Source organism: Phoca vitulina, unplaced genomic scaffold, assembly GCF_004348235.1.
Source record: "Phoca vitulina isolate PV1807 unplaced genomic scaffold, GSC_HSeal_1.0 scaffold40, whole genome shotgun sequence".
Classification (NCBI taxonomy): Eukaryota; Metazoa; Chordata; class Mammalia; order Carnivora; family Phocidae; genus Phoca; species Phoca vitulina.
In genome coordinates, this window is record NW_022589743.1 from 4,033,612 (window position 1) to 4,104,236 (window position 70,625).

Genomic DNA, 70,625 nt, shown 5'->3' on the forward strand with positions numbered 1-70,625 from the left:
TGGCAGCCAACCCCCCAACTCCACCCTGCTGTTGGTCACCTCCATGCACGATGCTGCTCCGTCCCTCTGCGCTTTTGTGCATGCTGCTCCCTTTGCATGGAAAGCCCCTCTTCTCCTTGCCCGCTGGCAAACTCATCTGTCCTATGAAACCCCACTCTTCTTTTACCTATTCTAGAAATCCTTTCCTTTACCCTCCAGACAAAACACTCTACTTCCTCCTCTGTACCACTCTGACCCTTGCTCGTCCTTCTATTTTCCCATTAATACTCTACAGTATTTGGGGACCATGAGATTACTGGCTTGGGGAGACATGCTGTCTTGCCCATATTGGGTGTGACTCAAAACCTGGGCTAGAATTCCTGGGTAATTACTCTGTGTTTCTTGAGCTGAAGTGAGGGTGAACAGACAAAAGCAAACAATCACTAGACCATGTAAAGATATATTGACTAACAGTAGGATGTTAGCCATGACTAGGGTGACTGGAATTATAAATATCAGCAACAGCCATTTACAGAGTATATACTCTGGCAGGAACTCTGCTAAGTGCTTTACGACAGTCGTCGCCTTGAATCTTTACAACAACCTTGTGGGGCGGCTATTAGTGTCTCCATTTCACGGATAGGAAAACTGAGGCACAAATTCAAAAACCTGTCTGAGAGCCATGCAGACAAGTGGCAGAGCTGAGGGGCGCCTGGGTGGCTCAGTTGGTTAAGCATCTGCCTTCGGCTCAGGTCATGATCCCGGGGTCCTGGGTTGAGCCCCACATCAGGCTCCTTTCTCAGCCAGGAGCCTGCTTCTCCCTCTGCCTCGGGCGCTCCTCCCTGCTTGTACTCTCTCTCTCTCTGTGTCAAATAAATAAATAAAATCTTAAAAAAAAAAAAAAAAAGAAAGTGGCAGAGCTGAAAGTCAATTCCCGATCTGACATCAGAGCCCTGGACTGGGTACTAGTAGAGCTATGAATAAAATAAATAGGAGTTCCTATTATCTGTTTGGAAAGGAGAAAGGGGAACAGAACATCGACCAAACTGTATAAGGAAAAGTATAAATATAGTAGTAAATGTAAAATAATATATCACTATGCCCTACTACCTTAGAATGAATAAATCAGGAAAGATTTTCTTCTTTTTTTCTTTTTTTAAAGATTTACCTATCCATTTTAGACAGAGGGGAAGAGCTCAAGAGAGCATGAGTCGGGGGAGGGGCAGAAGGAGAGACTCTTCAAGAAGAAGACCCCCTGCCGAGCTCGGAGTTTGAGGTGATAGGTTCCATCCCAGATCCATGAGATCATGACCTACATGACCTACACTTAACCGTCTGAGCCACCCAGGCGCCCTAATCAGGAAAGACTTTCTGAAGAAAGTAAATGTTCAACAAAGTTGGGAGATGCATCCAGGCAGGAGAAAAAGCCCGTGTGGGGGTGCCTGGGTGGCTCAGTCGTTAAGCGTCTGCCTTCGGCTCAGGTCATGATCCCGGGGTCCTGGGATCGAGCCCCACATCAGGCTCCCTGCTCTGAGGGAAGCCTGCTTCTCCCTCTCCCACTCCCCCTGCTTGTGTTCCCTCTCTCGCTGTGTCTCTCTCTGTCAAATAAATAAATAAAATCTTTAAAAAAAAAAAAAAAAGCCCGTGTGAAAGTGTAAAGGCAGGAGAAACAGTGGAGCTGGGCTGCCTGTGTGAAGTCTGGCATATGAAGATGGGCCAGGGGCAACTAGTCAAGAAACTTTGAAACCAACATCAGTTTCTGCTTCAAGAGCTAATTGTGCCATGATGAAAATGACCCTCAAAGTAAAGATTATATTTGATCCAGAAAAAGAAATGAAGAAAAAAAAAAGCTTTTAGGGTTCCCTCTTCCCCACTCTAAATATACCTAGCTGTTCCACTTTCATCTTAAATACACGTTTTCCTTTTGATCATCTGTCTATCCTATTGATGTTAGTTTTTTTCATCTTTCTTCCAGAGTGCACACTTTCCAAGGACAAGAACCATGTCTAAATGAAACTGTAAATTCTTCAGTGTCAGCTGCAGTGTTTGAGAATCCAGTGTAAGCAATTAATGTTGAACATTTGTAATGCTGGTATTTGTATGATGAATGGTTAAGTCAGGATAAGATCTTATTCTAAAATACTAATTTCCAGGGAGGGATATTTCACCATCTTTGAGTGCCATCCATTCAGAGATTGTGGAACAATAAACATGTCCTGATTGACTAGCAAGTATTTAGTGTGGGCAGAGCACGGTCTGGGCACACAATTAAGGACGATACACAAAACTGAGTTATGCTCTTAACACGAGAGCTCCTTACTCTAGTCTGGGAGCCAGAGCATCCACGACTGACCTCAGGCACACACCAGTAAATGCAAAATAACAGTAATAGTGGGAAATTAAATGAAGAGATACAAGAGGAAGAAACGTGAGCCCTTTTCCAACAAGTTCTTATGTGCAGTTCAACCTTAGGTAGGTTATTCAGAGGTATTTATACTAAACACTAAAAGCTAAATACTAAACACTGAAAGCTGCCTGTGTTACCAGCAGCCCAGAATATCCCCGATGACAGTGCTGGCTAAAGGTCTGGAACTTTAACTTCAGAGTCCTCTGTTTTTCTCATCAATCAGATGTTTACCTTCTACTGCTTTGTTCTTTAGCTCTGCTCATGGGGGAACTCAGGTGAAACTGGGGTCCAGGATTCTAACTTAATGACTGAGCATGCCTGGAGTCCACCCAGTCGCTTTCCGCCAACCTTTGGTTCTCTCAAAGCATTTCCTCCAGCGAGGTTAAATCCTCAACGCCTGCTCATCATTTCCCAGCTTTTTAAAATAGCTCTTCTAGCCAGATATTCTTGACCAACTTTTCCTTCCTCTCACAACTGACCCTATTATTATTATCATTTAAATATCCATGCCTTTTTTAAGCTCCAGCTTCACTAAAAATATTCCTTCCTCTTCTTCCCCCACCGTCCCCCACCCCCCAACTACTGGCTCAAGCATTTAGATTTACAGAGGTCACTTGGGCTAAATAGGGTTCACTGCTTCTCCGACACTGGTACCGCACCGGCACCCGCCCCCACCCCCGCGGGGCCACCCAGGGCTCTCAAACCCATACAGAACGGGGAAAGGAGGTGGGCGCTCACCATGAAGTGAAACTGGGAATTCTTTGGAGCTACAGCTTCTGGAGAATGGTTTTACCTCTTTCCGCGACGTGAACAACTAACTTACTTGCTGTTCGCTAAGGGCAAGGACAATGTCTCCTCTACCAGAAACAAACTTACTGATGATGGGCGCTACCCTTTAGTTCCTTTTATAAGCCCCCATTCCCACCACTTTGTGATGCAGGATGGCTTTTAAGATACAAGTTTTTGTGCAAAATATCCCTTCCCAACTTTGAGTTTATATAATAAACAGAAATGTCCTTTAGCCAATTAGGCAACGAAGGGGTTAAACCTCAGCCACCTGATGGATTCTGGGGGTTTCCTTCCTCGACTTCAGAAATTAACACGACCGGGAAGGGAAATTTGCCCAAGGTAAAGATGAGAACCGCTAACTTCAATCGTCAGGCTTCAGCCCCAAACAAGAATGGCTGCCCACGTCCACAAAAGGTGCCAGTCCCCTAACTAAAAATGGCCGGCCCGGATTTCTACTACTGTGCTACTTTCTGCCCAATTCCAAAATGGCGCTCACTAGCCTCACCAGGAGGAGCGAACCTCCCAGCACCCTCTCGGGCCCTCAACGTCAGGTGACGCGAGGCCCAGCCGGAAGTGAAGGAAAAAGCGCCTCAGCCCGCGGCGCCTGCGCAGAAGGGTCTAGACGCTGTGAAGCAGGAGGCACTTGGGATCGTCCGCAGGATTGGGACTGCTACAGAGGCCGCCACGGAGCCCGCCGGAGCCACCGTTCCTACTGCTGCTGCCGCCGCTGCCCGAATCGGAACTGTCGGGCTGCAGCCGCCGGCAATGCCGCGAAGGAAGGTGAGAGGAACGGGACAGAAGGGATGGCGGGTGTCTAAGGACAGTCGATTGAGCAACGTGACGCAGTTGGCCACGCCTCACAGTGGTTGGGTTCCAACTTCCCGCTCCCCCGAACCTAGCTCAGCAACCTTCTCTTCTGTCCATACCCAACAGAAAAATGTGGGCCCGATCCTGGCCTCGGCCTATGCTTGCAACTATTCCCGCCCTCTGCTTGCCTGGTTCGGAGGCGTTCTTCTCGTTAATTGGTCGCTGAAACGCCTAGAAGCATATTGATTGGCTGGTGGCACCGCCCATTTGGGTCCAACGGTCACCTCCCCGCGTGCGGGGGCTGTGTCGGGGCCCGGCCCTACCGCTCTCCGACTGGCTGTGGAGAACGATCCCTCCTCTCTTGATTGGCTAGGCTTGGCAGTCTGTCCCGTGGGGGCGCGGTGTAGCAGTAGCGCCATTGGGTGGCACGAATCCCCGCCCTTCCGGCCGGTGATGCTGATAGGTGCATAGGCGGGGTTTTGGAGCATCCTTCCTTTCCAGGCGGGGGGCACAACAAAGCAGAGGACTGGGTGGTAAGGAACCAGCGCCCACTCCCTAGGGATCCCACTCAGGCCTGTTGCATCTAAGCAGTAATTTTTCCTTATTTGCCCAGTTGGACAGCGGCCAGAAAATGCAGTTCGTAAAGGCAAAAACTTTCCAGAGTTAGATGGGATTTATACGGTCACCGAGGGATACCCCCATCCCTTTTCTTTGCAGCTGAACAAACAGAGACCTAATGGAGTGCCCCAAGCCACTCCCATTAGGCAATAGCGGAGCCAGGACTACAGAACAAATCTAATTAAATTCAACCCATGTTTATTGACTACTTGCTTCTGTGCTAGTTGCTGGGGACTCACGAATTAATTAGACATGATCCCTGGCTTAAGGAGATCACAGTCTGATGGGGAAAACAGACATATAAATAACTGTAGAAGGAGCTAGTAAATTCTCTACTTGGGGGTATATAACAAGTATTGTGGGAGGGAAGTGAGGGAGCAGTTAAGTCGCCTGTGGAGTAAGATGGGAAGTGGATGGTGAAAGCCAGAGAGAAGAGCTGAATTTCAGCGTCAAACCAGGAGGGGATGGTCAGGGGATTCAAGTATCTGGGTAATTGGACTAGACGACCTTTAAGACTCCCCCTTCATCCCATGGATTTTCTGGAGCCTCTGCTCATTTCTGGGCAGATTACCCTTGAAATATTTGGAAAGCTGCATGGTATTCTTGCTCATTTCTGCAGAAATCTTTCTTTTCATGGAGGTTTTCAAACATCTGTACCTTTTATTTCCTCCTAAAAATGGCCTACACTCTTAGGTGGTATTATGTTAAGGCTCACCACATGCTGGAATAGTATTGGTGCCTTGGAATAGGTCCACAGGCCCCTTTCTGCAATTCCCAAATACAAAGAGCTTTTGAAAATATGTTTTTAGTAACATTTGGTTGGCAAAACCTGTCTTAAACTATGCTGAGGCTACTTAAAGTTTTTGTGTGTCTTGTTGGGTGTGATTGTTTATATATTCTGCTGTAGAAATATTAACGTGTTTGATGACGGGGTGTTGCTTGCGGGATATATGCAAAGTATTCCCTTTCCAAAAAGCCAAAAAGTTATGAATTTCAAACACAACTGTCCCTAAGGGTTTTGAATAAAAAACAGGGGGCTTGTAGCTTGAAGTTTTATATGGTTTTCTAAGCAAATACTCTTCCCCTTTCTGTCTTAGTAAAGGGTGTAGTGTTAATGTTCAGCTGTTAAAAGTTATCTGTATGACTAATCATGCTTCAGGAAGATAATAATTGACAAATAATTATTAATTGAAGAGATGATAAAATCTCTGTTCTTGAATGTCTACAAGTCTTCATGTGCAAGCTACTTTTTTTTTTTTTAAGCACTTTTGGTATTCATGTGGAGAAACTTCATAGGTAGATAACATAAGAAAGAAGAATTTTAGTCTTTTTCTTTACGTTCTCTTGGGATCAGAGTTGTGGATCATGATATTTTGAATTAGTATATGGTTTAAAAAAACGTGATGGCCTTTCGTGGAGACTTTGAACAAAAGCTACTCTAAAGTTAAAAGGAGACTAGCACTGATATTTTTCTCACCACCATGGACTTCAAGTGCATAGCATTGTTGGCCAGACAATTTTGAATTGGGTACTTTTATTTCCAGTTTGTAGTACTGACTGATAAATGGGTTTGTTTCCGAAGTAGTGTTAATGAAGTAAGAATTAATTCTTTCATTCATTTATAAAGGTGCATTATTTGTAGGTTGTTCCGTTTAAATGCCTTAAGTAAAGGGAATTTGGCGGTGGAATCCTCCTTTAGTGTTTTCAGGATCATGGTTCACTTTATTTCCAGTGTTAACACAAACCCACAGAGTAAATGCTTCTGTGCTAATGTCTGGATCTATGGTGTTACAGAGGAATGCAGGCAGTAGTTCAGATGGAACCGAAGATTCCGATTTTTCTACAGATCTCGAGCACACAGACAGTTCAGAGAGTGATGGTACATCCCGGCGATCTGCCCGAGTTACTCGCTCTTCAGCCCGGCTGAGCCAGAGTTCCCAAGGTATAAGAATTCATTCTTCCTGACCACGCCTCACTGCCTACCCACTGGTCATGTTATTGTGTTAATATGGAAACTGGTCCCTTGGCTTGGTGTAGGTGACAGAATCTGGTAAAATGCAGAGGGAATGACTGCAGAAGTATCGAGTCTTAATGGTTCCCTTAGGAGTGTTGTCCAGTTTGGACACCCAAAGGAACTATGTCTGATATAATGGCTGTGTGACACATGGATGTCTTAAGTCGTTTAACTTTTTTTTTAGACTACCTTTTTCCATCAGTAAAATGGGAATGCCATCTCTTTACTTTCTGTTAGAATGGTTTAGACTTAGGGACTTAGAAGAGTCTCTTGACCTTGTTTTTGGAGGAGGTTCAGTACTTCTAAAACTTGTACTTAATTCTGTTATGTAGTCAGACACAATTAGTGAATATAAATAGTTGCACCCAACTGTCAGTTGTAAATACCTAGAATTTTGCTTTGGTAGTAAAGAATGGAGAATCTCTGTGTTGGAAGGTAGTTTGAAGGTTCTCTTCTGCAATTAGCCATCTCGGCTTAGATTTGGAGGGTACCCCTGTTCCCTCCTGGTTCTGCTCTGGGATTCCCTGGGGAGGAAAGAAGGTTGCAGTTAATGCAAAAAGCTGATAATCAATAGGTGATAACAGATTAAGAGGGAAAAATTTGTAATATGCTTTGAGCACTTAAATAGTGCCAATTTGGTTACTACTTCATGAGCACATTGCAAAATGAGAGAAAAACAGTTTATCAAGCAAGAAAATGGGAACATTCTCAACAACTGTTCTATATTTTATTTTTTAAAGATTCTATTTTATTTACTTTGACAGCGAGAGACAGCAAGAGAGGGAACACAAGCAGGGGCAGTGAGAGAGGGAGAAGCAGGCTTCCTGCTGAGCAGGGAACCCAATGTGGGGTTCTATCCCAGGACCCTGGGATCATGACCCGAGCCGAAGACAGACGCTTAACGACTGAGCCACCCAGTCACCCCTATTTTATTTTTGAATTTAACATTTCAGCTGAAAGGACGCTGTTGTCTCTTGAGTCTCAGTTTGTGTTTATTTTTTTAGCACAGTGGGAATATCGATAAACGACTGCTGTAATTCAGATACTGTGCTGTGTACTGGAATGCCATGATAGAAAAATCATAGTTCCTGCCCTTAAGGTGCTCACAGTTCAGTGCAAGATGTGTCAGTCGATCATGGTCATGGATTGTGGTAAGGGCTCTGAGAGGTTTGCATAGTGTATTTTGGAAGCTCAGAGATGGGGCCGGCAACTTGGGGCAGGTCTCCAAGGTGGAATTCCTGAAGGATCTAGTAGGAATTTATAAGTTGAAAGATGGGAAAATGTTATTCTAGGCAGAGGGAACAGTATATGCAAAGGAAGGGGCATAATATTCTTACAAAGTGTAATTGGTCATGCCCCGGACACCTGAAAGTTGTAAATATTCAAAACAGCTAGGAAATACCTGGGCCCTGGGTCTCTTCCTAGTTGTTATACTTCATAACTGGGGAGTTGCACAATTCCTAGGGGCATTGTTCACAATGTAGTCTATGTAAGGTAGCCTTCTCAAAAGCAAAATGTAGATTGTGTTTTGAATTGAGCCTTCTGGAGGTATGCAAGCCGGTAACCTAGCTGTGTGCTAATTTTTTTTTTACCCAAAAGTTTGAGAATTTCAGTTTTCTTTGGAGAACCTGTGAGATTTACATACCACCTTAAGATCTTTTGTTGTTTAAAAAATGCTTGTTTTCAGCTTTGCATCTTTTTCTAGTTCTTTTTTAAGTGTCATCAAATTAGAGATGTCACAAGGCTGCCAGGTGTTTCAGAATAGGTTTTGTTATCTAAAAAAATTCCAGAAGCTGTGTTCTTGCCTCACTCTTCATAAATCTATTATGATTTTGCTTCAGAGTATCAGAGATCCCGAAAGAAAGGAAATATTTATATATTGTTACACCTTTAGTAGTAGAATATCTGTTTTATGGTGGGTTGGACTAAGGGAAGAAAGGGAGGATGCAGCTAATATTTAGAAAGCACTAGATCTAGGTACCAGGGATCACGTTAAATGAAGTTGATATGAAGTATTCACTTACTTCTCACAGCAAACGTGTGAGGAATGTGCAACTAGTATTTTACCTTTTTTATAGATCAGGGAAAAGGCTTGAAGAGATGAACTTGCCCAAGATGCTGTAGCTAGTTGGTATGGTGGAGTGGAATGGAATGGGAGTCAGTCTTGATTCCAGAAGCTAAACTATTCTCTACTATATTGCACCTCTGTATCTGATCTAGGCTCTTTAGCTTATATTTTATTTAATAAAATAGATATTTTAACTATTTGTCGGATTTTGTGAAGTATGACGAGGAGGGCATACATGCTAATAAATCATATGGATAAGAAATAAAACAAATTTCCTTCTTTTCTCTTTAATTATTTTATTATCTTTTAATATTGGGGATCAGATTCCAGTCCTGTTCGAAATTTGCAGTCTTTTGGCACTGAGGAGCCTGCTTATTCTACCAGAAGAGTGACCCGTAGTCAGCAGCAGCCTGCCCCAGTGACTCCAAAAAAATACCCCCTTCGGCAGACTCGTTCATCTGGCTCAGAAACTGAGCAAGTGGTTGACTTTTCAGATAGAGGTGAGTGAGTTTTGGGATCATTTGGTCAATTACAGAGAGGATCTGGTCAATTTCCTCTTAAGGAAGGCTTGGGCCCACTGCAGATAGATGCCCAATACTGACAAAATTCAGCTAGGTAAATGCTGTTTGTCTGATTCCTTTCTTGAATGGCTTGCTGAGCAGTTTTGTACTGGAGTACTCTTAAAGTCTAGAGTAACAAGTATATTAGATTGAACCCATAATAGGCAAAAGGGACTGGAGCCCTTTTACCCATAGATGAAGAAGGCTTGAACCAGATTTTCCTATAGTTACGCTTTTCAGTCCACTTACCTCTGAATTTCTGAGGAGGAGTGACCTTTGGTAATGGGCGTGGTGAGCTGTTGAGATTGTGATTGACCAGCCCAAATGAGATGCCTTAGAGCACAGGTTGCAGACCGGGGAGCATCTAGCCTGCCAACATGCTCTGTTGGTTTGCTTGCACAGTATTTACCTTTTTTAAAAAAAATTAAAAAAAATTTTTTAAAGATTTATTTACTTATTTCATAGAGAGTGGGGGGGAGCAGAGGGGGAGGGAGAGGGACAAGCAGATTCATGGGGCTCGATCTCAGGACTCCTGAGATCACAACCTGAGCTGAAACCAAGGGTTGGACGCTTAACCAACTTTGCCACTCAGGTACCCCAGTGTTTACATTTTTATTTTTTATTTTATTTTATTTTTTGTTAAAGATTTTACTTATTTATTTGACAGAGAGAGAGACAGCGAGAGAGGGAACACAAGCAGGGGGAGTGGGGGAGGGAGAAGCAGGCTTCCCGCTGAGCAGGGAGCCCAATGTGGGGCTCGATCCAGGACCCTGGGACCATGACCCGAGCTGAAGGCAGGCACTTAACAACTGAGCCACCCAGGTGCCCCAGTGTTTGTTTACATTTTTAAAAGTTTGTTGCCAGCATTTGAAAATACAGAATTTCATAAAAAAACAAAAACAAAAACCTGGGTTACTAGTTTCTTTTAAAAACTGGAAAGCTCTGGGAACATGAGGTGACCATTCACTCACAGTATTGATTGGAACGGAATAGCAGTTGTCTTCTTGAGGTGGACAATTGCTCTCGATTTGGCCTTGCTCGGCCCTTTTAGGCATTTAGCTTACAGCCCATGATTTACAGTCTGAATTGTTAGATTACTAACAAGCTAGCTTGAGAGTCAAGTTCATTCACACTCTCACACCAAGTCTGTAATCCAGAAGGACACCCATTTTCATTTCCATCCTGTGTGTCTCCTGGAAGGAGAGTTGGATGGTCATTTTATTTTACTTTATTTTCAAAGAATTTATTTGTTTATTTGAGAGAGGGGGAGAGAGAGAGACCACACAAGTGGGGGGAGGGGCAGAGGGAGAGGGAAAAGCAGACTTCCCACTGAGCAGGGAGCCCGATGTGGGGCTCAATCCCAGGACCCTGGGATCATGACCTGAGCCAAAGGCAGACACTTAACCAATTGAGCCACCCAGGCACCCCATGGATGGTCATTTTAAAGAAAAATTTACTTCCGTCCAGTTTTGATTACCCATGATGGGGGCCTTATGAGAAACACAGATAAGTGAAATGTATTAGGGTAAACCCGAAACTGAATTTTACTTAGAATGTAAAGTTGCACAAAGGAATGATGTTAGTTTCTCTTCATTTTCCTTATAGCTTTATAGCAGATAAGTGGTTAAAAGTCACTAGTTAAATGATAGAGGATCTGGGAAGCCCATAAACTCTTCTGAGTAGTAAAACTCTAAATAAATGAACCCCATTCATGAGCTCTACCAATTGCTTTTGCTTTAGAAACTAAAAATACAGCTGATCATGATGAGTCTCCACCTCGAACTCCAACTGGAAATGCCCCTTCTTCTGAGTCTGACATAGACATCTCCAGCCCCAACGTGTCTCATGATGAGAGCATTGCCAAGGACATGTCCCTGAAGGACTCGGGTAGTGATCTCTCTCATCGCCCCAAGCGCCGTCGCTTCCATGAAAGCTACAATTTCAATATGAAATGTCCTACTCCAGGCTGTAACTCTCTAGGTGAGTGTGACCGGCTCCATGACACCTGTGTTCTGTGGTTCTTACCCTCTGGAATTAGGATCATGAAGAAATGTTTTGTGTTCTCTTGTGATCTCGCTTCTTAGGTTCTTCAGTGGTGCTCAGAGTATCACCAAGTTGCCCACTCAAGTAGAGAGTATTTTTGCTTTCTTGGCCTGTGGTCCATAATAATAGATCTGGTTGCAAAGACATTAAATGTGATGCACTGATCAGTTTATTGAGAGCTTCTCCCTGCGAAAAATTTCCTCCTTTTTCCTTCAGAAACAAAACAAAAGACCAGTTACCTCCAAATGGCTCATTGTAAGGTGCATAGTTGGAGCTTAATGAGGAGTGTATGCTAATGCAGAATACTGGTTGTATGGCCAGAGCTGTTAAGGAAATGAGAAAAACAAGATTTCTTATTGCACGGCTGTGAAACTAAAAGGGCACAGATGAGATGCTGGACTTCTGTGACTTCAGTGGTTTTAGGTTTTGTGTACTTAGTAAGTATAAACCAGACAAGTATTTCTTCTCAGATAAATGAATATCTCAGTGTTTTCTTATGACCTTTAGCCCTTACTGACAGATTATTATAATGGTTTAAACCTTATGAATGCTCCTTAAGGTGAGCTTCAGTGCAAATGTTGCGCTTAAGCTTTTGTTTAGAGTTGGAAGGCGCTGATTGAGATTACAGGCTTTTCTCCACTGGGTCTACTTCTCAAATTTGTAAACTTTTCAACGTGGCCATCAGGTTCAGAAAATATGTTCAGCAAAATAACGTCATTAATTTTTTTTTTAAATAATTTTGGTATAAAAGTATTCTGTGCTCGTGAAAACTTAAAACCCTATGAGAGCCTTGAAATGCATAAGTAAAAGTTTTCCTTCACTCATATCCCTGGGTATAAAACTGTTCTTGGTAGTTTTTTAATGAATGATTCTAGTAAGTTTGTATGTACATGCACACACACACACGTGTATATACGTATATTTCCATTTTGTTATTCACAAAAGGGAAAATATAATGGTTTGGCATCTTGGATATTTTACATTACTTAGGGTTCCATCTGTTTAAAGAATACAGAAAATTCCATTATATTGATAGTTTATAAATTTTTTAAATTGTCCAGTATGGATTGACCTTTAGATTATTTCTCATTTTATTTATTTTGAATTATACTGTAGTGGATAGCCTTGTATATATGTATTTTGGTATTTTCCTAGAAAACCTGTAGGACTAAATTTATAGCAGTAGAATTGCTAGATCAATAGACTAGCCATCCTTTTTAACACTTTTGATATAGACGCATTAGATTGGTTTAGTTTATATATTCTAGAATAAGACATGACTTGAATAATTTACCCAGAAGTTATAGACGCATAATATTTTAGAAAGAAATATTTATAGAGGTATTTCTAAGAAATACTAAGAAGGCTTTCTGTAGTATTGATGCTTTACATTTTATACATGGTGTTTGATCACTGAAGGTAGTTTTTTCTGTGCAAGATAAATTGAATGGATCTTTAAAATCATATTTTTAATAATACAGTCCTGGAGAAATGGCAGCCTGCATATCATATATTAATTCCTCTCTCCCCCAGTACTTGGATAATTTCATCCCTTAAAGCTTACTCCATAAATCATGTATGATTTTTTAAATGGCAATGTCTCCATTACCCAAAGGTCTTATAAACCTTTTGGTTAAAGAGATGTATAAAAAGGAAGTAACATTCAGTTCCCTGTGTGTTTCCCAAAACCACGTGAAAAATAGAAAAGTGAAAAGGTACCCCTTTAGATAAAATGAGCTTTCAGTATTGTTATTTACTAACATTGTCCCCTGATAAGAGTGCCTTGTGCTGACTTCCTATATATTTTATTATAGTGTTAGATTAGTTTCAGGTGTACAATATAGTGATTCAGCAGTTCCATACATTACCTAGTGCTCATCAAGATAAGTGTACTCTTGATCCCCTTTATCTATTTCACCCCTTTCTCCCTTCCCCTCTTTGGCATCCACCAGTTTGTTCTCTTTATTTAAGAGTCTGGTTTTTTTTTCCTTTGCTTTTGTTTCTTACATTCCACATATGAGTGAAATCATACAGTATTTGTCTTTCTCTGACTGACTTATTTCACTTAGCATAATACCCTCTAGGTCCATCCACATCATAAATGGCGAGATCTCATTCTTTTTTATGGCTGAGTGATATTCCATTGTATATATATATAGAACACATCTTTATCCATTTGTTTTTAGATAGACATTTGAGTTGCTTTTATATCTTGGCTATTGTAAATACTAACTGCCTATTTAAAAGTCTGATTACAGAAAAAGCCTAAATTTTATTTTATTTATTTTTTTTTTTTTTAAAGATTTTATTTATTTATTTGAGAGAGAAAGAATGAGAGAGAGCATGAGAGGTAGGAGGGTCAGAGGGAGAAGCAGACTCCCTGCTGAGCAGGGAGCCCGATTCAGGACTCGATCCCAGGACTCCAGGATCATGACCTGAGCTGAAGGCAGTCACTTAACCAACTGAGCCACTCAGGCACCCAAGAAGCCTAAATTTTAAACAAAATCAGCCCCCCTCCAAAAAAATGAATATATTTAATTTGGTTCAAAATTATCAAAATACGCCTATTTGTAGATTTGAAGAGCCCATTTTCTTTATTTTCCATAAGTTTCTTTTGATTATTGAAGAAAGCTCAATTCAGATTAGGTAGCATTGCATAATAGAAAGGAAGGAGCACTTAATATACATATAACTTGAAAATTTAGCATAGGAAAGTTAAATTTCACTGGAAGAAAATGTTCATTTGTTTTGTTCCTTTATTATAAACGTATGGCTTATGATTTTTTTGGAATTTGAGAACTACATTATCAGAAGAACAGAAGGAACTACAGTTGATATTGAACATATACAAGTATGTTCAAAGATTGCCAGATCCATCCTGTGGAAGAAAAGAATTTATTGTGGGTACAAGTTATGGCCCTGACATCACTTACCTTTGGTGGATTCAATCTCTGATCAGATATATATTGCATAAAAATGATACAGCAAAATAACACGGTTGACATACAGAAAACTATCATTTTATGAGCTTAAATCTTTTATCTTGAGATTAAGTTTTTCCCTCTTTTAACAGGACATCTTACAGGAAAACACGAGAGACATTTCTCCATCTCAGGATGCCCGCTCTATCATAACCTTTCAGCTGATGAATGCAAGGTAATTGTATTCATTACTTGACGTATGCTTACCGAGTGAGCGCTTACTTAAGGTTTGCCAGGCACTTTGCTAAACACTGGGGATCCAGTGTGAACAAAATAGGCAAGGTCCTTTTTCTTACATTCTAGTGGAGGAAACAATAAAAATACAGTTGTTTTTTTAAAAAAATAGTTAAACAGATAAAAGAATTCTAGTAGGTAATGAATGCTTTGAAGGAAATTAATAGGGAGATTAGGTATGGAATATTTGGAATATCATTGACTTCAATGACTGCCAGGGACCTTTTCCATTAGGAAATAATTCACATAAATATGTGATCTCAGTAGTTATGCATTAGGTTCTTTTCTCACGAATCTGTGAAGACATTTTGCTCTTTAAATTTTTTCATAATTATTTTCCTTTTTCTCTGTTTCCGTGGAATAGTTTTTGTTTTTGTTACTGTCAATCATACCTACTCTTGGCTAATTCTTGTTTTAAATTCTTGAGAAATATAGTCCTAAATAACCCTTGGGATTTGGGGGTAATGGATTTGGGAGAGCCTAAGATCCTATGTTATATGTTTCTGTGTGGGTTGCTGCTACCAAGGATGGAACTAATAATGGGGAAGCAAGAGTTGAAACATTCTTAATTAAATGGATTGCGTGGGTAGTATTTGGACAGGTTATCCAAGCTCATTAGATCAAAGTATTAACTGTTGTTCTTGTGGCTGTTATTTTCTGACAACGCCGAGGTCACAGATTTATTCCTGTCTGAGCCAATTTCGTCCTATGAAAAATTAGAATCCCTAGCCAACATTAGTTCTTTCTGATTCAGGAATTTGGTCTCTTATTCACAACTAGACCACACCATAGGAAATTTCTCTATGTGTTTAGTCTTTCATCAAAGTAGTATACTTTGAATGCTTACATGGATTTTAAGGTTGAAGACACTCTTATTTTTCTTCATTCCAAATTTTCTTGTATAAGGAAGGTCATTTCTTCTGCTCCTCCACGTAAGAGTGAGTGGTAGGTCTTCCCATTATCTTGCCATTCGCCTGAGACCAGATCAGAACAGGAAGAGCTTGGCCAACATCTGCATCAGATCACGGACAAGGCACTAGATATTTCTTTCTCTGAAAAGAACCGTGATCTCTTTTTTTTTGAGAGTTGTCCTCTGCATCTTGTCTTTAAATATCATGATCTGATACTGTGGATGGTTTCACAATTGAAGTCTTTCTGAGGTACAACTTGTTAAATTGTTGGCTTGTGGCAGTGTGAATAAGTGAAGCAATTTATTTTTAAAAAAGAAAAAGGGGACGCCTGGGTGGCTCAGTCGGTTAAGTGCCTGCCTTCCGTTCAGGTCATGATCCCGGGGTCCTGGGATCGAGTCCCGTATCGGGCTCCTTGCTCAGCGGGGAGCCTGCTTCTCGCTCTGCCTGCCACTCTCCCCACTTGTGCTCTCTCCCTCTCTCTCTCTGACAAATAAATAAATAAAATCTTAAAAAAAAAAAGAAAGAAAAGAAAAAGAATTCAGTTTGGGGAAGAAAATTCTGAAAAAAAGGAAAGCATTTCCTGAATCTTTCCTCTCTTGTGCTTTCTTCTTCGCAAGAGGAATGAGGCTCCACATAATCCATCTCTACTACTGGAACTTAGAGGATCCGGGGAATTTCTGAAAGATATATATTTTTATTACATTTAGAATCCCAAATGGAAAAATTAGAGTAATTCCTGGCATTTATTGAAAGCTCTGTCATTTTTAACGTACTTGCATATACGTGATTACCCTTGAGTTTCCTGGTAAATGTTTGCAATCAAGGATATTGCCATTTTTATTTGGTTACAGAATGTCATGACTGCATACTGTACAGGTACCTGAGGGTTCTCTGAATGAGATAAAAAGACTGCATTCAGTGAGCTAACTTTCTCATGGGGGAGGCAAAACGCATACAGATGAATAAGTAGAGAAGAATTTCATGCAGTGATAAATGCTGTGAGGAACAAAAAAAACCTAAAGATACAGAATGGCTGTTTTGGGGGTGATGGCTGTTTTGGGGGTGATGGGTACGGCACTGGCTTTTGCTCAGGTCGTTAAGGAAGACCTTCCAGAGGAGTTGGCATTTGACCTGAGTCATGGCTGAGGGCAAAGAGACAATTGTGTCCAGATCTAGGAGAAGAGATGTAGATGGAAGGATGAGCAAGCACAAAGGCTGTGAGGTGGGGATCAACTGCTGGGTTGGAGGGGCCAGAAGTAGGCCAGTGTGGCTGGAGCATGATCGGAAATGAGGAAGGAGGATCCAGATCCTGAACGACCCGTAGGCCTTAGCACAAGGAGTGTGTCTTTATTGTGACGACGGTGGGAAGCACTTGGAGGGCTGTAGCAGAGGTGTAATATAACTTCATAAATGCTTTTTAAAAATCACAGCTTGTCGTGTGTGGAGAATGGACCGGTCGGGGCAGGAGTTGATGCAGGTCGACTAGTTAGAAGGCTGCTCCGAAGCTCAGGCAGTGGCTGGTGGCCCGGGCTAGTGCTGTATCTGTGGAGATAGTAAGAACTGATCGGGTTCAGGATATATTTTGGAAGGGAGCAGCCTGATAGACTTGCTGATGGATATGATGTGAGAAAGAGAAGCAGCAAGGACGACCTTCAAGTTTTTGACCTGAGTTGGTTAGAAAGTGTTGCTATCTGTCGATAGAAGGAATGGTTGGGAGGAGCAGATTTGTGGGAAAATATCAGTCGTCCTGTTTGACCGTGCTGAGTTTTGTTGTGAAGTGGAACAGGAGGTTGGATATGAGCCCTCACTTCCAGAAGGTGAAGCGGAAACTGTTGGAGAGCTGATGTGATTTGTCTTAAGATCACATAACTGCAGAGTTCAGTTTCCCCGTAGACTTGACCTCCAGCTATCCAGGCTTTTCTTTTGCACCTCTTCACCCTGTTCTTGCACTTCCTCACGGTTTCTTGTTTCTTACCCATTGTGCATTGCGAGGGGTCCAGGCTCAGGGTTATCAGACTTCATTAAAATCTTCGCCTTACCACCATGGAGCTGTGATGATTTCGCTTCTCTGATTCTCAGTTAATGGCTGAGAAAGCAGACCGTGAGGCCTGCCTTACCTGTTCTTGTAGAGATTTGTGATAATAAACACGAAGATCCTTTGAAAGTAAAAGCGCAACATAAATTCAAGGGATTACCATTGTATTCTTATGCTTTTAAGTAAACTTAGTCTTAGAAGCAGGAGGATTTATTGACGTTGTTGATGGTTGCAGGTGAGAGCACAGAGCCGGGATAAGCAGATAGAAGAGAGGATGCTGTCCCACAGGCAAGATGACAACAACAGGCATGCAACCAGGCACCAGGTACGGGCCTTGTTCAAGCTCCGGCCGCTCACAGTCTGAGAGCCAAGTCTTGGATCTCCTCTGCCCGGGATCGGGCGTTAGGTCTCTCTCTGTCTCTTGTTCCCCGTGGTATTTCTAAGTAACTCGTCTTAAGTCGTCTTCACTTGTAAATTCAGAAGCATATTTGCTTTCCAGAGAGTAAAATTTCATGAAACAAGCACTTCTGCCTCATAAATGAAGGAATCATGTTGTTTATGAAAATAATAGTTATCACACATAATCCTGATTATTTCAGAGATTACACTTGCTGCTCCATGTCCTCATGTCGCATCTCCATTTTAACCCTTTGTTACTTTCAAACCCCCTCACTGTGCTGGCATGTTTCCAAGGTCACCAGTGACTTGTGCTTATTAGCATTTGACACTTGTGGATGGTGTCATTTTTCTTCTACTTCTCTCTTGCCTTGGATTCCAAGATGCTGCTTTGCCCTAATCTTTCTGATTCTCTGAATATTCCTGCTTATTGATGACGCTTAATTCCTGTTCCTCCATGAATGCCTTTGGTCTTTGCTCTTGCTGTTTTTCTGGCTAACTCTGTGCCAGGAGATTGTGTTTATCCTTCAAGGCCTTGAACACTTCTCAGCTGTTGTAGGAATTCTTCCCAGACCTCCTACCATCGAGGAATTTCTTCCTTAGGTATTCTGTTGTAGTGTTCTTAGAATGCTGGTTTAGCCCTTGTCACATATATATACACAGCTCATCATACGGATGTCTGTTTTGTGGTTAGATTATAGGTGGGTGGCAGAGGAAGCCTGGTGAGGAGGAAAAAGTTTGGGTTTGGAGCCAAACAGATCTGGATTTGAATACTGTGATTCTGTGACACTAGCTGTGTGGTCTTAGGTCCCTAAACTTTATTTCCTTGTTAATAACAAGGAGTGAATAATACCTACCTGGTAGGGTAGTTGGCTAACAAAATGCCCATCCCCGGTGCTTGGCAGGTAATAAGCATGCCATAAATGGTAGCTGCTCTTGTTTTCATTGTCTGTCTGGGGTTCTCAGCTTACTCAGTTTAAAAGTTTTATTCATTCTTGTATCAGTGCTTGGAAAACAGTAAACATTCAAGAAATGCTTATTGAATTGAAATACCTTTATTTTATTCCTGTTGCTTTGGTGGAGACATCCCTCCTTAATCTATGTTCTGTTTGATCCCATATTAACTGACAGTAACATAGTGGTCTGGGAACCCAGTTTGGAATTTTAAACTCGCCATAGTACTCTCAGGATGGCTGTCATGCATCTGGCATGTTTTTCTTCCCTGCCCAGGTTGTGTTTTGTTTTGTGTTGTTACTTTCATTTTGAAACTGAATGACATCATGCATTTTCTAGCTAGCTTCTCAGTGTCCCTCTTCTTGCCTTTTAGGCACCAACAGAGAGGCAGCTGCGGTATAAGGAAAAGGTGGCTGAACTCAGGAAGAAAAGGAATTCTGGGCTGAGCAAAGAGCAGAAAGAGAAATATATGGTGAGAAAAAGTTAAATAATTAACATGAATTCTTGCGATTGCGTTTGATTGCTTTTGGTTTCTAAGCCCTGCTCTTCAGATTTGCCATTTGGTATTCTCAAGTAGAAGGGCCCTTCTCTGGCCCTTAGAGTTTGCCATAATCCCCCTCAAACTGGATTGTTAAGAGTGGAAACCAGGAGGCTTCGAAAAACAAAATACAATTAGAATTTAGATGAAAAAAAATTCAGTCCTATAGTTGTTTGTAAACCTCACTTTAGTTGTAAAGGGTTAAATTTAGCCACTCGAACAAATATCAGGATGTTGGAGATGTCTGTATAAGGGAAAGTATTCAAACTAAGTGGTGGTCTGTGTATTTTAATGGGAAAACAAAATTCCTGAATGATAAAAAGTATTAATTGGGTGATATATTCTATAAGAAGATTTTTTGGGTAGTATTTTAACTTTTTTTCTACTTTTAAAAATAATGCACATTTGTTTTTGTTTTTGTTTTTTTTTTTTTGATTTTATTTGAGAGAGAGCATGAGCTAGGGGAGTGGGAGAGGGAGAAGCAGACCACCCCCCCCTCATCCCCACCGCTGAGCAGGGAGCCCAGTGATGCTGGGCTCTATCCCAGGACCTGAGCCAAAGTCAAATGCTTAACTGACTAAGCCACCCAGGTGCCCCAAAAGTAATGCACATTTGTAGTAGGAAATATAGAACACATAAGAAAAGTACACAGAAATAAACATCAGTCCTACTACCTAAAAAGTAGCCATGTTAGCATTTGGGGATATTTCTTCTTAGCCTTTTACATAATGCCTTATTTATGTAATTTGGATTTTACTGTAAGTACAGCTTTGGATTCTGTGTTTTAAATAACATGAACAATAATTTCCTCATTTCATAAAAAATTCTTCAAAAAATTTTTTGCATAAAATTTAACTTAAGATTTATTGTAAACATGATTTATAAGTATATGTGACTGATATTTATAAATGTGTTAAATGCTTCCTATTGAAAATACCGAAAATATTAGAGAAGAAAAATTCCAATAAAAATCACCCTCTGAGATAGGAACCCCCTCCTCCCAGTGCGTGTTTTGCTATGCGATCTCTCGGTCTTTTTCTTTCTTTCTTTTTTTTTTTTTAATATTTATTTATTTGATAGCGGGCGACACAGCGAGAGAGGGAACACAAGCAGGGGAAGTGGGAGAGGGAGAAGCAGGCTTCCCGCTGAGCAGGAAGCCTGATGCGGGGCTCTATCCCAGCACCCTGGGATCATGACCCGGGCTGAAGGCAGACGCTTAACGACTGAGTCACCCAGGCGCCCTCTCGGTCTTTTTCTGATGTGTATTTTTATTTTTTCATAGAGTTGGAATATTGGCTTATTTAGGCATTAGGTTATTTAATGTATGGCTTGTGGATACACAGCTTCATTAAGGCAAAAATATGCCAAACCATGTATTTACTTTTTTGGCCATCCTCACTGCCTTGAAAATGATAATCTTTTTTTTTAAATTTTTTTTATTTTAAAGATTTTATTTATTTATTTGACAGAGAGAGAGATAGAGCAGGAACAAAAGCGGGGGAGTGGGAGAGGGAGAAACAGGCTTCCCACGGAGCAGGGAGCCCGATGCAGGGCTCGATCCCAGGACCTTGGGATCATGACCTGGGATCCTGACCTGAGCCGAAGGCAGATGCTTAACGACTGAGCCACCCAGGTGCCCCTGAAAATGATAATCTTATGAATGAGATGGATATGGGCCAGCAGGAAACGGGTAGTGGGCGAATTTGTAGCTGAATTCCTACACCAGACTGTGGGGTTAGTAGAGGGGAGGGTTCTGGTAGTGGGCTGTCAGGTGCAAAGTTGTATGCTTCCCTCTGCCTTGTTCAGTGTTTTTATCTACAAACTGGGTAGACGTGGAATGAGTAACATGGTAATAGCATTTATTGAGTGCTTATGTGCTTAGGCACTAAGGCATGGTTATGTTGTTTCCATCATCTTTTTTTTTTTTTTTAAAGATTTTATTTATTTATTTGAGAGAGAATGAGAGACAGAGAGCATGAGAGGGAAGAGGGTCAGAGGGAGAAGCAGACCCCCTGCCGAGCAGGGAGCCCGATGCGGGACTCGATCCCAGGACTCCAGGATCATGACCTGAGCCGAAGGCAGTCGCTTAACCAACTGAGCCACCCAAGCGCCCTGTTTTCCATCATCTTTATGACAACTCTTTGTGATGGATGGTGTATTACCTATTTCATAGATAAGAAAACAGAGGTTTTGAACCTCAATGAGATACCACCTCACACCAGTCAGAATGGCTAAAATTAACAAGTCAGGAAATGACAGATGTTGGCGGGGATGCGGAGAAAGGGGAACCCTCCTACACTGTTGGTGGGAATGCAAGCTGGTGCAGCCACTCTGGAAAACAGTATGGAGGTTCCTCAAAAAGTTGAAAATAGAGCTACCATATGATCCAGCAATTGCACTACTGGGTATTTACCCCAAAGATACAAAAGTAGGGACCCGAAAGGCTACGTGCACCCCGATGTTTATAGCAACAATGTCCACAATAGCCAAACTGTGGAAAGAGCCAAGATGTCCATCAACAGATGAATGGATAAAGAAGATGTGGTATATATATGCAATGGAATATTATGCAGCCATCAAAAGGAATAAGATCTTGCCATTTGCAACGACGTGGATGGAACTGGAGGGTATTATGCTGAGCGAAATAAGTCAAACAGAGAAAGACATGTATCATATGACCTCACTGATATGAGGAATTCTTAATCTCAGGAAACAAACTGAGGGTTGCTGGAGTGGGGGGTGGGGTAGGAGGGATGGGGTGACTGGGTGATGGACACTGGGGAGGGTATGTGTTCTGGTAAGCGCTGTGAATTGTGCAGGACTGTTGAATCTCAGATCTGTACCTCTGAAACAAATAATGCAATATATGTTAAGAAAGAAAAAAAGAAGAAGAAGAATGTAGCAGGAGGGGAAGAATGAAGGGGGGGAAATCGGAGGGGGAGAAGAACCATGAGAGACGATGGACTCTGAAAAACAAACTGGGGGTTCTAGAGGGGAGGGGGTTGGGAGGATGGGTTAGCCTGGTGATGGGTATTGAGGAGGGCACGTTCTGCATGGAGCACTGGGTGTTATGCACAAACAATGAATCATGGAACACTATATCTAAAACTAATGATGTAATGTATGGGGATTAACATAACAATAAAAAAAAAATTAAAAAAAAAAAAAAAGAAGTAGAATCAGAAAGTCTAGAAAAAAAAAAAAAAAAAGAAAACAGAGGTTTTGAGAAGTAATTTGCCCAGAAATCATATGGGGGTAGAAAGAATGTCTGAAGTAAAAGCTCCTGAAATTTAGTTTATAAACATCTGCTTTCCAAAATTTGAGCTAGGTTATTTGGATCCAACTTTGCTGTTAAAAATGCTGGATAGGATATTTTTTTTAAGCTTAAAAAAATGTTTATGAAACTAGAAGAAATAACTTAATATTTAGAATCTGAATCTTAGATGACAGAGTCCAAATGCAAAAGATACCGGTCAGATGGGCCCAGAGGAACCTGAAGAAATTGTAATAGGGGTCAAGGTATTGGTGAATAGTTTTTTCATATGCTAATATATATGTGAATTCTATAATGTTCTCCCTGGGATGAGCCATCCACTCCACTTAACAACCATTATCTTCTATTCTATGGGTGGGAGGTGGAGTCTAGGACGGAGTGGGAAGGGCTAGAATCAGAGGTTTAAAAAGGGAAGTTTGCCTTGTGGCCTTTCTTTCCGGTGCCAGGGTACTTGTCATGACTGCCATGGTGAGATTTAATACTTATTGAGAACTGGCTTATTTTTATGCTGCTGATTTTCTATGAGTATTGTCTCTTCTTGCTTAATATTTAGTACAGTGGTTTTTAAAGGGGCCAGCCTGTGTTTCCCATGCACTGGGGCTGGAGATCTCAGGCGAGACTTTCAGGCCTTGGGCGGACAGTGTCTTGGGCCCAGCAACTGCAGGGATAGAATTTAGCAAGGACCACTTAGTGCAGATACCGCTTCTTCGTTGCGGCTTTTCCTTTCAGTCTAAAATCTCAGACTCTAAGTCTCAGAGATTTTGTGCTATTTGTTTTGCTTTGCTTTGAAATATGGGAGTATCCAAGGTTCCTTCCAGGTCTCAAGATTCTAGGAATTTGTAGTGCCTTTGGGTTTGTTATATTTTATTTATTTGTATTGTCATGCACATTTTCAGATGAAGAAATGGAGGCATAGAATTCTGACCCTCGAGGTGCTCATTTAGAGAGAGAAGAATGAAACTCCCTTTTGAAGGTGTAGGAGCATTTTCTTTCCAGATTCACTAGGGTGGATAATGGTTGTTTTTGGCATTAACCTGGTAATAGTGTGTCTTATGCTCAGTCCCCAGTGCCTAGTATAATGCCTGGCATACAGTAGGCACTAAATAAATAGCTTCTAGTTGTGCTTGGCCCTCTGGTTGGCATTGACTGAAATGAAATAGATGAAGTTCTTAGAAGCAGAAAGAATCACGCTCTGGTTATTTTCCTAGGAACATAGACAGACCTATGGGAACACTCGGGAACCTCTCTTGGAAAACCTGACTAGCGAGTATGACTTGGATCTTTTCCGAAGAGCACAAGCCCGGGCTTCAGAGGATTTGGTGAGTATTAAAACCTTCAAGCTTGTGGACCACTTGTGAAGGGCTTGTACAACTGCCAAGAAAAGTGATCAGCAATCAGTTGATGGGAAATAAATGTCCTTTGGTCCTTTGCTGCATGAATCTCTTTCCCCTCCCCCAGCTATCCTTTTCAGGATGATCCTACTTCCCATTCATATTTAAAATTAATTTCCCCTCCTCCCTTCCTTTGCCCTGACCCTTTTTCCCTCTCCACCTCACCTCCCAGAAGGACCTGTTCAGTGGGAGTGTTGAGGCCGGTTTAGACAATAGGTGCCCCTTGGTCTCAATTGGGCAATTTGCAATTCTGAGAGCCTCTAGATTGGTGGCTAAGCCTCTCTTGTTCTCACCCCCCCCCCCCCCCAGGAACTAGCCTTTGCAGGGTTTCCTCAGCCCTCCAGTCTAGCTCTAAAAGAATTAAGAGAACAGTGAAGAAGAATAATGGAAAAGGCTGTGGTTGGTTGTTTTATAAAGGAAATTAATATTTGACCAGCCACGTTTTATCTATGAAGCTGGTTTTCTGTTCTGGTTTTTATTTACGGTTAGTCTCACTTAGTTTTTGTACCCTAGGCAGAATTTTCAACAAGGTTGCTTTAAAAAATTGTGGTACCTCTGATTTAACAGATTAAATGTGTTGAGGGAAATTTAGCTTGTAGAGTGATTATCCTCTTTACCCTTTTTTTTTTTTTAATTCTATCAAATACTTCATTCACAAATCCTCGACTTGTTGGAAACTTGGAGGGGGCAGGGTTTGGTAGCTGCTTTCTCCTGCTCTGGAGCAGAACATTTCCTATCACAGCTCTCCACCTGGTTAGGCTTAAAAATTCTTCCTGTAGGGCGCCTGGGTGGCTCAGTTGTGTTAAGCTACTGCCTTCGGCTCGGGTCATGATCCTGGGGTTCCAGGATTGAGTCCTGTGTCGGGCTCCCTGCTTGGTGGGGAGTCTGCTTCTCCCTCTGACCCCACCCCCTCTTGTGCTCTCTCTCTCTCTCTCTCAAATAAATAAAACCTTAAAAAAAAAATTTCTTCCTGTAGTCAGCTCCTAGCCACTGAGTAGAGATTGATACCCAAAAATACTTTCTACTTTATCTGGAGTTTAAATTACAGTATTAAAGCATTGTCCATGTTTCAAAAATATTTTTTCAGGGACCTGCGTTGAGAGGATGGCCCCATATACCTGTGGATTTATGTCACACAGATCCATACAGTTTTAGAAGTAGTAAAGCACATTCTAGATAATCTTTTGTTTGGTTTTAGAATGTTTTGTAAGGGTGGGGCATTTGTATTTGTGATAGATTGCCTTTATAAAACAGTTTGGTAGGGCGCCTGGGCGGCTCAGTCGTTAAGCGTCTGCCTTCGGCTCAGGTCATGATCCCAGGGTCCTGGGATCAAGCCCACATCAGGCTCCCTGCTCCGTAGGAAGCCTGCTTCTCCCTCTCCCACTCCCCCTGCTTGTGTTCACTCTCTCGCTGTGTCTCTCTCTGTCAAATGAATAAATAAAATCTTTAAAAAAAAAAAAGAAGTTTGGTGTAGGCTGATTAAAAACAAAATTTTACCAAGGACTTGTTCTGAGGTTCTAGAGACGAGGCCCACACAGCATGGTAGGGAGCAGAGAAAAGCCACAGTCTGTTGAGACCTGTGTTTTCAGGCAGTGTAGATCGTGAGTTTTCTAGAAGCCATCTTGACTATCTGTGTCCAGGTAGGTACCCCTCTTTAGTGCAAGTTTCTCATGAGTTAGAAGGCAATTCTATTTTTTATCCTAGCCTAGCATGGTGGCATGCAAACAAGCATATTAGAGGCTTTTTAAAAACAAAGATGATTGATTGTAATCCTCTTTCTGATTTCTTCTCTACAATAGGAGAAGTTAAGGCTGCAAGGCCAAATCACAGAGGGGAGCAACATGATTAAAACAATTGCTTTTGGTCGTTATGAGCTTGATACTTGGTACCATTCTCCCTATCCCGAAGAATATGCACGCCTGGGACGTCTCTACATGTGCGAATTCTGTTTAAAGTACATGAAGAGCCAAACGATACTCCGCCGACACATGGTAAGCTGTCTGGGGTTCTCTGATCATGATGGTGATGAGCCAGAGGAGCTCTAGATGTTGACCTCTACCTGGATGACCTCCATCTCTAAGCCTTCCTCTCTCAGTGGTCCATAGTAATGGCACAAAGGCATTGGAAATGGAAAGCCACATTTCAGGGTGGGGAGGATTCAGCCTGTGGCCTGGCTGGTGCCATGTGGCACCCAAAGCAGCTGATGTCCCATAACCACATCCTGTCACACACATTGACTTGTCTTTTTTCTTGCTGCCTGCTCTTTGCCATTTCTCCTTGGGATATCAGTTACCTCTGCCCACAGTTTTTACGTGTCCCAAACTAGATAAAAGCAAGTAGACTTCATTAGATTGACTTCATTAGACAGGGCAAGGACAGTGTGACTCACTTTGTATCCTTAGCAACCAGCGAGGGCAGGAAGTGCCCAGTAAATGTGTGTTGAATGAATGCGTATTTAAAGGAGACAACTTATGAAATTAACAAAATGGGTGCTTTGGTGCCTTCTCCCAAGTTTAGTGCTTTCTGGTTCCTGAACATTGTCCTTCCTATTCAAATAGGAAGAAAGATGTGACACTCATTTTATTGTTCATAAATATGCTCACTAGGTATTTTGTAGCTTTAGGTCATTTTTCATTTCCTAGCTGAAGAATGAAAAACTTGTCTTAAATAAGGGAATTTCTAGGAGCAGGGGTGGGGAAGAGAGGAAGGAGCTTTTTGGGCAGGACACCTTCCTTTTCCTATTTCTGTCATCCCAGCATAATTTGGCTCTAAGACCTTTTAGGGTGTCCCTCCTTCCATCCCCTTCCACCTTTATTTACCAGGTTTTCTGTATGCTGAACATCTACGGCCCAGGCTTTCCCAGAGTTCCTATCCTTCTACTCTTGTCCCCAGTTGGGTTGGGGGATAACTGCATTTTGTGTTCTCATCTCTGGAACCCATACTCTTGTAGTGTTGCGGCCCAGAACCGCCCCTGTGAATTCAGCCCTCCAGACTCCTGCACACTCGACTCGACTTGGGGGGAGAGCGACTGAGGGATGAAGGACTGGTGGGGCCACTAGGCCACAGGGGTGAGGGTAGCAGAGGACTGGTCTCCGTGGTTGTAGACCATGGAAATAAACTAAAATCCGGTTTTCCTGTGTGAAAGTAAGGCTGGTATTTTTACTGATGTGAACTGCTTACCGTTTAGGTTTTACTTCTTCCTTTTTGTTTCTGGTTATTTAGTGGCATTAACCAATAAAATAGCCCAAAAGGGCAAGACACAGTAGTAGGCGGGGAAAATAAACGGTTTGAATAAATCTGAGGGTCAAGTAAACATTTTGAATATTTGAGGATCTGCATTACGGGAGGTACAAAAACTGATTTTCAGGAAATGAAAACCTGTGTTTTCGTCTACACTTCTGATTCCCATTGCTTCATGAGTAATCGCTGAAATGGGCCACCTTTGGCCATTTGGCCAACAGTTTGGCTTGTTTCTAAACAATTGTATTAGTTGGGTTATTGTTGGAAAGAGCCAGTATGAATAAACGGGTGGATATAGGAATAAGCCTAGGGGTGGAGCTTTCTTGAAGCAATTCCAGTTAGTATTTGGATTTACATGTGACAATTGGGGTGTGATTCTTGAGTTGACCAAAAATCACAATAAAACTTAATAGAAAATGTTCCATATACATCTGCTTCCTAAATGATACTATTTAATGTATTTACATAAAACCTTGTAAGAATTCACGTATTTCCAGCAATGGCTGACTGGCTGCATTAAATCCTTTAGCAATTGAGGGTGAGGAAAGGGGTTCTTTGTGCCTCCTTGTGGCCAGATGCCCACCTACCCCTGCAGTTTCTTGCTGCTGAACCAGGCTGCCTTGCCTTTTTTTTAAGCCACAGAAGGACTTGCTCATCTTCCTTATATAACAAAGGGAACGCTTTGGTAGGGGTTAGTCTTTATTGTCATGGGCCTGTTTTCTAATCTGAAGAAAAGACTAATGGTTATGTGGTAACAAAGTTTACGGGTAAAGGTGAACATCAAGTATTCCTACCTTTTCTTAGCAACTCTAAGCTGCTGGAAATAAGCTGCTTAAGAATTTCCTGTTGGCACAGGGCGTTTTAGAATCGAGGGTATTTTTTATTTATCTGGCTTTTACGTAGTAGATGATTTTAATCTCCTGGGTTGAAACAGGGCCAGAGTATGATCTAGAAAACTTGTCCTAAACTGCTATAAAAATACCATAAACACATTACTATGATTTTAGAAGCCGTTAATTGTTTTACTAAAAAAAAAACAAAACAAAAAAACAACTCTTGCCGTACATTCTCAAGTGTGTCCAGCTGTCTGTCATCTCCACTAACTAAATTTGACCTGTGATTCATTTTTCCTTTTGAGCAGCAGTCTTGTTGGGGAAGGTTTGTTTCCCTGATACAAATTCCATTCTCTTGCAGGCTAAATGTGTGTGGAAACACCCACCTGGCGATGAGATCTATCGTAAAGGCTCCATCTCCGTGTTTGAAGTGGATGGCAAGAAAAACAAGGTAAGAAGGAGGTGTGGTGGTGGAGGGTGTATATTCACAGGTCTTGGAAGCAATTTATTCTGTCTCCATCTCCCCTTTGTAAAGAAGGTAGGACTCTGCTGTGGACCAAAGCACACTTGCTGCCTCATCAACAATGATGATATGATCTTTAATTTTAGGCCTTTATCTGATAAGTTTAAGAATCACTGGCCCATGCATGAATTCTGTCTCTGCTTCCAGATCTACTGCCAAAATCTGTGCCTGTTGGCCAAGCTTTTTCTGGACCATAAGACATTATATTATGATGTGGAACCCTTCCTGTTTTATGTTATGACAGAAGCGGACAACACCGGCTGTCACCTGATTGGATATTTTTCCAAGGTCAGCAGGATCTGGAGATTAAGAAGCTACCTGCCCCAGCAGGGTGATTGATGTTGGCATTTGGGGACCCGGCTCACTGACAGGAAGAGGCTGTACCCTGGGCAATGACAGCCCTTCCCTTAAGGGTTGGGGAGGAGGGTCGCAAAAATCCATGTGTCAAAGATTGTTTAATGCAAGTTTGCAATTCTTTATTAAAAGCTTCTGGTTTATTCACTTCTGGACTTGTGGGTTAGAGCTACCTATTAATTACTGTCCAAGGCCCTGCCTGCTAACCCTGAAGCCCACATTTTGTAGTCGAGCCAACGCTCCTAGCTTTGCCCTCTGTTATTAGCCTAAAACCAGGAATATATTCCTTTCGCCTGGTTTTCTAGCTGGGCTCATTCTGTGATAAGGCCACTGTGCCTTTGAAGGCTGAAGGCCAGGTTTTGCTTCTGACTTTTTATTAGGAACTTTATTGAAATCTAATTCACATGCCACACACTTGACTCATTTAAAGCGCATGGCTCAGCGGTTTTGTACGGTCAGAGTGTAGTGCAGTAATCACGCAGGCCCTCCGCTCCGTTCTCCCTGCCCCAGCAAGCACCCCCGGAGCAACACTGCCCATTTCCCCTCCACCACTGTCAGCCCCATCTCTGTAAGTGTGCCTGTCCTGAGCGTTTTGTGTAAAGGGAACCGTACAGTATGTGATTTGATTGTTGACTCCCTTCCAGACTGGGGGCTTACTGTTGGGGATCCCTCTTTTCCAGTAGGCAGCCCCCTTTTGAAAGATTACATTTATAGAGGGTTGCCCTGACCGACTCAGCAGTCAGACCTTGCCCTGCTCTGTGACTAGAAGGAACTCAGTCAGCCCCCTTAAAATGAGACTGGTCTCCGAGCTAGGGAGAGCCTGGCATGGCTGGCTTCGGCCATCGTAGGAAACGGTGTGCACAGACCAGCTGTGAGCGTGACAGCCACTCCCTGGGACTGCTTAACCAGACTGTTTGCCAGCAGCCTTCTTTTGCGTTTGTGGGACTGCTGACACCTCGGGTTCCAAACCCTCTTGACGTGCTGTCATCTGTTTTGCTCTTGACTTTAGGAAAAGAATTCATTCCTCAACTACAACGTGTCGTGTATCCTCACCATGCCTCAGTACATGAGACAGGGCTATGGCAAGATGCTCATCGATTTCAGTAAGTGGGACTGCTCCGGCCTAGGCTCCGCGAGCTGCAGGGGCGACAGGAACGGTTGGGTCTCTGTAGTTCCCGGCGTGCAGCAGGTGAACGGCTATGTGGACAGAATCTGAATGTCCTTGGTCAGCCGGGTGTTACCTGGAATCTTCCGTGAATACAGGACTCAGTTGCTACCTGATAGTGGGGGAAATAGAGGATAGGAAAGAAAGCTCATGAGGATTATCCCCATTTGAGACTTAGGAACAGCACATACGTGCATAAGGCTTCAAATCTATTCCTGGATTAGGGATTGGCAGTTTTGTAAGGACTTTTCTAGTGGCAATCCCTATACCTGATAGAGGCTTTGGGCTTCTTTAGTAGTGTATTCTGTATTTGGGAATTTGCCTCCTCGAATTTATTTGTAATCCCCAAATCAATACTCTTGGCACTTTTGCAGTCAGTTGTGGACATGCACACAGCAGCAAGAAGGAAGTCACCACATTTTCTCCGCTCTGGTCAAACAAGCAGGTGCCTTGTTTCGGCTCTCAGTGTAAACACATGTTTTTTTGCAGTCTGTTAGTGCCGTGCTTTTCATATTTTTGTGCATTTTGTTGCTGATTTTATTATTTTTAAGGATTTTATTTGAGAAACACAGCATGAGCAGGGCGGGCGGGGGGGAGCGGGAGGAGGCAGAGGGAGGAGGAGAAGAAGTAGGCTCCCCACTGAGCAGGGAGCTCGACGCTAGCCTGGATCCCACTGAGCTGAAGGCAGACAACTGACTGAGCCACCCAGGCACCCTTGTTGCTGATTTTAAATGGCCCCTAGGTGTAGCGCCGAAATGCCATCTACAAAGGCTATGGGGTGTGTCTTACAGAGAAAATACCCGTATTAGGCTTCATTTAGGCATAGGTGATTGTGCTGTTGGCCGGGAGTTCGATGCTAATGAGTCAACAATGTATATTTAAAAAGGCATTATTAAACAGAAACACATAGAACAAGGTGACCATAATGATGGGTTGATGAAAATATGACCAGAGGCTTACAGATACCTAACCCTGTTTTCCCTAGGAGCAGTGGTTCAGTGTTTGCTAATTTAGTGCTTGCCATGACTTTGTAGAATGTAACTCCTGTAAATGATGAGAATCAACTGTATTTTGTTCAGTGTTCACTGTCTTATGAGATTTTAGTCAGAATTACAATTCTTAGAGTTAGCCTTCTAGCCCATCACTTCCCAGCTGTGGGAAGTGATGAAATCAGGAAGTGGCATAATCCATGGAGGAGGAGGCCCTATATCTTGGAACAGGTGACACCTATTTTATAAACTTGATTTTATGTAGATTTCTAAACATACAAGTGTAGAATAGTTGGGTAATAAAAGACCTTGTAACGTATCATCAGCGTTTCATGGCCAATCTTGTTTTACCTCCATTCTCAACCTCAATTACTTTCACATCTCTAAAAGATAAGCTCTATTTCACATTAAAAAAAATCCAAACCTCCCCAAATTCCTTAATAACCCTAAGTTATAGTATTCAAATTTCCCTGATTTTGTGATTTTTGTTCCTTTTAAAGAAAACACACATGTAATTATTTTACTTAGTTCCAAATAGAATTGATACATTGGGATTGATCGATGTGGCTTGTAAATCACTTTTAATCTGAAAGTTCCCACTCCCATCTCTTTCCTGTATTTCTTTCCTATTTATTTGTTGAAAGCACGTTAGTTTTCCACTAGCGTTTTGCGGAATGTGGATTTTGTGGACTGCATCCCCATAATATTTAACGTTAGTCATTGAGATGTTAGAACCAGAGGCTTCAGGAGATTCAGTACTGAGATAATCTATTCTTAAAATCAAAAAATCTCAAAAAATATAAAAAGTGACATAATGAAATGGCTTCCCATCTCTGTTCCCAGCACACACCTACAGATTACCATTGTTATTAAAGTTTCTATCTTGTGAAACCTTCCAGAGTTTTCTTAATGTCTAGTACAACTAAGTGCAAACACCCCAGCCTTCCCCTTTGGCTTATCCCAAGGCAGCATGCTGTACAGCGCCGCCCCGTATTGAATGTCCGACCCCTAGTTGGTACTGTGAAGCAGCCTGTCCTCAAGCCTTCCATGTTGACACAGTGGTGTTTGTGATTAGGATAAAATAGTGCCTGCATTTTGTTCCTCGGTAGGTTACTTACTTTCCAAAGTGGAAGAAAAAGTCGGCTCCCCGGAACGTCCCCTCTCCGACCTGGGGCTCATAAGCTATCGCAGTTACTGGAAAGAAGTGCTTCTCCGTTACCTGCATAATTTCCAAGGCAAAGAGATTTCTATCAAAGGTTGGTTTTTGGCTCTTTAGGATAGTTGGTACCCAAGGTGTTAATGCCACTGAACATTCCAGCTTTTCTACTTGTCCCTGCTATGCTTGGTAACCTGCAAAGAGAATATCCCTTCCGTGCTTCATCTGAATATGAGAACAGAAGGCCCACTGGATGCGGGCCACTGCAGAGACCCTCCGGAAAGTGCCTAAGGATTCCAGAGCATTTGGCCCTTTGGGAATGGCTATATGATTTTGGTTTTACAAACCTGGGGTGGTTAACACTTTAATTCTATTTTTTTTTTTTAAAGATTTTATTTATTTATTTGACAGCGAGAGAGGGAACACAAGCAGGGGGAGGGGGAGAGGGAGAAGCAGGCTTCCCGCTGAGCAGAGAGCCCGATGGAGGGCTCGATCCCAGGACCCTGGGATCATGACCTGAGCAGAAGGCAGATGCTTGCTTAACGACTGAGCCACCCAGGCATCCCTAACACTTTAATTCTTAATGAAAGTCAAGAAGGAGGAAAAACGTGAATATTTTTTTTCCAAGTCTTTTGGCAAACATAGGAGCTGATAAGACATGCCTGTATATTTATGTAAGGGTAGAAGAATTAGTCAAGTCTGTCTTTGACCTTGATTTCTATACAGGTCAGAGTGATTTCTTGCTGTAGTATTTCTCTTTTGTAGTTATTAGGACTGGTCAAATAAATGCTTCATAAGCTTTCTCTGAACAGGTTGGGTTAAGTATCAGATTTCAACCATCTGGGTTTCCTCTAAGCGAGGTGCGGGGCTTGGCTTGGTGGGGGTCGGTGAAGGTGGGGGTCTGCACTTTGGCCCGGTTCTCAGTAGCGCTTCTATTTCAGAAATTAGCCAGGAGACAGCTGTGAATCCTGTGGACATTGTCAGCACTCTGCAGGCCCTTCAGATGCTCAAGTACTGGAAAGGAAAACACCTAGTTTTAAAGAGACAGGTAAAGTTTTTGAAGTTTTTGTCAGCTGCTGGCTTAGTGCTAAATGTCTCTTGAGGCCTAGCAGAGCAAAATGGGGCCTTAATACCCAAAAAGCTGCTTTCTCTCCTTAAGGGAGTTTGCCTACATGTACCTTTTTTTTTTTTTTTTTAAAGCGTGCAGTGATGCCTCTTAGGCTTATTTCTTATCTTGTCCTTATCTGAAGCTTTTAGTAAGCTCCTGTCTCAAATTTGGATGACACAAGCAAAGGAGCTCAGTTAAGCAGCTTTGTGTCACACAGCACTTCTGATGATTTTCTTAGATTGGAGCAAATTGCTCATCTGAGGGGAATCCTCATAAACTCCAGGGCTTGTGCACTTGTTTTCTTTTTTAAAGATATTTAAAAATATCTTTGTGGAAGTGCACTTTAGAAAAAAAAAAAAGATATTTATATATATATCTGAGCATGGTGCCTGATGCTGGGTTTGATCTCACAACCCTGAGATCACCACCTGAGCCGAAACCAAGAGTCGGATGCCCAACCTACCAAGCTTCCCGGGTGCCCCTCATGCAAGTGCTTTTAAATTCTTTAAACAAATGGCATCTCAACTCATGCCCACTTTTTTTTTTTTTTTTTTTTAAAGATTTTGTTTATTTGACAGAGACAGTGAGAGCAGGAACACAAGCATGGGGAGTGGGAGAGGGAGAAGCAGGCCCCCCACGGAGTGGGGAGCCCGATGCGGGGCTCTATCCCAGGACCCCGGGATCATGACCTGAGCCGAAGGCAGATGCTTAACGACTGAGCCACCCAGGCGCCCCAACTCATGCCCACTTTTAATTTGTTTTAGTTGACTCACATATAAGGGAAGGTGAATATTGAATAATGATTTTAGTTCTTCCTGAGGACAGTTGGAAATGGTTTCTCTAGGAAAACATTTTCTAAATCAAAAGATAATCTTTTATGCCTTTGGTGTATTATTACCATTAGTATATTAATGAAGACATTTTCGTTGAATGTAGAGTCATTTTTCCTATTGTTCTCCCGCAGGACCTGATTGACGAGTGGATAGCCAAAGAGGCCAAAAGATCCAACTCCAATAAAACCATGGATCCAAGCTGTTTAAAATGGACCCCTCCCAAGGGCACTTAAAGTGACCTGTTACTCTGAGCCAGCGAACCCCAGCAGTAGGAATCCGTACCCTAGGGATCTGTCTGTCATTTCTGTTGCTCTTGTGATTGGCAAGTACAGTATCCTTTGGGAAGGCCATCCCCCTCAGGACTGTCCTGGCTCCGACCCTCGTGTTCACTGCAGACGCTGGTTCTGAGGAACTGTTGTTTCGGCCTCAGTGAGGTTGCCCGGATGGGATCTCTGTTAGACTTGAGAGCAGATCCCTTGTAGCACTGACCCAAGGTGTTCTGTTTGGTACTGTACCTGTCCAGTCACTGGTTCTCCTCATGTCCTCTAGCCCCATGAGGTTGTGTTGTGTCTTCTAAACTTTGTACTAGTGCTTCTTGCTGCCCGGTCACCAGACTTCCAAACCATGGTTTGCCACCACCAGGACCTTTCCAGTTACTCCTTACATGTGTTTTTTTTTGGAAGAGCAGGGAAGAGGTAACATTTCTGACTGTGTGTACTGGGAGGGGTCCATTCCCTTTGGATTTTATTTCACTTTGAGTATTTCTGCCATTTTTATTGAAAGACCGGTTTTTGATCAGTGTCAAGCTGATGAGAGACCAGTATTTTTTAAGACTCTCCCAGGGACTCGTCTTGGTAACTGCACATAATTTATCTGAATGAAATGGAGAGAATTGACAGGTGGTGATTCTGTACTTTGATTTGAGTTCACCAGTGGGCAGCGTGTTGGTGGAAGGAAACGAGTCCTTTTTGCCTCACCAGAAAGTGCCCAGCCCTAAATGTTTTCCTCTCTTGTGACCCCCTTCCCCTTTTTACATTTGCGGGGGCCAAACAATGTCCGGTTCTCCCTTTCATGCCGCATGCTAACCAGTTCATAAGACTGCAGAACCCTTTTCCCCGGTACCTGTCGCTCTGATCTGGCACACCTGTACTTCTGCCTCAGTTGCATTGATTTTTGCCTGAACCTCCTCAGAGAAGTAGGAAATGATTCCACATCTCCTCTCAGCCCATGACTCAACAAGGCAGAGTGCCGCCCCCCCCCCCCCCCCCCCAGCGTTTGCTTCTACAGTGCCCCCCCCCCCCCCTTGGGCCAATGACCCCCCCCCCCCCCCAAAACCCCCTTTTTTTTTTTGTGTTTTGCCCCCCCCCCCCCCCCCCGCCCTGTTCTCTGCTCTCCTATTTTTGGTTTCAAGCAAAGGAAGAGCCGCTCCTTCTAATTTCTCTCCAGCCCATTATAACCCGCTATCTTGGGGCAGCTTTGGATGTAGGACATGTGCTCCCCTTCCCGACTTGGTCTCCAACACTGCTGTCTTCGCGTGGAGCCCTCCCCACGGTCCCAACTCTGGTCATTTGTGCCTTTCTCTTGTCCTCTCTGTACACTACTTATACTCACTGTGGGTTGGGGGGAGCCCCTTTTCAGCATGTCAGTGGCAGCCCCCCACCAGTTTCAGTGTCACTGTTAACGTTTATCCAAAAGCAACTTCACTGGGGGTTTTCTTAAGGGGTAAAGGTCTTTTACCGAAGCTAACCCTTCCCCACATGTGGTAGAATGTGCTGTTCTATATCTACTCCTCAATAAAGCATGTTCTCTGCTCAAGCCTGTTTCACTCAGGGGCTCTTCTTTTAGTCTGCAAAGGGCGCAGCCCACCTGCCATTAATAGTGAGCGCACTGGGCGGTTATTTTCCCCGGCAGCGAGGTGACTGTTGAGGGATGTGGTTTGTGGCTGTGGGATTTTTTTTTTTTCTCTGATGCAGGCTATCTATAGAGGGAGTGATTACTCTGAACTTGTCTAGTTGGTGGGAAGAATTCTCTGCCTCACTTGGTTGCCGCTAATGGGTATGCATAGTGATGACAAGTCAATATTACTCCTTTTTTTTTTTTTTTAAAGCTGTATGCCCAATGTGGGACCCTAACTCAACCCCAAGATCAAGAGTTGCATGCTCCTCCAACTGAGCCAGCCTTGCGCCTCAGTGTTACTCATTCTTAAGCTCATTTTCCTGTGATTTCAAGGGCAAGGGCACCGGCAGGAAGTTAGGATAGATGGGGTACAGTGGATGCTTGGGATGGGGTGGGGACAGGTTTATCCCTCCTCGTCTCCAAGTTCATTTGCCAATAGTGAACATTGTCCCCCCGCCCCCCAGTCATGGATTCTCCCAGCTTGAGAGGATTTCTGGAAGCTGCGTTGTCCTGCAGCATTTATCCAGTGCAGGCAAACGGGCCGGCACTTACTTGGATGCTGGAAGTTGTATTTGCTGGGGTGGTTTTGCTCAGCATGGTAGGGTTGAGAACCTATCCTGGTGGATAAACTAGGGGTTCTCCTTTGTAAGGTTAGAGTCCTGTGTGCCACTTACTGGGGGTGGAGACTGGGTTGGAGAGAAGCTTGAGGTTACAGGAAGACCCTTTTTACACTGTTTGATATATGCCCAAATCTCCCCATTCTAGATATTTGTAATGAAGGGAAATTCTGCTCCCTCACATTTTGAAAATATAAGGGTAGATGATAATGAACCATGCGAGTAGATGCTGAGGGGTCAGGGCACTTGAAGTTTTGTGCACCGTCGGGCCCCCAAGACTCCTTATTGCCACCCAACTTGCCTTACCAAAAAATAAAAAGATTTCTCTGGTTTGAATCCCTCACAGGTATGGAAACAGAGAATTTACTTCCTTAGCAACTTTGTGTAAAACTGTCCCCTCCGACTCTAGCTGCACGAGAGCAAGTCCACTGTTGGGCTCCTTCCTTAGCAGAGCAAGTGCAGAACTGTTCCTGGGTCCAGCTCCCGAAACCCTTTAAGAAGAAGCGCCCACTCTATCTGGAGGACAAAGGGAGCCCTGACGTGCTGGTTGCTTCCTATATGCTTGGCACTGCCGGGTGCCTTCCTCCTGCGTCCTCTGACCCCCATGTCAGCCCCGGTGCAGGAGACATTCACACTGGTTTGGCAGGAGGAGACCGGGAGCCTAAGGTGACAGCAATGAGGGCAGAGAACTCATTTTGGTCTCCAACTTGAGAACTTCCACCCTCCCCTCTACCATTTGCTTTCTCTACTTTTTTAGTTCCGTAATGATTAATCATCCTTTCCTTTTTAGTTAGGTTGCCTGGCTTCGGCCACAGGCCCCCATGCTTCTAGTGGCTTCCATTACAAGAAAAATAATGGAACTGGTGGAAGCTTTCAGATGAAAGAAGGGATTTTAATTGATCCTGTAAGTAGCATTTGGGGACCAGAGACCCAGCAAGCAGCAACTGTTCCCCATTCTGACACTGCTGCTGATTTAGGAATAAGCTGTTCAGTAAGCACTGTCCCTTGACTGGTTTCCCTCCTCACCACACCTTTGTAAGGTGGGTATTCTCTGCCTCTTTCTCATTGGAAAGTTGGGAGCTTAGAGGTCTTGCCTCTGGGTTATGGAGCCCCAGCCCTGATTTTCTGATTCCAAACCCGTTCCTAAAGCTGTCAGGAGGCCTCTGATGCTGTGTCTGTTCCCATTTCTCACAAGGGGGAGTAGTGAGTCAAGTGATTGGTGACAGTATGGTTTACCCTTTACGGGGTAAGAGGACATTTGACTTAGCTTTGTTTTGTCCTCCAGTTCTGGGCAGATTGCCTGCCTCGGCTTAAGAATGACCTTGAATGGAGTTGATGTGAAGGCAGTTGGTTCAGGTCGAGGTTGGGGCTACATGTGAAAGGCCAGTAGAAAAGACCACAGCTTGCTTTCAGTACACATTCCTTCTGGAATACGGAATGGAATGGAACACAACGCATCTTAGAGGTATATTAGTGACTTCAAGCGTAATTCTAAACCTGCCTGCCTTTGTCTGAAGAGCAATTGCTAAGCCAAATGGCATTCCAGAAGCAGGGTTTGTGTGAGCCGTGCCAGGATCAAGCAGTGTAGCTCTCAGCAGTGACCCTTTCTACCTTTTTTCTCTTCTGACCTTATGAGAAGAATCCTAGAATTGGATCTTGAACGCACATGATGCAAATTTGTCTACAGTTCAGGAAATTGGACCTTTGAAGTCCATTCCTAGACTGGGGTCAAATAAGAAACCTTGGTTTGGGGCACCTGGGTGGCTCAGTTGATTAAGTGGCTGCCTTTGGCTCAGGTCACGATCCCGGAGTCCCATGATCGGGTCCTGCGCGGGGTTCCCTGCGTGTGGGCGCCCCCCCCCCCCATTCTCAAGTGAATACATAAAATCTTTAAGAGAAGGAAAGAAAGAAACCTTGGTTTGAAACAGAAAGCCTCCTTGAGCAGGTATTAACCCTGCCTTCACTCACCCCAAGGCCCTAAACTGGCTGGCATGTGCAGGCTCAAATAACAGGTCCCATTGAGTGAAGCAGTGACCACCAAGGGAGGAGGCCTGGCTTGCTGTGGCACTCTGTTCCTCCCATGGCCTCACAAGTACAGGTATATACAAAATGTGGCCCAGGGTTCTGCATGTTGTTAGAATAAAGTGAAAACTCCTTTGCTAAATATGTGCTGTGTGCTAGGAATTCTAAAAACTATCTTTTGCTCTTCGCTGGGATCCTGGAATGCTAGTACTAGACCCATGGGTTTTTGCCCCAGAACTTTCTGCTACAGACTTTTATGATCTCGTCTTCCAGACTGTTTCCTGCTGCTGGGAGCAGTATAATTGCCCACTTCCTTTGTGGCGTCTTCCAACAAAATGCCAATGCATGTCACCAAGAAGGAAACAAAGGACTGCCCGGTGGTGACAAATGTCCCAGATGCTCGTTCGTCTCTTCTGTCTTGTGCAACCCCTGTCCATGCGGGTCATGCTGCCACCACTTGGGGGCTGGGGGGCTCGTTTATTTGTGCACAGGAGTGGAGAAAATAACCTGCCTGTTGCGCAACATCAGCTCCGTAGCTCCTCCCAGATGTTCTCCGTGAGCTGTGAGCTATAAACACCTTTTTCCTTGACAAGTCCGGTTCTTTCCAAGAAGCTACTCTTTCTTAACCGGGTGCTCGTTTCTGGGAACAGCTCACCGTGTATTTATTCCGAAGTCATTAGAAACCTACACTCTTGTCTCACACACAAACCTGGTGTGGTAGATCATCTCCAGAGCTGACCACCAGCAATTTCTGCCATTTCTGGGTATGTGTTCTCCTTCCAATAAGAGATTTTTCCTTCTTGAGTGTGGGCTGGACTTTTCATTATTTTGACTAATCGAACGTGGCAGAAGTAATGTTCTGGCAGCTTCCACTTCGGCTGTTGGAAACCAGCAGAAATGTTTCCAGACCAGAAGCTTGAGCTACCGTGAACGGTGAGGGCCGCGTAAGAGAGACCACGCAGGGGAGGGCCAAGAAGCTGCAGCCTCTAGCACCCAAATGCTCGCCCCCTCCTGGCTGAGTGCAGCCTCAGCTGTGACCCCTGCTGACACCGCGGGAAGCCAAAGAAATGCAGCCGAGTCCTGCCAACCTCGGGAACTGTGCGAAAGACTGCTGTAAGCCATTCGTTGTTTTGGCACGGTTCGATACACAGCAGTGGGTAAATGCAGGAAGAGAACTTCTGAAATGAAAACTGGAATTTGGTTTGACCTCAGAGGTTCCGTCAGCCGATTGCCTGTGATTGGGAACCAGATGTGCCTGGTGAGGGCCGCCACCCTGTGTAACTCCAGGGGGCGCTATTCCTATTCCATACAGTGGCACCCTGAGAGCCTGGGAGCCAGTTTGAGCCCTGTTTGGCCATTCAGCTTGTCTCACTGTCAGTCAAATTGCTCCTGAAGTCCCTGCCTGGCCTGGGAATCTTAGCTACCTCCTTACAGAAGTGGATCAGGAAAAAGGAAGAATATCCTGCTCTTAAGACCTGGCTTGTCACTTCCCTGCTCATCCACGGGGCTTGGATTAAGGTCACAGATCCTGGCTTTCAAGTCTGTCCATAAACTGACTCAGCCTACATAGCTTTCATCATTACCCGACACCTAGTCTCAAAGTGCAACTGGATTAGTCTCTATCCCCTTTCCTGTTGTTACTGGGAAATCCACCACTTCAACAGCCCCCGCCCCCCAATGTATTGCATTGAACACAATAGTATGGGCAAAAAGGATACTGTAGTCATATAAAGTTGGAAGACAGTTAAAAAGTATCAGTATGTTTCTTGACATCAGAGCTTCTCAAAACCTCCTCCCTCTGGGGGTTTTCCTAGAGGGAAGACACAGTAACATTTCCTGAGAGACTGGTACACTGGAGGCTTATATTTGGGTTTCTTTCTTACCAGTTGAAAACGTCCAGGAATTCCTTGTGAAGTCTTAATTCTGCCTGGGACTTGTCTGTATGATTATGGCATAGACCAAGTAAGGTGGGGAGGGGTTGGGTGTTTGGAGTGAAGGCACCTTGGCGCAAATCCTGGCTTTGCCATTTCCTGTGTAACTTGGAGCACATGGCTTATCCTCATCAGAGTGAGGACAGTGATTGTGAAGGGAAAATTGTCTTGTGGAATGCCTGATTTGTACACCAATACTCATTTGTACAAAAAAGACGTGGACCTTGCATTCTGGAGGAGACCGATATTAATACATAGGATTTCTAATTGTGATCAGTGCCATGAAGGAAAAGGACAAGGTGTGTGAGCAGAGCTAGAAGGAGCCCTGTCTGAGAAAGGGCCTTTGTCCCGGGGCCTGAACAATGAAGAATTAGTCCAAGGAGGAGTGGAGGGATGGGGGCAGCGCTCAGACAGTGGGGAGTGCCTAGCTACAGACCCCAGTGTAAGCAGCCCCTTGCTGTGTGTGAGGGCCTGCGAGAAAGCCTGGCTGGGGGGCGGGGGGAGGGGGGAAGAACCTGAGAACACAGGGCCTTGGAGGCCTTCAGGAGACTGTCAGGTTTATCCCAAGAAGCTGAACCATGGCCAGCAGGGGATGGCACGACCTGATTTCTCATTTTAAGAGGTCATGCTCCTGATGGAGAATGGATGGGTCAGGTCTGGCAGTAAGATGGGAAGCAAGGAAGTCACTTGGGGCTGCCTCCCCCGGACAACGGCAGACTATGGTTTGTATTAACAGTGGTAGTGGAGGGGGGAAGGAATTTGAGATGGTTTTGGAGAAACCAAGAACTAGGGGATATATATTCCATGTGGGGAGCGGAGAGTGGAGGGTAATTCCCAGCAGCAGGGTACATGGAGGTGCCATTTGTGGGGATGCCCACCACGGGGCGGGGAGTGGCTTTGGGGCAGTAGGTGAAGGGTTCGGCAGCGGGACATGGTGAGTTTGAGAACTGCAGGATACACATTCCGTAATTGGTAGCTGCTATTATTTATTTCGGGTACTTGCATTAAGTATGGCTCTCTAGAGACAGAGACTCCCCAAGGACAGGAAGTATGAGTCTTGTCAAACACTCTCCAAGGACCTCTTAGGGGCCAAGCACTAGCGCTGGCACTGGGATAAAGATAAATGGGATGTGTCCGTGTACTTAGGAGAAACTGTGAATCAGAACATCTAATGTTAAGTGTTGTCATGGGAGAACGTGCAAGGGGCTTGGGGAACTCAGGAGGGAGTGGATGGGTAGTTCCCGGCTGGGGAAGGCGTTACAGAGACATTGACCTTGGAGTAAGACTTGCCCAGAATGGCATGTGCAGAAACCAGAAGCTTGAGGGAACTTGGGTTTGAGCAAGGAGAGCAGGCTTTGCACATCTCAGCTCCCCTGTGAAGTCATTAGGTCTTCAAGGACAAATGTGTCTCCTGCTTCTACAATCCTCCCAGTGCCATCTGAGTTCCTGGCAAAGTGCCCGCACAGAGAGGAAACTCACCAAATTTTTGGTGACCCCAGTTTCTCTTAAATGTCCCAAACTTCAAACACGAGAAGAAAATCTTCAATCTTCACGGATCCTTCAAGTTTGGCTATGACAGTGAACCGCCTCTTGGGCCCACAGCACCAGGTGGGGTGAGTTGGGGAAGGCGCCGGGAGTGCCCCGGGAGTGAGGGGTTTGGGAATGTATGGAATAAGTGCATTCATTGGGGGATTCTGCCGTGGTGTCTGGAGAGGGTGCGCACCGCCCCCACCCCCGGGCGGCACACTGGGCCTGGGTAAGGTGGGAGAAGGAAGACCGGGGAGGCCTGAGGTTTATTCAGGGCTCACGACAAACTGTCTGTCTTAACATAGTGGCTATTTCATCACAGGGCAAATGGATTTTGCTGGCTGTGCGGACACCTGGCCACTCCTTAGTGGTCTCTGCTGTTGCTAAAAGCTTCCCCGGCGCCCAGGTGAAGGGCATGCCTTCTCCTCCAGGGCCACTTCCCCTCCTTCTAAAACAGCCTGGCCACCCACTCCCAAAGGATCAGACGTCCCCCCAAAAAGCGTCTAACCCATTCTTTGTGGAGAGAGGGACACAGAGGCTAAATGTTATGTAGCCTAGCAAATTCACTAATTGTCCTCTACTGCTGAGCCCACCCCACTCCCAGCTCGTTCCTTTACGCAGCCCTCCGTGCTCATGACCAGCTTTGCCCTCCACGATTTCATTCTGGCTGAGGTGCCTCTCTCTAAGCATCCTGGGGTCCTCTGCATCCTGCCCCATTAACCACAGGGGCAGCGACAGTGGTCTCCCCATAAGACGGGGGGCTCCCTGAGGGCAGGAAATGCTTCGTGCCCCTGGAGCTCTTCCCAGTGCTCAGAGCATGACTAACTGCCTGTGTCCCAAAAGCAAAGCAGTGAGTTGAAGAGCCACTTTATGCATGAGAATTGAGGAAGGACCTGGGACCCAATTCTCCAGGTCAGAAGACAGGGATTTGGGGCGTTGAGATGAGGACTCTGAGTAGGGAGAAGGTGTCTGCTTTCAGGTGGGGGCTGTCCTCCTCACCTGTGTCCCAAGCCTGTTTTCCCACCCAAGCGTGGGGACCAGGGCTGTTTACTATTTCCCTTTGCAGTTCTGGAAAAGTGCCCCCCGCCCCGGCCTGCTGCGCTGTAGGCCGCTAGGCAGGGCGTAGCACCCAGACCGTTCCTGCCCTTTGCCCTGTACCAGAGAAGAAGCTATTCGCTGTTTGTCCGTTTATTGAGCCCCTACGGTGTTCCAGGCACAGGAGACATAGAAGTGGGGGACACTCAGCCCCGCTTAGCAGTGAGATGGGGGCTGAGCACTGAGGGAGGGCAGGGTCACTTCAGCTCCCAACTGCAACAACAGTGCATTTGTGCATCACCATTGCTTAGGACCGAGAGTCCTAGAAGGAAGCGCAATGAGTTCAGTGAGGCCGGGTGGGACACACCAGTGTTGGGCGCGGGGGACACACACAGAAGAGAGTTGGCCTGGCCGACTGTCAGCTGTATCGTCCAGGGAAGGAGACGGCGGGTTCGTCCTCCGGGAAGTGTGCGGTGGGGGTGCTCACTCTGACCCATGCTCCTCATCCTCTCTGCCTGGGAAGAGTTCTGTACGTGACAGTGGTTTCAGGAGTCTTGTCTGTCTCCTCCACCCTTGGGGGGACTTCCCTAGTCACTCCTCCCTGGGCCCTCCATTTCCCTAACTCGGGCTGTAGCTATCTGGGGCAAATTACAAGTTCATCTGCCATATCTTCCAGTTCTCAATCGGAAGCGCCTCCAGAGCATGGACGAGCCAGCCTTCAGCTATTCTCTCTAAAAGGAGGGAAGTGGCGATCCAGTATTTGCAAGCCCAAAGGCCCACCTAGAGACGCGGAAGGTACCGCGGACTAGGTAACGGCAGACCCAGCTTTAGCCCCGGCTGTCCTCGGCTCACTGTGTGACTTCAGGCAAGCTGCTTTCCATCCCTGAAAAATGGGATTCCTGCCCACACTCTGTGTGGAGGGACATTCATCTCCATTTGGGTACTGAGGTGACTTCCATGGCCCTTAGAATGGAATGGCTCAGACACTTAGAAAAGAATCCTGGGGGGAAAGAGAGGACTTGCCATTTTTATTCCCAAGTGCTTATGTTGGAAAGAGCAGGTGTTCAATCAGGGAAGCTAGAAAGGCATGCTGCTAGAGGATGCGCTCCGGGGGAAGAGGTCAGGCATTAGCGAAGGCCGACTGGAGCTCGGTATCTCTGACCCCCTCCCGTGCCGCTGGCTTGAGCTTCTGATCTTTCCCCCGCTTGCGTCGCTTATCTACCTTCATGCCTGTTTATTCATTTATTGAGTGTACCCTTGGGCCCGTTGGGATTGTGGCCCCTGCCAGAAGGTGTTAGCTGGTAACTGCTTAGTGTGACCCCTCGCGGAGTGATTCACACTTACGATTGCTGAGGAAAGGAAATATCTCAAGACTAAGGCATGATTTTCTAACAATCATTGATCACTGTGGGAATAAGGGGGATGTTCCAGGGTCTGAAAAAACACACCTGATGCTCTGTGGCTTCAGCTGGACCTGAGAAGGCGGGGTGTAGAGTGTGCTTGGGCGTGCTGGGGTGGAGAGGGTACAGCTTCTGGACTCTGGCTGTCTCAAGCCTGGATCATGAAAGGGACCACCTCCCTACGCCTCAGCTGCTCTCTTCTATGGGACATCTGCCCGTTGGCTTGTGGGCAGGCTGCTCCGTCTCTCCGTCTGCCTGGCCCCCACCATGGAGACTGGCAGCAAGGCATCTGGTCACTTTCTCATGATGCCCTTGCAATCCACCAGAGGCTCTCACCCACCTTCTGTAGATGGTCCCGCCCTGCCCAGGAGGCCCTGCACCATTTGTCCTTGCGGATGCTCTGGTGGTGGAGCTAGAAGAGAGAGAGAAGAAAGAAGGCAGCAGAGTAAGGCTGTCCTGGGACCCAAGAAGGGCAGAGCAGGGCCAGGACCAGAGCTGGGGCCTCGTAAATGCAGTCATTCCTCAAGCATCCTGGGAGGTGAGGAAAAACCGTGGATTGGTTCGTTCATTTACTGATTCATTCATTGATTCCCACCTCTTTCTCCCTCATTCTCCCTCCCTTTGCCCTCCCTTCCATAGATACCTCGTGGGTACCTCTCATAGACAGAAACCGCTCGTGCTGTGGGTATAGAGGAGGTGGCCCACCTGCTGCTGCCCGTGGTGGGAGGGGTTCTGCTCTGGGGACACCGGCCACGTGACCCGGCAGTGCAGGGCAGGGCAGGGCGCCAAGGACAGCATGGCGCCCAGGCCACAGAGACCAGCTCCGTCTGGGTAGGGCAGGCAGTCGGGGAAGAAGAGGTGGGGCCTGGAGTCAAGTCAGTGAGAGCAGCCCCAGAGGATGTGGTGAGGCGTCAGAGCATTGGACTTGATCCTGAGAGAGTACTGAGGGTGTGGTGGGTAAGGGCTGGTTGGTTTTCTTTTGATTTTTTTTTTTTTTTTCCCTTTTCACCAAGGATTTTGGGCAGGGTACTGGCTGCTCCTATTTGCACTTTTCAGATCCTTCTAGGTGCAGTGTGGGGAATGGATTGGTTAGTTTTTTCCAATCCCAGGCTTTAGACCCAAAGTAATTTTGAAACTTTAGCAGAACTAGATTCATCCGGTCTCCTCCTTATCCCTGCAACTACCCTCCCCGCCACGTGCCCAGACCACCTCTCTGAGGAGACAACCAGGAAGCCTGGTGTGTGGCCAAACCGTGCTGGCCCCACCCCCTCCAAGGCCAGCCTGGCATGCCCCCAGCCAGAGAATCTCCCCCACCTCCCTGACTTGTTAGCGGCCAGGCCAACTCAGCCCTCCCCAGGAAGCATGCTGAGGGGAAGGCGTGGACAAGGCTTACCTGTTCTGTCTGGCTGGATAGGAGGTATTCGTGAGGGGAAAGAGAAAGAAGGAATGAGGGCTGCACAGCTTCCTCCTGGGGTTTGGTGAGACAGGAAGGGCTCACGGCTCTTTGGGGTTCAGTGCCTTTGGTGGGTAGTCAGCAGAATTCCAGTCCCTTCCCATTGTCCTCATATGGCCGGGCCACTTGGCTGCTCAAGGGAGGAGACAGTGTGGACTTCTGGGAAGGGCACGGACTTAGGAGTCACTGGTGCCTGGCACCACTTGAGCATCCTTGGAAAAGTTTTTAACCTGTCTGAACCTTAGTTTTCCCGCTGGTGGTAAAGGGGACGTTGTTGTGAGATGTCATCATATGTGAGCATTCTAGGTGTTCAATAAATCTTTTTCTTCTCTCCCCATCCCCTGCTCCTCATGGGGTGTTGGATTTGGAAGAGAACTCTGAAGCAGCCCAGTCCAGAACACATTTTGTGGAGGAGAAAACAAAGGCCAGAAGTGTTTGGTCATAAGTCGGTTTTCTGTTTTTATGTGCATATGTTTTTTTATTACAAAAGCAGTCTTTAAGTACATGCCCACTATAAAAAGAATCAAGTAATGAGAGGTTTGTACAGTAAAAATTAAAGTCCCTTTCACTCTCTCTCCCTCACTTCCACTTCCCAGCCTAGATGTAACCACTGTTTTGTGTTTTTTTTAAGATTTTATTTATTTATTTGACAGAGCGCGCAAGCACAAGCAGAGGGGAGGGGCAGAGGGAGAGGGGGAAACAGGCTGAGCAAGAAGCCCGACGCGGGACTTGATCCCAGGGCCCTGGGATCATGACCCAAACCGAAGGCAGCCACTTAACCAACTGAGCCACCCAGGCATCATCCCTAGATGTAACCACTGTTGACAGTTTGTATTTATCCTTCTAGAAATTTCCCTATGTATTTGCATATATATGTGTGTAAGTGTGGAGTTTTTAAAAATGTTTTTTAAAGATTTATTTATTTGTTTTAGAGGGAGACAGAGAATGCAAGCAGGAGGAGGGGCAGAGGGAGAGGGAGAGAGAGAATCTCAAACAGACTCACCACTGAGGGTGGAGCCCGACTGAGGGCTCGATCTCATGACCCTGAGATCACGACCTGAGCTGAAATCAAGAGTCAGATGCTCAATCAACTGAGCCACCCAGGCACCCCTAAGTATGAAGTTTAAAAACAAAAAACAAAAAAACAAGTAGGCTCCTATCATGCATATTATTATATAACTTGCTTCTTCCACTTAACTGATATCTTGGAGATCTTTCCATATCTTCCCACAGATCTATCTCATCCTTTTTAATGGCCACAAAAGCTATGGGTGTGCCTAATATATTTTGACCATTCACCTATTGATTTTTTTTTTAAGATTTATTTATTTGTTTGTTTGAGAGAGCGAGTGAGAGAACGGGTGGGAGGGGCAGAGGGAGAGGGAGAGGGAGAGAGAGAGAATCTCACGCAGACTCTGCACTGAGCTTAGAGCCTGATGTGGGGCTCAATCCCAGGACCCTGAGATCATGACCTGAGCTGAAACCAAGAGTCAGATACTTAGTGACTGTGCCACCTAGGCACCTTACCTACTGATGTTTTGTTTTGTTTTGTTTTTAAGATTTTATTTGACAGAGAGAGACACAGCAAAAGAGGGAACACAAGCAGGGCGGGTGGGGGAGGGAGAAGCAGGCTTCCCACTGAGCAGGGAGCCCGATACTGGGCTCGATCCCAGGACCCTGGGACCATGACCTGAGCCAAAGGCAGATGCTGAATGACTGAGCCACCCAGGCGCCCCCTACTGATGGTTTTTATGTTATTTCCAAATTCTTGCTATTACAAACAAGTTGGCAATAAATACTCTGATACAAATATCTCAGGGCTCATGCATCAATTGCATTTCTATTTAGTACATGTTCTGAAGTGAGACTACTGGTAAAAGGTATGCGTACTTCCAACTTTGATGGAGAATGCCAAGGTGTCCTTGACAGGTTATAAAAGTGCCAGTTTCCTCAGACCCTCACCGACACCACTTAAATGTGTAGATAGATACAGAGATACATATAATGTTGACAATGAAAAGGAGAATACTACCCTCTGTCCAGACTATTTTCTCCCTGTCCTCCTAGGACATGACTCCCGCATTAAGAGCACCCTCAGGGAACACGGGTTCATTTTAATAATTCTATCTGAGCCAAACAGAATCAACTAGAAAGCTTGGCCTGTGGCTTGGCTCCCATCTAGACGCTGATGCCCAACTTCACCACCTGTCTCCGGAGTCATCCCTAGTATGGATAGCAAGGACACCAGCAGGGCGGGAGGCATTGCCCTCAGGCTTAGGGTGACTACACCCCCACATGCCCGAGCCAGCCCCGAGTTTAACGCCTGTAGCCTGGCATAAGGAACTCTCCAAAGTGTCGGGGTTTGACAATCATTCCTATGGACACTCTATGGCACGGGTGACCCCTACCAGCCCCTGGGGGCCTGGGCTTGAAGCTGGGCCTCTGCTTGGTGTCACTGAACCCGCTCAGGACCACTCCTTGCTGGACAGCATCCACCTTTGTCACTCACCTCTCACCTGCTTCCCCATCAGCCCAAAGAACTGGCTCGCTTTTCCCCTCTTCACCTCCTGGAGCTGGAGGTGAATGCCACCATCCTGGAGAAGCAGAGAGTTCATTGTTAGAGCTGCAGGGGAGGCTGAGGCTGGAGATGGGACAGGGCAGGCAGCCTGAGCGACACCAGCATCATGCCAGTTGGCTCTGTGCCGGCATGCGGCCCTGGTGCATTCTCTACACAACACAGTGCCTAGACACAATCATTCATAGCTAATGTTCTGCCTTCTGCATTCCTGGCTCTGTGCTCAGCACTTTTGTGTATTAACTCATTTAATCCTCACTGAAGCCACACCAAGTAAGAACCAGTGCAGTCACCATTTTACAGATGAAGACACCGAGGCACGGAGACAGTTTGCCCAAGCTCACCAGCTAGGATGTAAGAGACGGAGCCAGAACTTGAACCCAGGTTACCTGGCTCAAAGGCTCAAACACTGCAGCCAAAATCTCAGCATCCACTGTATGAAGTGACTATGATTTATCCCCACTCTACGGATGAGGAAACAGACTCATGGAGGGTGAGTGACTTGTCCAAGGTCACACAGGAAGTGGCAGAGGTAGGATTTGAACCCAAGGAGTCTGACTCCAGAGCATGGGTTCTGTTCCATTTAGAAAACGTCTCCAACATGGATAGGAGCGGACAGCTGAGGAACTCACGGTGGGCACCCCATAGGCAGGGTGGGAGTGCTTCCCTGGAACCCCCACTCTTGCTGCTGCTGTCCTTTCTTCCCCCCAAACTCCCTACATTGCCCTGGATCTACCCTACCCCACAGCCTGGGCCTCCCACGCAGAACATGGCATGTGGCCTGGGGTGGAGGCCACTCCTCTGGGCAAAGACGTTTTCATCCTTGAGCTGATGGGGCGAAAGTCTGGGCCAAGGGCTCTGGATTGTAGTTCTCATTTTTCCATCAGGCTTTGTGATGTTGGCCAAAAAGTCGCCTCATTTTCTGGCCTTAACCTGAGCCCCCAAAGGGCTTGCTCAGCTCTGCTGAGAGGAAGAGATGCTTGCTAGTGGAGAGGGTGATAGTCATTAGACCATCTTCACATCCCTGTGTGCCCAGCACCTGGCACAGAGCCTAGAACACAGTGTGTGAGGGATACAGAAAGCTGAAGAGGGGCCCTTTCTCTGGCAGTCTGGGAAGAGGGAGGAGGACGGGGTCTCCTTTTCCAGGAAGGCTGGAGACAGGCAGCTAGAGCCCTAGAGTAACGCAGGCCACCTACCAAGAGGATGGGAGCTGGGCTTGGATCAGGGGTTCGCTCTTTGGTCCCCTGCTTCCCCAGGGGTGGCACTGGAGCTCCTGGGACAAGCAGGGACCTGGCTGGGGTGCAGTGGACACCCCTTTTCTCTTACAGCTCATCTGGTCCTGACTTTCAGGACCAGGAATGGATTGTTTTCTAAGCCCTGGACTGATTCAGTCACTTCCAGTCTGTCTCCTCCCCAGGATGTCAAGGGCTGGGGTAACTGTCTCGGGCTGGAGTCACCTAGCCTGGCCAGGAACCAGAAAAGTCTCTTCGGAGATTTGGACCCATTGCTGAAAACTCATGAAAAGCACTTTGCCTGGGTAAAAGGCAGCCTTCAAATGCAAGCTGGAGAGAATGACTACTTATGAATTAAGTAAGGCTTACCTCTCTCCCACCATCCTCGGGGTTTCTGACACTGGATCCCTTTGACTCAGGAAAGACTCCTCCCCCACCTGAAGCCTTCCTTATGCATTTAACCCAAATTCCTAGCTCCAGGGATGACCACAGGTGGGGAAGCCCTCAGGGCTGGGGAGGTGATTAGGTCATCCTGGCACTGCCTCGTTCCTTCTTTCCATCACCTCACTCCTCTGCGAATGGTTCCTCTACTCCCAGCCCCATGTCTCGGGAAACAGAATAAGCATGAGACCCCACTGCAGGGGGAGGTGCTCGTGGGTGGGAAGCCCAGCAGCACCCGGGAAAGTGGATGATGATGATGTTTCTCGCGTGGCTGTGTAGAGAGCTCCCCATCACCCAGCCCGACTTCCCTGGGCCTGGGCCAGGTCCCACGATGCTTGGCACAGACTCTGCAAAGCATGTCAAAGCGTGAGAAGACCCTTGGGGACCATCTTCCCTCTCCTCCCATTTTACAGGTGGCCAGAGAGCAGCAGTGACCTTCCCAAGGTCTCACAGAGTCCATGGAGAAGCTGGGACTTGAACCCAGGTCTGTCTACCCTGTGGTCTTCTCCACTGCACACGTTTCCACATTCAGACAAAGCAGGAAGGAAACCTGCCACCAATGGCAGTTCCTTCTGTGACTCTTCCAGGGTCCTGGCCATCCCAGGACTGGGAGAACCAGGCTCAGCTTTGCCCCATCCGCCCTCCTGAAAGCCTTCACTCAGTGCTGGTCCTATTTGGTCTGTTGGCCTCGCTTCCCTGTCTGATTTGGAGCTGCCCAAGGTCAGGATCTTTGTCTTCCCAATCAGATGGAGTGCGGCACCGATGCCCTGTGCCTAATTTTTAGATTTCTCCCCAGTGACAGCATTCAGGTCAGTTTAGTAGAAGACAGTGGCCATCAAACCAAGTACTTATCAGGAAATAAGAGTTTCTACATGGGTGATGAAACAGTGATCCTGCCCCAAGTTGACCGACCCCCCTCCTTTTTTTTAAAAGATTTTATTTGACAGAGGGAGACAAAGCGAGAGAGGGAACACAAGCAGGGGGAGTGGGAGAGGGAGAAGCAGGCTTCCAGCGGAGCAGGGAGCCCGATGCAGGGCTTGATCCCAGGACCCTGGGATCATGACCTGAGCTGAAGGCAGACGCTTAACGACTGAGCCACCCAGGCGCTCCTGACCAACCCCCTTAAAAGGAAATTCTGGAAAATGTCCTCTGATGCATAGACACACCGAATCTGACCTCGGACAAATGTGCAGTTGTTCTTTTGAAGCTGCATAACCTTGAACTAACTGTTTGAGCTTTCTGTGCCCCGGTTTCCTTATCTGTGAAATGGGGATAGTAATGGTACCTTCCCCACAAGGTTGATACGAGGATTAAACTGGTTAATATTTATGAAGCACTTAGGACAGTGCCAGGAACATAGTATATGTGAAATAAAACACAAACTCACACTCACACACACATACACACACACACCATTGCTCCCATGTACGCGTGCCCCTTTGGATGACTGCCAGGCCAGGGGCCATGGCCTTGAACCTAGCTGCAGAGGGGAGTCAGACCGCATGGCTAACAATGTACAACCTTCTGTCCGGGCAGCCGTGGAAGTGATCTCCTACCCCCTCCACAGCAGACCAGCCCATGCCTCACCCCACGGTACCTCCAGGGTCAAGGTTATCCAGGACCCTGCTTCTGCTCCGAGTGCCAGTCCCTCGTCAGCTGTCACAGTGCCTGCAGACAGCCCTATCAGGAGAAGCATGGGGAGGCAGGGCAGCATCGCGAGTACTGCTCTGTCCTGGAACCTTCTGGGGGCCCCTCGCAGCCTGAAGATGCTGTCTCCAACACAGCTGGGGCCTCTCTCTGGCTCCTTTCTTGTGTGTTTGGGCGGTGGGGGTGGGGGGAAGCTCCACCTCTTCTCTGTCCTTCCAGCTACCCTGCTTTCCCTTCTTCGGCTTATCTGGCCCCTGGGGCCACTTCCTGTGACTCCCTGCCCTCCCTCTTTGGCTGGCTGGAAAGGCCAACGATACCAGAGGAGGGACCAGACCTCTTCCACTGCCGTCCCAGCACTTGATCCCTGGGCTTAGCACTCTGATGCAACACTGGCCTCACCTTTTGGCTGCATTCCCTCGGTGGCAGGTGCACAATGGGGCACTGTGTGGGGGCCTGGCGGGAAGCCCGAGGGGGCCTTGTCATCCTGGACATGGGGAGGGAGAGCGTGTGGCTCCTCCCTTCCCGGTGCTCTGCTCCCCTGTAAGAGAGGCCTCTTCTCCAGAACTCAGTGCTTGACCACTTGTCTCCCCATCACTGCGCCCCCCCCTTCCTGAGGTTCTCCTCCATCTAAGGTCCCCATGTGTATACAGAAACGCACATCTTGCCCTAAGAGAAATAACATAGCGCTTAAAGGAGTAAAGCTCCTCGGAGGGAAGAATTGGGATTTACCAGAAAAATGGCCTCCTGCTCAAGTGTCATCAGCTCTAAACTACTTCCCACTGCTGTCAAAGTGATCTTTCTAGAGCCCTAACCCGACAAGTCTCTCCCCAGCTTACAGCCTTCCAATGTGTTCCCATGGCCCTTGGTATAATGTTCGGGCTCCCTAGCATGGCATTCAAGGCCCTTTCCACTTAGTTCCTCCCTGTCTCCCATCCATCCATCCATCCATCCATCCATCCATCCATCCTTCCAACTATCCATCCATCTGTCCATCTGTCAGTGTAGAACAAGGGCCCTGTGGTCAGAGACCTGAATTCCAATCCTAGCTCCACCACTAAATAGCTGTGTGACCTTGACACATTACCTAACCCCCCTAAACCTTAGAATCCTCATCTGTAAAATGAGATTAACAACAGTACTTATTTCCAAAGTTGCTGGAGGATAAATGAGATCATGCGTGTGCCGCACTTAGCACAGAGCGAGGTGGTAAATATTTCACACCGTTAACTGTTATTACTGTTACTATTATTGTCCGGGTGAAGCACTGGGCCACAGAGGATGAATAAGACGCCGAGGCTGTCATCCAACATCCCCCAGTCCAGGAGAGACCTCTGGCCGGCAGGGAAGCTGTGTTCAGTTTGGTATGTGCCGGCATAGAGATGGGAGCAAGAGAAGGACATGCCCCCCCCACCCCATCTGCCCCAAAGCCACTCCCTGGTCCCAGACACGCCGCACCACCTGCTCCCAGGACAGGCTCAGACTCCTTGCCCCATGCCCTGACCTCGGCTTGTTGCCTCTGCCTGGACCTCCTTTTCCACCTGGTGTCTTCCCACCCATCCCTAAAGGGCCCGCTTCATGGTCACCTCCACAGTAGGGTTTTTCTGCGCCTATTCCTGACTCCGGCAAGGAGTTGGAATTGATTGGCCCTCTTCCTGGGCTTTCCCAGTATGTCCCACTTACATCCCTTGTAGCTGAGCTCAGGGGAGGTGTGGGAGTGGCAGGCGAGAGGGAGAGTGGATGGGAAACCCAGCCCTCGCTCTGTTCACTGAGCCTCACAGCCTGGTGTGAGGGTTTGCTCCCCCGGAGGAAGGTGCTTTGCTCCCTCTCTCCCAGAGGGGACGGCTGGGCTGAGGACAGCCTTGCTGGTCTCCTGCGGTAGGCCTCCGCTATCTGAGAGTGGGGTTGTGATACAAGTGTGCTTGGTGCACAGTGGGTCCTTAACAAACGGGCAGTCACTCTGAGTCCAGGCCAGTGAAGGCAGAGAGGGAATAGGGCAAGCATGGAGGTTTGGGGGAGGACACCCCCAACACACCCCCTCCATTCCCCACCCCCGCCCAGCAATCTCTTTGGTGGATCCCAAACCTGATGGCTTTGGAACCCCTGCATGCGCTAACATGCAGATCCCCCAGCTCTGCCCTCTTCTGGCCCCGCCAGCCCTGGTCTCTGGGTCTGTCTCCACACTCCAGGTGACTGTCACTCGGCCTCCCACTGAACTTCCCCAAGGGCGGGGCATTCCACTTTGGGTTTTCCACTGTTGTTCACAAGCTCTTCTTTCCAGGGAACAGAGTTTCGCTTTTCATCTCCTTCATTTTACAGATGTGGAAACTGAGGCAGGTTGGGCTTGCTCTAGGTGATGGTAAGAATTGGTGGCAGACTAGCATCCAGACCCCAGTCAGCTGCTTCCCACCTCCCACCAGGGCCTCAGCCTCTAAGGGCAAGCAACACAGGGCTGGAGGCAGAGTGACAGCATGGACCTGGGAGGGGGGAGGAGGCGATGGCTTCCCATTTTGCAGGTCCAAACGAGGTGACCTTAGGACTTAAGAAGTATCCCTGGGCCTCAGTTTCTCCATCTGCAAATCGGAGCTGCTGCTCATTGGATGGTGGTAAAGATTGCGTAATTACCCCAGTTTTAAAGAGCTCTCTGCACAGGGCCTGGCACATAGTAGGTGCTCAATTAATCCTCACTTGTTTTCTGTGATTATTCGACCTCTGGAACCCTGGACCTCGGCGTGGACTCCCGCCCCCCGCCCCCCGCGCAGAAGCCGCCCCACGTGGGACAGGATGTGGTGGGTGCACAGCGGGGAGGAGGCAGGGGCCACGGGGCAGAGGAGAGGGCGGCGGGAAGACGGGAGAGAAAATCCCAAAGGTCCGGAAGCCCGGGAGGAAGGCAGGGCACGGGCTGCAAACCGCGGCTATTTGCAGCGCTGCCTTCGGGCTGCGGTCTCGGGGCTGGCGCTCGCTCGCTGCCCCGGCCGCCCGCCCCGCCGCCCCGCCCGGTGCCCTCGGCCACCCGGGCACGGCGGCGGGAGGGCTGGAGCGCGGCGGCCAGAGCCGGGACGGGGCCGACGGGGCGCGGAGCCGGGCGCGACCCCGGAGGGCTGCGTGGAGGCGGGTGCGGAGGCGGGCGCGCTGGGCCGGGGCGGGCGCGGGGGGCCGTGTGGCCCGCGGGGCGGGTCGCGGCCGCGGCGAGGCTCCCGGGGCGCCGGGTGGGCGCGCAGGATTGCTAAAGGCTGCGGTTTGGCGAAGACCGCGGGAGCCGAGAAGAGAAAGGGCGCGGGAGGGAGGGAGTTTTTTTTAAAGCTGAGGGCGAACGGCGAGGAGGGGAACTCGAGAACACGAGAGGAGGGCGGGCGGCGGGCAGGAAGCTGACGTTTCCCGAGCGCCCACTCGGTCCCCGGCAGGAGGGAGGATGGGGCTCCGCGAGGCCGAGCGCCCTGGCTAAGGCCGCCCCGCGGCGGAGTGGCAGGGCCGGGATTCGAACCCGCTGCGCCTGCGGCCGCGCGCTCTCCCACCTGGGCTGAGACGCCGGCCGGCCGGGGCCGAAGGGGCCGGACCGCGGAAGAAGCGGGGCTGGGAAGGGGAGGCCGCGGGGAGGGGGCTCCGGGCAGGGGTCGCGGCCGCCCCGTGGGGACACTTGTGAGGAGGGGGTGGAACCCGCGGGGGGTTCCACCGCCCCGGATGACGCCGCAGGGACCCTGCTTTGGGCTTTCCCGCGCCCCTTCAGCGCCCCCATGTGGAAGCTTCTCCTGAAGCCGGGTCTCCCCTCTTAGGTCGGAGTTGGCGGATCCAGGCCGGGCAACAGCTCCGTCCTGGTCCCCACGGCCTGTCCTGTGGCCAGAGGGACAGGAGGTAAAGGAGGGGCTGGGCTGCCAGAGGGGGCGAGGCTCCTCGGGCCGGCAGCCTGGGCCTTCTAAGGGAGGGCAGGGGAGGGAAGTAGCCCGGAGTGCGGGATCGGCACAACCTCTGAAAAGGGCGACTCCCCCACGTCTTTGAGGTTACCCTCCTGCATTCAGTCGTTGACTCCGGACTTACCGAGCACTTTGCAACATGGGAGTTGCTCCAGAGCAGAGATGAAAGAACCAGACAAGCATTTATAACAATTCTAACTCAGTGTGGAAAGTGTCATGGAAGGGGCATTTGGGGAGAAACCAAGAATCCTGGACCCCCTGTACTCACACTGATGGTGCAGGCACATTTCAGACACTTGTCCTAGACGGGACACTTTGGGTTTAGGAATGTGGGTCTCTACACCCGGAGCGCACACGAAGCCAACTGAGCAGTTGCCCTCTGTGCCCAGAGGTCGTGTGGGCAGATACCTCTGCCCAGAGTCACGGCAGACATTTGGGCCCAAGCCTGCCTTGTTTTTGACATCGAGACCTTAGTCATGCGCGGAATATCCATGGAAGGGCCTGAAGTTATTGCTCAGTTTCAGAAAGAAATTCTCAGAGTCCTGAAAATGATTCAGAACAATCCCGGACCTCACCCTTATGGTCACACACGTCCCCCACCCTGGAAGGCACATGGTGGCCCCGGGGGCCCCTTTCTCTGTAGGTCCCTGACACACACCCACATCTTTTTTTTTTTTTGCAGTTAGGCTCCGAAAGGAAAGAGAAATACATGGTGGGGAGTATTTGTCTCCAAGAAGGATCCAAGTCAAGAGTAGAAGCAAAGCATAACATAGTGGCTAAGAATGAGACTCTGGGGGGCGCCTGGGGGGCTCAGTCGTTGGGCTTCTGCCTTCGGCTCAGGTCATGATCCCGGAGTCCTGGGATTGGGCCCCACATCGGACTCTAGGTGGAAGGCCTGCTTCTCCCTCTCCCGCTCCCCCTGCTTGTGTTCCCTCTCTCACTGTGTCTCTCTCTGTCAAATAAATAAATAAATAATCTTAAAAAAAAAAAAGAATAGAAGCAAAGCATAACATAGTGGCTAAGAATGAGACTCTGGGGGGTGCCTGGGGGGCTCAGTTGGCTAAGCATCTGCCTTCAGCTTAGGTCATGATCCTGGGGTCCTGGGATTGAGCCCCGCATCTCAGGCTCCCTGCTCAGCGGGGAGTCTGCTTCTCCCGCTGCCCCTCACCCTGCTCCCCTCATCCCGCTCCTGCTGGGGCGCGTGCTCTCTCTTTCTCTCAGATAAATAAATAAATAAATAAAATCCTAAAAAAAACAAAGAATGAGACTCTGGGTTCAAATTCTGGCCCCACCACTTACCATCTGTGTGATGTCAGGCGTCAGGCATGTTACTTAACCTCTCTGGACTTCACTTCCCTTATCCCTAAGGTGGAGATCATAATATACTCACTTCAGAAGGTTGCTAAGATGTTTAAGTGAGATATAATGCATGAAAGAACTTCATGCAGCACCCGGCACATTGTAAGCCTTAATAAACAGTGGCCATTATTATTGCCATTAATAATATAATTAAGCAATAACACTTATCCATGTTTTATGGGAAAGCCCAGATTAAGGAAAGTGATATCAGGCATTCCCTGATACTTTGCCATCAGGTTGAGAATTTCATAAGGACAGGGACTGGGCTTCTCCTGTGGGACTAAGAGTTCGTTTCCTGTGGCCAGGCCTCTTAGACAAAGGTCAGTGTGCCAGATCTTAAAGGTAGGGTTCAGCAGCTTCAGGCCTGAGAGCTGAGGGAGGTGTGTGAAGCCCTCCTTGTTGGGGGATGTGGGTTCAGGTCCTACCCCTGCCTCAACTGTGGGGGGGGAGGGTGGAGAGTTTTTCTCCTGAGTGCCTGCTTCTCACAGAGCCCTTTATGTGCATAAAGGCACCCAGAAGTCTGACCCCATTAGTGGGAGAGAAGCTCATGATGTAAATCGGGCTTTTCTTCCTGGATCTTGGTTAGCGAGTGTGGGAGAAAAGTGAACAGCTAATTGAAAATATAATTATAATGCACTGTCCTTTGTCTACCGAGTGGGCCTCCAGACCCCACTGTCTGCGGAATAGTTTGTTTCTCGAGTTGGGGAGGACTCTGGAGCCAGCCACCCGGAGACAGCCCCCACGGGTTGGGTAACGTGGCTGGCTGGGGCTCCGCAAGAGGCTCAGGACTGAACCTCCGTCCCGCTCTCCCTGACCGCCGTCTGGCACACCTGAGCTGACGGAGCCCTCAGGAGAATGCTGAGTTCAGTGAGATCCTGAGCGGGCTGCTAGGGAACCAGGGAGGGAAGGGATGAGGCCAGGCTGGGCAGTGCGAATGTTACCCAGCAGACACTGGGGAGTCACTGAAAGCTTTAGAACAAAGGATTTATGTGGGATTTTGGTTTTTTTCCCTTCCTGGGTTCCCAAAGCCTCCTCCCCTCAAATGAGGTGATGAGAAGGAGGGGCTGGAAGTGGGGAGAAGCTGGAGACAGGGAAGCCTATTAAGAGGTAATAGTGATAGTCTCAGGAAGCTCTCGGGAGGGGGGGGGGGGGGCTGGGGCTCGGGGGAAGGGAGGGTGTCCTCAGGTCTGAGCTCTGGAGGGATGGAGAGGGGCGGCACTGGGATGATGAAGAGGAAGGAGAATAGGCTCTGGGAGGGTGCGGAGGAGCTGCTGGGTGTTGGTTTGGACAATCTGACAGTTTCAAGTATCTCTGGCTGTCCACGGGGTAGACCAGGAGGGGCTCGGAGCTCAGGGGACAAGGTCATAGAGCTTTCAGGAGGTCAGCGTACAGGCAGGTGAAGCGAGGGGAAAGGAAGGTCACCCAGGGAAATCACGAATAAAAAGGCCGAAGCTGGACATCTGAGCAGTCTCAATATTTAAGAGGCAGGTGGTGGATGGGGTGGCGGGGGGGAGTGTGGCAAGAGAGACTACAAAGGAGAAAGTAGAAGGATGGGTGCACAGGAGACAGACATACAGGCGAGAGATGCTCATGAAAGATACACATGGATATGAGCAGACGTGTATGTTAATGCCTAGAAAAAGTACTGCAGAATCCACGCAGGTGGTTGGCGGTGGTACTTCTGGGATGGGCAGTGGATAAAGGGGAGTTTCCATAATCTATTCGATATCCTAACATTACTTGAATATTTTACAACGAGATATATACATGCATTATTTTTGCAATTTATTTTTTTTGTTTTTTGGGGTTTTTTTTTGTTTTTGTTGTTTTTTTACTTTCACAATTTAAAACAAGATAGGAAGTACTCGAACTGTCCATTAACAGGAAAATGGATAAGTCAGTTGTGGCATGGAATACTCCATAGCAGTGAAAATGAATGAATTGGAATGAGCTGGATAAAACTCATCAAGTGTTAAGCAAAAAAAAGCAAGTTGCAGGAGGATCCCTACGGTATGATTCCATCTATGTGGAATTTAAAAACATGAAAAACATAGATCCATATTATAAATAGACACATATACATGTAGTATATATATGCAGTATATAAACATATAAAATACTCATGGGAATAACCGATACGTGCAGGAGAGCTTCCCTCTGAGAGGGGGAGGGGATTGGCGAGGGGACACAAGTGGTTTCAGTTTTCTCTGTAATGACTCATTTAGTAAGCTGGGTAGGGAACATTCAGGTTCCCTGTGCTATTACCTATGCATTTCTATGTGCCTGCTACAATTAATACATTTTGAAAAACCAGAAGAGAAATAGGAAAAGCCGTGGGGATGGGGAGAAGGGTTTTAGGAAAGAAGGAAAGGGTTGGGGCGCCTTGGTGGCTCAGTCAGTTAAAGCATCCGACTCTTGGTTTCGGCTCAGGTCATGATCTCATGAGATCCAGTCCCACATCGGTCTCCGCGCTCAGCGCAATCTGTTTGTCCCTCTCTGTCTGGTTCTTCTCCCACTGGCGCGTGTGTACGCGCTCTCTCTCTCTCTCTCTCGCTCTCTCAAATAAATAAATAAATAAATAAATAAATAAATAAATAAAATCTTATTATTATTATTTTTTAAAGATTTTATTTATTTATTTGACAGAGAGAGACACAGCGAGAGAGGGAACACAAGCAGGGGGAGCAGGAGAGGGAGAAGCAGGCTTCCCGCCGAGCAGGGAGCCCGATGCGGGGCTCGATCCCAGGACCCTGGGATCACGACCTGAGCCGAAGGCAGACGCTTAACGACTGAGCCACCCAGGCGCCCCAAATCTTATTATTTTTTAAAGATTTTATTTATTTATTTCACAGAGAGAGAGAACGCGAGAGAGGGAACACAGCAAGGGCAGAGGGAGAGGGAGCAGCAGACTCCCCGCTGAGCAAGGAGCCCGATGCAGGGCTCGATCCCAGGACCCTGAGATCATGACCTGAGCCGAAGGCAGCTGCTTGACTGACTGAGCCACCCAGGCGCCCTAAATAAAATCTTAAAAAAAGAAAAAAAGGAAGAGGGGAAGAGCCAACAATATGAAATGTAGCAGCAAGCCCCACAGTGAAGGAGGGGCTGCGGGTGGCACCCGGGTTGCCCTGGGGTCAGAGGGTGCCCACCAGCATTGCCAGCCCAGAGGCAGAGGGTCTGCTTCAGTGTTCCTGCTAAGAGCCCTGACATGAGCGTTCTGAAACCCCGTTATCAGCCAGTGGTCCCCCCGTCCCTCCCACGCTGCCTCTGGGACGTGTAGGTGAGGGAGCACTGAGGGGCTTTGAGGTGGCTGATGATGCTTCAGGGAAGCCCATCTCTTCTCTCACCAGAGTAGATGCAGGCACGACCCTGCGAGGGACTCCTTGAGGACCCACAGTGGGGACAGCAGCTCTGCTAGCCACTGCAGCTGGAGGCGTAGATTGACCCTGAGGCAGGGGGATGACCAGGCTGACTTCGGCAGGAGTCAGCGAGTCTCTGGCGCCCAGGGGGTGGGTGGGCGAGGACAGTGTTGAGGCTTGAAGGTTTGAGGAGGCAAAAGCCAAATCCCGGTGCCCAGGCATGGAGAGTGGGCGATGCCCAGGCTTGGCAGACAGCGGGCTGAAAGATGCAGTGCCAAGGTGGGGAGAGGGGCTGCCAGGGCTGGAGATCAGAGGAGTGGATGGGGGAGGGCCCGGGCACTGTCAGGGCTTGAAGCAGGAGGCCGCGGGGGCGGGGGGGGGGGGGGGGGGGGGGGATCAGTGAAGCCAGGGGGTGGCCAGGAGGAAGAGCGTAGTGCCAAGGGAGCAATGGTAGAGCTGGTGCCGGCTTGGGGCTGGCACGGGGGCAGGGGTGGGCTGGAGGGAGCCCTAGAGCTTACTCTTTCCCTTGGTCTCATTCAGTTTTGCAACAAAAACAGATGCCTTTGTTGGTGAGTTTCAGGGTTCACAGGGCCCTCCAGGGTCATCTTTTCCAATCCCTTCTTTGTAGAGATGGGGACAGTGATGCCCACAGTGGCGAGGGGGAGACCTGGCCTTTCCAGGGCCACCCAGTGCATCTAGTGAGGGACCCGTGTGTCCAGGTCTGTATCATACCTGTGGGGTACGAGGTGGGGTGCTGGGAGCTGGGGTGGGGGGGTGCCTGGAGGGAAGGGCTCCAGTCTTGGCCAAGGGAGCCAGTGGTCTTGTTGGGGAGGCAGGCCAAACACATCTAAGCCCAGCCAGCCATGGAAGACCTCACGCACCGCTGGGGCAACGTTCTGGGGCAACAGTGGAATGCACCTCCCGGGAGCTGGGACCTTTGGGAGAGGGGGTCCTAGGGAAGCTGTAGCTTTGGGAGAGCTCAAAAAAATGGGGCGGCACTAAATCCATTAAGAATTCATTTTCAATGGAAATCAAATGACCTACAGTACTAGAAAAGACTTTGCAAGACAAAAACACATCCTGAAGGTGGGATTATTACTGGGTTTCTGGAGCTGACGTTAGTTACTCAGCTGTCCTAGGGGGTCAGGGCATGGGGCTTCCAGTCTGCAGATAATCCCGAGGCCTGCAAGTCTGTCTGGGGGACAGAGCTAAGGGCTTTCTCTTAATTTTCATCAGCTGCGGGCCCAGGAACACGTACTATCAGCCAAGGACAAAGGTCAGTTGGGAAGTGCCCCTGGAGAACGTTGATCCCCCTCCTTATTTTACATTGGAGCAGACCGAAGCCCAGGGAGAAGTAACATAACCTCCAATACAATCATTTTTCCCCAACATTTCATTTATTTCCAAGATGTGTCTGAAACTTTGCCTGTGAGTGAAGGCGCGCTTGGCATTCTGGGAGGGCTCTTGTCAGAGCCGGGATGCCCCAGAGGGCAGGGAATGCTCCTCCATGGGTGCTCAGTGGAGTGAGCCTGGCTGGGCAGAGACAGAGGGGTGGGGATCTGCCCTGTTGTCCTCTGGTCAGGAAAGGGGCCCAGCGGCAGCCTCCACCTCAGGACCCTCCCCCACGGCCCATTTGCCTGGGAGGGCCTGAGTGCTTTGGAAGGGCAGCCCACCGCTGGGGAAGGGTGGGGTGTCCGGCAGCTCCCAGGGGCTGCAGGATGGGACCCATTTAGCCTCCATAGTCATCTGACCCCCATGACTCAGGCCTGGCCCTGCCCATGGAGGGCAATGGGCCAGTCTGAGCTCATCACCACTGCCCGGAGCAGAAGTGGTAAACAAGTTCACCCTCTGCCTCCCGCCCGTGAGAGGAAGCAGGAAAGAGGGTGAGGTGGGGGCCCCCAAACATCCCACCTGGCCCAAGCCATCTACATAACACACGTCACGGGTGTCCGTGGGGCCTGTGCTGGGCTCTTACAGGTGGGGGACGTGTGAGGAAGTGTGTTTGCCTTCACGCATGTCCTCAGGGGAGCTGCGGCCAACCTTTTCTAGGGGCCAAGTTGGCCAGGGCTCACGGGGACCATTTCACCCCATCCCAGGTATCTGGGGGCCACGGGTCATAGGCTCATGAGGCTGGGCCTGAAGGCTAGGGGGTCCCCATGGAGTAACACCTGGTTTGACCTGCTGGATCTCCGCCTCCTGGCCTTCAGGCCTCATGGCTCAGACCCATGTGCTGGGGGGTCCCTATGGCCTCTGGGAGCCTTTTGGAGGCTGCAGACAAATGTTCTTGGGCTATTGCTTTGGCCTGCCTGGGCTCGCGGCAGCACCTCTCCCTTGCTGTGGGCCTCCGGCTCCTTCTGTCCTTCCACCTCACTCTCTCTCCTTCTGTCCTCCTCTGCTCCCTCCCTCCTTCCCTCAGGCCTTTCTCTGTCTTCCTCCTTTTCTTTTATACCCACTTTCCCCATCTTTCCTCCACCTCCCCTCTCAGCCCAGTAACCGGCATTGCTCCTGGGAGCCACCAGATGGCAGCAGGGCACCGCGGGTCCCATCCTTGCTGGGGGCTCCTGCCCTATCCCCCCACACACCCCTGCCGCCAACCAGGGTGATTAACCACCCCTCACCCCTCACAACACCCACACCCCCGCCCAACGCTTTCCTGGGACTTTAAACATGGAGGAAAACAGAGCAGCAAAATATGGGCAGGGCCAGGGGTGGGGGCCAGGAGCCCCCTGGGGCCGCTCTAATATCCACCCCGCCCCCCCCACCGCAGGGTAACACCTCGCCTTTACTCCTGGAAACCAGGAGGGCCTGGTGAACATCCCCGCTTTACACACGAAGAAGATGAGACCCAAAGAAATGAAGTCACTTGTCCGAGTTGGGACCATTTCTGCCTTCCCCCTTTGTTCTGTGTATCTTCATGTTGTCTCTTCTAACCAAGAGGCAGCCCCTGTCTGCCCTTGGGGAACCCCCAGGCTGATGGGGAAACATGGCCCTGTCCCAGGAGTCACAGAATGGGGGAGACAGAGATGCAGCCTTCTGGGGACCCCTAGTGGTGTTGAACCTGAGCTAGGTGAAGGTAGTCAGGGCAGGCTTCCTGGAGGAGGCAGGGGCCAAGAGCAGGGGAAGGTAGGCTTCCATGGCGGCTATCAGGCCAGGAGCCGCTCAGTGAACCTCATGTATGGGCAGCAGCTGGGGTGGGCTGCTGCAGTCCTGGAGGCAGGGGAGGGGACCCTGTTGGCCCTAATCTGGGCCAAGCTCCTTTACTGGCCCATTGCCTTGCCCCACCCCCTCACTCCCTGTCCCACTGGGAGGCCAGCGGTGGGCTGGGGACAGGAGGCCCAGGGTGGGGTCCCTTCCCCAGGGCCCGAGCAGGATCCTGAGCCAGCTGTGGCAGTGCCCAGGAGCCAGAGAGGAGCCACCGCCCCCCACCCCCTTGGGCCCCTCTGTAATTAGGGCTATTTTTAGGCCCCTCTTCCTTCCTATTTCAGGCCTCTGGACTGGGCCGGAGAGTGGGCTGTCCTGGGGCCCGAGGGCTGGAGCCGCTAAACTGGGCCGTGGCGTGGGAGCTGTGGCCACAGTGCAGACCGCAGTGGGGGCGGAGTCCTGGCGGGGGAGGGGGCCCAGGACGTGGCCAGGCCCCGGGCAGGGCTGGGTGGGGGCGTAGCCTGGCTCTTCTGACCCCTCCCCGGTCCCCTCACTGCTCTGCCCCGCGCTGGCCCATCCCTCTGTCCTGTTGCCCCCAGCCCTGCTGGTTCGAGGCGGTAAGCCCTGGGCCTAGCTCTCCGTGTGTGTCGGAGACTGTGCAAGCCCAGTGCCCTCAGGACTGTCACCCGAGGAGAGGTGCCCAGGTTGTCCATAATGATGACTGGTGTTTATTGAGTGCTTACTGTGTGCCAGGTACTGTCCCAGCACTTTACCTATGTTAACTCATTTGCTGTGGACAACAACACTTAGGAGGTCCGTGCTATTTTCTTCCTATTTTACAGACAGGAACACTGAGGCTCAGAAGTAGCCCATTTTTCATGTACCAAGCTTGGTCTCACGTGGCCTGCTTCCAGGGAGCATCCTTGTCTCTTTGATGAGGTTTAAAGAGAGGGGCCCTGAGAGACACGGCTTTCTTCTTCATCTACTTGCAGGCTCCACGCTGAGGGTCCCAGTGCTCAGCCAGGCACGGCTCCTGCTGACGATCGGCTTGTCCATCGTCCGACAGTCCGTGGCCTGTCCTGCCGGCGGAAGGGTGGGTCTTGCCCAGCTGGTTCCAGTTAGGCACAAGAAAGCTGGTGAGGGGTATATTTAGCCCTGGTTTCTGGAGGAGCCAGAGGTCTTTCATCCTTGGAGGCGCTGGCCACAGCGGGACACAGCCCGCCAGCGCTGGGCTCACGGGCTGCAGGGCAGGCAGGCTTCGGGGCAGGGAGTGGGGTCAGGGAGGAGAAGGGGCACGTCCCTGAGGCTGGGGGGGAGAGTGACAGTGCCAGCCAGGGCAGCTGAGGCCGGGCTGCCACGCTCAGGATGTGTTTCTGTAGGCTCGAGGGCCTCTACCGGAGGTGCGGGACGTATGGGATGGGAGGGCGGGCCCGGGGCCCCCCCAGACCGGCCGCCTGCCCCCTCCAGCCCAGGCGCTGCTGAGGCCTAGCATGTCCATGACATGGGGCTTATCATCAGGGCTTTGCCCTCGCTGGGGAGCGTGGGGGCCTACTCTTAGGAGGGGTGGGCAGGGGACAGAGTTCAAGGAATAGGAAGGGGGGTGGCCTTTCTGTTCCAAGGAGACTGACAAGTTTGGGCATAGACATCCGGAGAAAGTGGGAGGGCTGGGGAGCAGGTACATGTGTGCAAGGGAAAAAGACAGCGGCACGCGGAGAGGCCACCACGTGGTGTGTTCGAGTGTGCAGATGGCGCACTCCTGTTTGACTCAGGCCACGCGCTCCTGGGCAGTGGGCAGTCACCGGGCACTGTGTGACGGGGCCGCTGGGCTGGGATTCCGTGTCGTGGCCGTGGCCGTGGCCGTGGCCGGGTTGTGGTGGTGTGCAGGGCTGAGATGACCCGCGGGTGACCGTTGGCATTGCTCCCCTGTGGGGGACCGGGACGGCCTGTCACAATGTTTCGGGGGGGGGGCGGCCAATGAGTGTGGCGGTAGATGAGGGGCTGTGTGATTCTGTGGGGCTGTGTAATTATCCCCCTGGATGTTGGTCTCCGTGTGTGTGACTCCGTAAACACGCGTGCGGAGGCAGTTTGGGACTCTGGCTCTGCGTGCTTGCCTGTGTGTGTTTGTGTGTGTGTGTGTGTGTGTGTGTAGACTGTCATCCTGGGTGTGACCGGGTGTGTGAGTGTGCAGCCACCAGCCGGCTTTCCATGCAAACAAGGCCTGCTCCCGCTGAGGGTCATGCCCTGTTGGCCTTCCGGGGACCCCCCACCCCAAAGCCACAGGCCCTCTGGGCCTGAGGGAGGGAACCCTACGAGGTGTAAGCATCTGTCTCTCCCCTAATCCTCTCACCCCACTCCCTCCGACAGGCCGCGCAGACGGCAGGCTTCTACCTGCCCCAGGGCGGGAGGCAGGGCAGAGAAAGAGGAGCCCGCCCGCCCCGCCGCCCCTCTGTCTCTGAGCTCAGACAAAGAGCTCACCCTGGTCTCTGTGGGCGTCTGGGAGACGCTGGGGGGATTAGCGGCCCGCACCGCCCTCTCTCCACCTTGTGCCAGCCCACCCAGCTGGCACCAACACCTCGGCACGCAGGGGCGGTGCCCTCACCGCAACCTCTCCAGCTCAGTGTGTGTGTGTGTGTGTGCGTGTGTGCGTGTGTGTGCGTGTGCATGTGTGTGTCCTCCCCCAGAACCCTGGCGGAAACAGAGGCACAGCCCATGGAGAAGCAGGTCCTGGGGCTCACACCTCCCACTGCGGGTCGGGGCTGGGTCTCCCCTTGGTTTCTACGTCCCCATCAGCCAAGCGCGGACCTACCAGGCCTCCGTCCTTGTTGGCACCTCTGTGCCTTCGAGTATCATTCCTGGCCCTTGCTCCCCTCCCCCACCACAGACTGCTGCTCAGACCTTCCAGTCCTTTCCCTTTGCATTCCTGGGGGAGGTCCTGATGGGGCCCCCCGCCCCGTGAGCCTCAGAGCAAGGGAGGAGGGAGTGGACACCCCTGCTGTGTCAGCTTTGGGTCAGGAGGGATGGGCTCAATGGAGGAGACTTTGGGAATGACCTTGGGTCTCCGTTGCCCCTTGGGAATCTGGAGAGCTCCTGTGGCTTTTCCTCCATCGGGGAGAATGGGAGTAGGGTAGGGTCGCTGCCTCTGAGTCTAGCCTGTACTTTGTACCATGCAAAACCAGACGTGATTCTCAAAGTTCTTTCATGTTAACTCTCTTTGGATTTTTCTCAACAGATAGGGCAGGGATTGCTTCTTTTCCCCATTTCACAGATATTTAGACCAAGGCTCTGCGAAGTTAAAGGATTTCCCCGAAGTCACACATCTGGTGAGGAATAGGGCCAGGATGGACCCCAGGGTCTTGCTTGGTGTCAGGAGAGCCCCTTCGGCCTTGTCCCCGCCACCCCCGAAGAGTCTGCTGTCTTGAGAAACCTGGGAATGGAAACAGACCAGCGGGAGCTGGGGGAGATGACCTGGCCCCTCCCTGAGTCACACCCCGTCCTTAAGCAACAGGGCTCCATTCCATGGACAGGTCTTGCTGTCCCTCCCGTGCTTCTGGGGCTCTTTGTGGAAACTCCTTTCCTCTCCCTGCCAAGTGGGTTGGGATCTACTTTGTCCTAAAGACCTCTCCCTATTAATATTTTCCACGACAATGTGATTCTGTAGGTTTGGTCCCCTCCTGCTGCAGGTATGTCCTTTCGTTCAGTCTTCGGTGGAGACAGCGAGGCACGGGCGCCATCCCATCCACGGGAGTAGGCTGCCAAGAAGGAAGCTCGATTTCCCAATGGCTGGAAGAGGCCACGGAGGCTGGGAGCTGGCTCAGTGCCTTGAAAATAAGTCATGATCAATACATGTAGATGGACATATAGTGCTGAGTGGGTGGGTAAATCTATGGAAGAGGGTGAATGACTGCACAGGTGAGGGGATGGGGGTGCATAGGTGGGTTGTGGGTGAGTGGATAGATGGGTAAGTGAGCAGGGGGGACATGTGGATGGGTAAGTGGGTGGTATTTGAATGGATGGGTGGGCAAGTATTTAGGTAAATGGGTGCATGCGTGAATGGTTGAATGATAGATTGTAAGGTGGATGGAGGATGGACGGATGGAAGGGTGGATGGATGGATGCATGGATGTATGGAAGGATGGATAGATGGAAGGAAGGAAGGAAGGAAGGAAGGAAGGAAGGAAGGAAGGAAAGAAGGAAGGAGATAGATGGGACAGTGGGTGGATGGGTATGTGAGTAGATTTGTGGCAGAAATCTTGGAGCCTGAAGGCGCCTTTAGAAGACCAGCTATATACAGGGAATGAATTTTCCACAACTACCTCGGTTTTGGTCAGCTCTCAATCATCTGGACTGATGGAGAGAAACCATGTCATGGAAAAATCTAGAAGATGCTGATTGGTCTCAACCTGATTTATGTCATATTCGGGGGTGGGGGTGGGCAACTGGCTCTCACTTATGAAGTCTGAGGGTCTGAGCATTTGTGGCCTGTCGGTCACACAGACTGATGTGGCTCATCTGGGGAGTCCAGCTCTGACTTTTCTCTTGCTCTGCCAACACCTCGCTTCGTCTCTTGCTGGGAAGGACAGCCTGTCCTCCCAGATGGATACAGAGTGCCGACAGCACTGGCGTGAGTCTCCTGCGTCTTTCTGGCAGGCTCCCTCTTCCCCTAGAGTCAGGGAAAGCTGACTGCACTCTCTGAGGGTTCAGGGTTTCTTTCAAGTTTCCCTGAGATTAGTCAGCATGGAGAGGCTCAGAATCACGGAGGTTAGCCTGGCATCTGCCAAGCGGTGTGATGCTGTCAGGAAATTGAGAGCAGCAAGGCTGCCCTGACAACAGAAGGGGGACAATGGCAAAAGCTCCCTGAGCTGTTCCCCAGAATGAGAGGAGGCTACCGGAAGCTGTAGCAAGACACAGAGCTCAGGGGCACCTGGGTGGCTCAGTCGGTTAGGCGTCTGCCTTCGGCTCAGGTCATGATCCCGGGGTCCTGGGATCGAGCCCCGCATCGGGCTCCCTGCTCAGCAGAGAGCCTGCTTCTCCCTCTCCCTCTGCTTGTGCTCTCTCTCTCTCTTTCAAATAAATGAATAAAATCTTAAAAAAAAAAAAAAAGACACAGAGCTCAGATGCCAGGGACGAGGTGTGCTTGGCAGGGGGATGGGTGGGGTGGGCTGTGGAATCATTTCTCTGTCCCATCCCAGGTACCAGGCCTCTTCTGGAGATGACTCTCTTTGGGAGGGGGGACTCTGGATGACCCCACTTTCCATGATAATTAAAGGAGCCTCATGCAGAGCACCTGCTGGATGCCAGGCACCTAACATACATTCTCACAATTTCCTTTCAAGGTAGGGAGCCTTTCCCTCCATTTTACAGATGAGGAACCGGGCTCAGAAAGGCGGAAGAATGTGCCCAAGATTACCTGTCTAGGAGGTCATAAAATCAAGATTCCTCTTCAGGTTGGCCTGGCTTCTCTGCCTCATGCAGCCTCTCATTTCTGAGACCCCCTCCTCCTCCTGGAGTCTCAGGTCCAGCTGCGGGAATGGGTCCAAGGAGCAACAGCTTGAAGGACGTATCAGAGAGACATAGGGGAAGCCTCCAGAAGGACTTCCTCACCCACTGGAGGCAGAACTCCGGAGTGGGCAGATGAGGAAAAGCAGAAAGACACATTCTTTAGAGAAGGCCTCCTGTGGTGGTTCCAGCACAGCTGACTTGCTGGCCTGAGACAGGGGATGGTCAGAGGCCATCTGGAGACATTCCCCCACCCCCAGCCTTGCGGCCGAGAAGGGCTGGAATCCCCTGCCTGGCTGGGACCTGGGAGTCTCGAGAGTGAGCTTTTCTGGATTGGAGGAAAGGCAGATCATGTGGACTGGTGCTGGACGGAAGCTGGGTGGTTTGGAGCCCATCTCCGGACCCCAAATGTGGGTCTGGGGGATGCTGGGACCTATTTTCTGGGAGATGGACAGGGAGGTGGTAGTTACAGGAACCATGAGGGAAGCCTGCCCCCTTCCCAAGCCGGGCAGTCCCTGGGACCAGAAGCCTGCCATGCCCCGGGGATGTGGGGAGGGCAGCAGCAGAGCCTGAGCTAGAGCTGAGGCCCGGCCGGGCTGGGGACCAGGTGGCTCGGACCCCTGACCAGTCGAGGGTGGAGGGCTGGGGGCTGGGGGCCGGGGCCGGGGGGGGTGGGCGGGAGGTCCAGGTGGGCCTGAGGAGAGGGCGGCCCCTCTGGTGTCTCCCCTTGTCCCGTTGGCCTCCCCCCTCTCTCTTTGATGCTTCTCACCAGACTTCAAACAGGCTGCCCTGTGCTTCCACCCGCCGTCCATAATTAGAGCCTCTCGCTCACTCCCTTCCCTGCTCTGCTCCGGCTCTAGCTCTCCTGTAGCTTTTCTCTCTCCACCCTCTCCCCTTCTCCCTCTTTGTCTTCCCCTCTGCTCCCAGTTCCCTGGCTCGCAGGCTCTCGAGGGGTCCCCTGGGCCCCCCGGGCTGCAGTTCCGCCCTCCCTCATCCTCCGTCGGTCGCAGTCTCTTCTCTCTGACTGTCCGCTTGGCTTTTCTGTCTTCCTTGCTGTAGCTTTTTTCCATCTCTCCTACCTCTGTCTGTGTCTCTCCTTTCTCTCCTTCCTTCCTTTTGAAGTGATCTGCACCCCATTCCCACGCTGAAGGCTGCCCTCGGCTGTGCCTCCCGGGGTTGAGACTGGCCCTGGGACAGGCCTGAGGGCTGTTGGCCTCCTCCCCGTGGGAGCCCTCTGGGCTCTCAGCACAGCCCCCAGGGCCTCCCACTCCTCCCTGGACTTCCTCAGGCCCTTCCCAGCTCTGGTTTTTCTGGCCAGGCTGACCTCCCCCTCAGTGGCTGCCGTCATGACCCCACGACAGGTGATGCCTTGTCCATTCTCTTTCCTGG

The 70,625-nt window shown here is 48.5% G+C and overlaps 1 protein-coding gene across 2 annotated transcripts; it reads left to right on the plus strand.

The window, feature by feature from the left end:
- Positions 1–3,766: 3,766 nt before the first annotated feature.
- Positions 3,767–35,495, plus strand: KAT7 (lysine acetyltransferase 7). 2 transcript variants are annotated; one of them, XM_032428869.1, is made up of 15 exons: positions 3,767–3,955; positions 6,395–6,542; positions 9,006–9,182; positions 10,983–11,222; positions 14,359–14,441; positions 17,682–17,771; positions 19,170–19,268; positions 23,817–23,927; positions 25,799–25,990; positions 28,434–28,523; positions 28,743–28,883; positions 29,959–30,052; positions 32,213–32,359; positions 33,201–33,307; positions 34,332–35,495. In XM_032428869.1, exons 1-15 carry the CDS (start codon positions 3,941–3,943, stop codon positions 34,431–34,433), a joined length of 1,836 nt encoding a protein of 611 aa, XP_032284760.1. In that variant the 5' UTR covers positions 3,767–3,940; the 3' UTR covers positions 34,434–35,495. The 2 variants fall into 2 exon arrangements, with proteins under 2 accessions (XP_032284760.1, XP_032284761.1); XM_032428870.1 differs by lacking the exon at positions 17,682–17,771.
- Positions 35,496–70,625: the final 35,130 nt, after the last annotated feature.

Excerpts from the sequence above, each read along its gene's own strand:
- KAT7 (XM_032428869.1), top strand. Across the intron at positions 6,543-9,005 it reads GCTGAGCCAGAGTTCCCAAG|ATTCCAGTCCTGTTCGAAAT; the intron begins GTATAAGAATTC and ends ATTGGGGATCAG. Across the intron at positions 28,524-28,742 it reads TGGATGGCAAGAAAAACAAG|ATCTACTGCCAAAATCTGTG; the intron begins GTAAGAAGGAGG and ends CTCTGCTTCCAG.